Source organism: Podarcis cretensis, assembly GCF_951804945.1.
Source record: "Podarcis cretensis genome assembly, chromosome: 12".
NCBI lineage: Eukaryota > Metazoa > Chordata > Lepidosauria > Squamata > Lacertidae > Podarcis > Podarcis cretensis.
This window is the reverse complement of record NC_137181.1, coordinates 53,217,052-53,287,648: the sequence shown is the minus strand read 5'-3', so window position 1 is coordinate 53,287,648 and position 70,597 is coordinate 53,217,052.

The following is a 70,597-nucleotide window of genomic DNA, read 5'->3' as shown; positions in this document are numbered from 1 at the left end:
TTAAAATAATATTTTTCTGCCGGTTAAGTTGTCGAGGGCTGATTTCTTTTTCTGTGATAAAAAGCCTTCTCTTTCGACCGCCAAACCTTTCAGGGGAGCATTTAAAACCGTTTGGCACCATTTCTGAGTCAATTGCCGAAAGTCAGAGTTTTGATGAAATTGTGACCCCGGGGCTTAGGGATTTTTTCAAAAAACTATTTCTCTGCCGGTTAAGTTGTCGAGGGCTGATTTCTTTTCCTGTGATAAAAAGCCTTCTCTTTCGACCGCCAAACCTTTCAGAGGAGCATTTGCAACCGTTTGGCACCATTTCTGAGTCAATTGCCGAAAGTCAGATTTTTGATGAAATTGTGGCTCCGGGGCATAGGGATTTTTTCAAAAAAATATTTTTCTGCCGGTTAAGTTTTCGAGGGCTGATTTCTTTTCCTGTGATAAAAAGCCTTCTCTTTCGACCGCCAAACCTTTCAGGGGAGCATTTGCAACCGTTTGGCACCATTTCTGAGTCAATTGCCGAAAGTCAGAGTTTTGATGAAATTGTGACCCCGGGGCTTAGGGATTTTTTCAAAAAACTATTTCTCTGCCGGTTAAGTTGTTGAGGGCTGATTTCTTTTCCTGTGATAAAAAGCCTTCTCTTTCGACCGCCAAACCTTTCAGGGGAGCTTTAGCAACCGTTTGGCACCATTTTTGAGTCAATTGCCGAAAGTCAGAGTTTTGATGAAATTGTGACCCCGGGGCTTAGGGATTTTTTTAAATAAATATTTTTCTGCCGGTTAAGTTGTCGAGGGCCTATTTTCTTTTCCTGTGATAAAAAGCCTTCTCTTTCGACCGCCAAACCTTTCAGGGGAGCTTTAGCAACCTTTTGGCACCATTTTTGAGACAATTGCCGAAAGTCAGAATTTTGATGAAGTTGTGACCCCGGGGCTTAGGGATTTTTTCAAAAAAGCATTTCTCTGCCGGTTAATTTGTTGAGGGTTGATTTCTTATCCTGTGATAAAAAGCCTTCTCTTTCTAACGCCAAACCTTACAGGGGAGCATTTGCAACCGTTTCGCACCATTTTTGAATCAATTGCCGAAAGTCAGAAATTTGATGAAATTGTGACCCCGGGGGTTAGGGAATTTTTTCAAAAATATCTTTTTCTGCCGAATAAGTTGTCGAGGGCTGATTTCTTTTCCTGTGATAAAAAACCTCCTGTTTCGACCGGCAAACCTTTCAGGGGAGCATTTAAAACCGTTTGGCACCATTTCTGAGTCAATTGCCGAAAGTCAGATTTTTGATGAAATTGTGGCTCCGGGGCATAGGGATTTTCTCAAAAAACTATTTCTCTGCCGGTTAAGTTGTCGAGGACTGATTTCTTTTTCTGTGATAAAAAGCCTTCTCTTTCGACCGCCAAACCTTTCAGGGGAGCATTTAAAACCGTTTGGCACCATTTCTGAGTCAACTGCCGAAAGTCAGAGTTTTGATGAAATTGTGACCCCGGGGCTTAGGGATTTTTTCAAAAAAGCATTTCTCTGCCGGTTAATTTGTTGAGGGTTGATTTCTTATCCTGTGATGAAAAGCCTTCTCTTTCTAACGCCAAACCTTACAGGGGAGCATTTGCAACCGTTTCGCACCATTTTTGAATCAATTGCCGAAAGTCAGAAATTTGATGAAATTGTGACCCTGGGGCTTAGGGATTTTTTTCAAAAATATCTTTTTCTGCCGAATAAGTTGTCGAGGGCTGATTTCTTTTCCTGTGATAAAAAACCTCCTGTTTCGACCGCCAAACCTTTCAGGGGAGCATTTAAAACCGTTTGGCACCATTTCTGAGTCAACTGCCGAAAGTCAGATTTTTGATGAAGTTGTAACTCCGGGGAATAGGGATTTTTTCAAAAAACTATTTCTCTGCCGAATAAGTTGTCGAGGGCTGATTTCTTTTCCTGTGATAAAAAACCTCCTGTTTCGACCGCCAAACATTTCAGGGGAGCATTTGCAACCGTTTGGCACCATTTCTGAGTCAATTGCCGAAAGTCAGAGTTTTGATGAAATTGTGACCCCGGGGCTTAGGGATTTTTTTAAAAAAATATTTTTCTGCCGGTTAAGTTGTCGAGGGCTGATTTCTTTTTCTGTGATAAAAAGCCTTCTCTTTCTAACGCCAAACCTTTCAGGGGAGCATTTAAAACCGTTTGGCACCATTTCTGAGTCAATTGCCGAAAGTCAGAGATTTGATGAAATTGTGACCCCGGGGCTTAGGGATTTTTTCAAAAAACTATTTCTCTGCCGGATAAGTTGTCGAGGGCTGATTTCTTTTTCTGTGATAAAAAGCCTTCTCTTTCGACCGCCAAACCTTTCAGGGGAGCATTTGCAACCGTTTGGCACCATTTCTGAGTCAATTGCCGAAAGTCAGAGTTTTGATGAAATTGTGACCCCGGGGCTTAGGGATTTTTGCAAAAATATCTTTTTCTGCTGGTTAAGTTTTCGAGGGCTGATTTCTTTTCCTGTGATAAAAAGCCTTCTCTTTCGACCGCCAAACCTTTCAGGGGAGCATTTAAAACCGTTTGGCACCATTTCTGAGTCAATTGCCGAAAGTCAGATTTTTGATGAAGTTGTAACTCCGGGGAATAGGGATTTTTTCAAAAAACTATTTCTCTGCCGGTTAAGTTGTCGAGGGCTGATTTCTTTTTCTGTGATAAAAAGCCTTCTCTTTCGACCGCCAAACCTTTCAGGGGAGCATTTGCAACCGTTTGGCACCATTTCTGAGTCAATTGCCGAAAGTCAGAGTTTTGATGAAATTGTGACCCCGGGGCTTAGGGATTTTTTTAAAATAATATTTTTCTGCCGGTTAAGTTGTCGAGGGCTGATTTCTTTTTCTGTGATAAAAAGCCTTCTCTTTCGACCGCCAAACCTTTCAGGGGAGCATTTAAAACCGTTTGGCACCATTTCTGAGTCAATTGCCGAAAGTCAGAGATTTGATGAAATTGTGACCCCGGGGCTTAGGGATTTTTTCAAAAAACTCTTTCTCTGCCGGTTAAGTTGTCGAGGGCTGATTTCTTTTTCTGTGATAAAAAGCCTTCTCTTTCGACCGCCAAACCTTTTAGGGGAGCATTTAAAACCGTTTGGCACCATTTCTGAGTCAATTGCCGAAAGTCAGAGATTTGATGAAATTGTGACCCCGGGGCTTAGGGATTTTTGCAAAAATATCTTTTTCTGCTGGTTAAGTTTTCGAGGGCTGATTTCTTTTCCTGTGATAAAAAGCCTTCTCTTTCTACCGCCAAACCTTACAGGGGAGCATTTGCAACCGTTTCGCACCATTTTTGAATCAATTGCCGAAAGTCAGAAATTTGATGAAATTGTGACCCTGGGGGTTAGGGAATTTTTTCAAAAAAATATTTTTCTGCCGGTTAAGTTGTCGAGGTCTGATTTCTTTTCCTGTGATAAAAAGCCTTCTCTTTTGTATAAATAGGTGTATAAATAGGTGTATAAATAGTAAAGTAGGATAAGTAACAAAGTAGCAGTAGTAAAGTGGTAGTAAAGCAATAGTAAACCAGTAGTGAAGTAGCAGTTAAGTAATGGTAAAACAATAGTAAAGTGGTGGAATAGTAGTAATATAGCAGTAAAGTTGTAGTAAAACAGTAGTAAAGTAGTAGTAGTAATGCAGTAGTAAAATAGTAGTAAAATGGTAGTAAGGCAGTAATGAAACAGCAGTAAGATAGTAGTAGTAAGATAGTAGTAAAGAGTAGTAAAATGGTCCAATAGTAAAGCGGTGGAATAGTAGTAAAATAGCTTTAAAGTAGTAGTAAAAGGATATTAAGGAGGTAGTAAAATGGTAGTAAAGTAGTAGTAAAGTAGTAGTAAAATGGTAGTAAAGCAGTAGTAAAGTAGTAGTAAACCTGTAGTAAAGTAGTAGTAAAATGGTAGTAAAGCAGTAGTAAAGTAGTAGTAAACCTGTAGTAAAGCAGAAGTAAAGTGGTAGTAAAGCAGTAGTAAAGTAGTAGTAAACCTGTAGTAAAGCAGTAGTAAAGTGGTAGTAAAGTGGTAGAGTAGTAGAGTAGTAAAGTAGTAGCAAAGTAGTAGTAAAGTAGTGGTAAAGTAGTGCTAAAGTAGTAGTAAGAATGACCTCGGAAGTGTTCGTTGTACGAAAAGGCGCCATGTTGTTAGCCTCAATCACAGAGGTTTTTCCAGTTGTTTCCATATAAAGTAGTGGGGCGGGGGGAATGGCTTCTCAGTGTTTGTATGTTGATCCCTGTTTACACTATTATGTTAAAAAGTACACCAGAATTTAGTGGCGTTGGATATTTTGGGTCCCAAAATGTCCCCGCCAGCAGTGGCTGCATAAAATCCTTTAGTCAGAACTGAGCGATGGGCAACACACTGTCGTGAGTCAGGAGCTGTGGGAGGAGCCAGTAGTCAAAATAAGGGATTTGACTTAGATTATATCTTACCGGCCCAGTGGTGTTTCCTACTTCCTTCAGTAGGCACCATTTTTGAGTGAATGGCCGAAAGTCAGATTTTTGATGAAATTGTGACTCCGGGTGTCAGGGGCTCAGGAGCAGAGACACAGGGGAGAGAGGAAACGGAGAGCAAAGGGGAAGAATCTGAGGGCAGCGTAGGGGAGTATGACAGTGGCCCGAGAGATTCCATGAGCTTCTCCAGCGATTCAGAAGATTCCCAGAGGGGGGCGCCGATGGTCAGGGCAAGGGGGGTCCCAGGGGGGAGACACCAGAAGCAACGGCCAGCGGGGACTCCCAAAGCAGCAGCGGGAGATCAGGACCAGTTCCCCCACCAGAGCGGAGTGGGGGAGAAGAGTCCCATGAATCAGGGCCAGCGTCTCCTCCAGTAGGGAGAGAAAATGAGTCAGAGCTGGCCACGCCTGCATCGGAGAGTGAGGGAACGGAGGGGAAGTCAGGTCCAGCTACCCCCCCCCAGGGGGGAAGCAGTGACAGGAGCAGTGAAACGGTCAGGAGGAAGGTTGCCGGCTGGGCGCGGGCGCCAAGTTCAAATGTACAGGCGCGCGGGACAGCCAGGTCCTAAAGCACGCCGTAGGGATGGGGAAGAATCCGGGGACTCAGCATCGGAAGAGTCCAGAAAGGGCGACACCCCAGCGGGCAGGCGGACCCAGAGGAGGAAAGAGCAGAGGAGGAGGTGGAGCAAGGCTAAAGTCTTAAACTGGTGCCTGGGGGGAGGAGATTCAGACGGAGCTTCAGCGGTCTAGAGTTAAGACGTAGAGCTGCGCGCCACGGCTTTGAAATCGAAACCGATCCTTAATAAAGACTTTTGTATATAACAAGAACTGGCGTTGGTCCTTTGTGATCTGGGACCTTGGGCAGCTCTGACCCCGGGGCTTAGGGATTTTTTCAAAAAACTATTTCTCTGCCGGTTAAGTTGTCGAGGGCTGATTTCTTTTCCTGAGATAAAAAGCCTTCTGTTTCGACCCCCAAACATCTCAGGGGAGCATTTGCAACCGTTTGGCACCATTTTTGAGTGAATTGCCAAAAGTCAGATTTTTGCTGAAATTGTGACCCCGGGGCTTAGGGATTTTTTCAAAAAAATCTTTTTCTGCCGCTTAAGGATTTCCTGTCCTGTGATAAAAAGCCTTCTGTTTCGACCGCGAAACTTTTCAGGGGAGCATTTTCAACCGTTTGGCACCATTTTTGAGTCAATTCCTGAAAGTCTGATTTTTGCTGAAATTGTGAGCCCGGAGCTTAGGGATTTTTTCAAAAAAATCTTTTTCTGCCGCTTAAGGATTTCCTGTCCTGTGATAAAATGGCTTCTGTTTCGACCGCGAAACTTTTCAGGGGAGCATTTTCAACCGTTTGGCACCACTTTTAAGTGAATTGCCGAAAGTCAGATTTTTCATGAAATTGTGACCCCGGGGCTTAGGGATTTTTTTAAAAAAATCTTTTTCTGCCAGTTACGTTGTCGCGGGCTGATTTCTTTTCCTATGATAAAAAGCCTTTTGTTTCGACGGCCTAACTTTTCAGGGGAGCATTTGCAACCGTTTGGCACCATTTTTTAGTGAATTACCAAAAGTCAGATTTTTGATGAAATTGTGACCCCGGGGCTTAGGGATATTTCAAAAAGATGTTTTTCTGACAGTTAAGTTTTCGAGGGCTGATTTCCTTTCCTGTGATAAAATATCTTCTGTTTCGACAGCCAAACCTTTCAGGGGAGCATTAGCAACCGTTTGGCACCATTTCTGAGTCAATTGCCGAAAGTCAGGGTTTTGATGAAATTGTGACCCCGGGGCTTAGGGATTTTTTCAAAAAACTATTTCTCTGCCGGTTAAGTTGTCGAGGGCTGATTTCTTTTTCTGTGATAAAAAGCCTTATCTTTCGACCGCCAAACCTTTCAGGGGAGCATTTGCAACCGTTTGGCACCATTTCTGAGTCAATTGCCGAAAGTCAGAGTTTTGATGAAATTGTGACCCCGGGGCTTAGGGATTTTTGCAAAAATATCTTTTTCTGCTGGTTAAGTTGTCGAGGGCTGATTTCTTTTCCTGTGATAAAAAGCCTTCTCTTTCTAACGCCAAACCTTACAGGGGAGCATTTGCAACCGTTTCGCACCATTTTTGAATCAATTGCCGAAAGTCAGAAATTTGATGAAATTGTGACCCCGGGGCTTAGGGATTTTTTTCAAAAATATCTTTTTCTGCCGAATAAGTTGTCGAGGGCTGATTTCATTTCCTGTGATAAAAAACCTCCTGTTTCGACCGCCAAACCTTTCAGGGGAGCATTTGCAACCGTTTGGCACCATTTCTGAGTCAATTGCCGAAAGTCAGAGATTTGATGAAATTGTGACCCCGGGGCTTAGGGATGTTTTCAAAAAACTATTTCTCTACCGGTTTAGTTGTCGAGGGCTGATTTCTTTTCCTGTGATAAAAAGCCTTCTCTTTCTACCGCCAAACCTTACAGGGGAGCATTTGCAACCGTTTCGCACCATTTTTGAATCAATTGCCGAAAGTCAGAAATTTGATGAAATTGTGACCCCGGGGCTTAGGGATTTTTTTCAAAACTATCTTTTTCTGCCGAATAAGTTGTCGAGGGCTGATTTCTTTTCCTGTGATAAAAAACCTCCTGTTTCGACTGCCAAACCTTTCCGGGGAGCATTTAAAACCGTTTGGCACCATTTCTGAGTCAACTGCCGAAAGTCAGATTTTTGATGAAATTGTGACTCCGGGGCATAGGGATTTTTTCAAAAAAATATTTTTCTGCCGGTTAAGTTGTCGAGGGCTGATTTCTTTTCCTGTGATAAAAAGCCTTCTCTTTCGACCGCCAAACCTTTCAGGGGGGCATTTGCAACCGTTTGGCACCATTTCTGAGTCAATTGCCGAAAGTCAGAGTTTTGATGCAATTGTGGCTCCGGGGCGTAGGGATTTTTTCAAAAAAATATTTTTCTGCCGGTTAAGTTTTCGAGGGCTGATTTCTTTTCCTGTGATAAAAAGCCTTCTCTTTCGACCGCCAAACCTTTCAGGGGAGCATTTGCAACCGTTTGGCACCATTTCTGAGTCAATTGCCGAAAGTCAGAGTTTTGATGAAATTGTGACCCCGGGGTTTAGGGATTTTTTTAAAAAAATCTTTTTCTGCCAGTTACGTTGTTGCGGGCTGATTTCTTTTCCTGTGATAAAAAACCTCATGTTTCGACCGCCAAACCTTTCAGGGGAGCATTTAAAACCGTTTGGCACCATTTCTGAGTCAAGTGCCGAAAGTCAGAGATTTGATGAAATTGTGACCCCGGGGCTTAGGGATTTTTTCAAAAAACTATTTCTCTGCCGGATAAGTTGTCGAGGGCTGATTTCTTTTCCTGTGATAAAAAGCCTTCTCTTTCTACCGCCAAACCTTACAAGGGAGCATTTGCAACCGTTTCGCACCATTTTTGAATCAATTGCCGAAAGTCAGAAATTTGATGAAATTGTGACCCTGGGGCTTAGGGATTTTTTTCAAAAATATCTTTTTCTGTTCAGAAAGGTCTACTGTATAAATAGGGGTATAAATAGTAGGATAAGTAACAAAGTAGCAGTAGTAAAGTGGTAGTAAAGCAATAGTAAACCAGTAGTGAAGTAGCAGTTAAGTAATGGTAAAACAATAGTAAAGTGGTGGAATAGTAGTAATATAGCAGTAATGTAGTAGTAAAACAGTAGTAAAGTAGTAGTAGTAATGCAGTAGTAAAATAGTAGTAAAATGGTAGTAAGGCAGTAGTGAAACAGCAGTAAGAAAGTAGTAAAGTAGTAGTAAAATGGTCCAATAGTAAAGCGGTGGAATAGTAGTAAAATAGCTTTAAAGTAGTAGTAAAAGGATAGTAAGGTAGTAGTAAAATGATAGTAAAGTAGTAGTAAAGTAGTAAAATGGTAGTATAGTAGTAAAGTAGTAGTAAACTTGTAGTAAAGCAGTAGTAAAGTGGTAGTAGAGTGGTAGTAAAGTAGTAGAGTAGTAGAGTAGTAAAGTAGTAGTAAAGTAGTGCTAAAGTAGTGCTAAAGTAGTGCTAAAGTAGTAGTAAGAATGACCTCGGAAGTGTTCGTTGTACAAAATGGCGCCATGTTGTTCGCCTCAATCACAGAGGTTTTTCCAGTTGTTTCCATATAAAGTAGTGGGGCGGGGGGAATGGCTTCTCAGTGTTTGTATGTTGATCCCTGTTTACACTATTATGTTAAAAAGTACACCAGAATTTAGTGGCGTTGGATATTTTGGATCCCAAAATGTCCCCGCCAGCAGTGGCTGCATAAAATCCTTTAGTCAGAACTGAGCGATGGGCAACACACTGTCGTGAGTCAGGAGCTGTGGGAGGAGCCAGTAGTCAAAATAAGGGATTTGACTTAGATTATATCTTACCAGCCCAGTGGTGTTTCCTACTTTCTTCAGTAGGCACCATTTTTGAGTGAATGGCCGAAAGTCAGATTTTTGATGAAATTGTGACTCCGGGTGTCAGGGGCTCAGGAGCAGAGACACAGGGGAGAGAGGAAAGGGAGAGCGAAGGGGAAGAATCTGAGGGCAGCGTAGGGGAGTATGACAGTGGCCCGAGAGATTCCATGAGCTTCTACAGCGATTCAGAAGATTCCCAGAGGGGGGCGCCGATGGTCAGGGCAAGGGGGGGTCCCAGGGGGGAGACACCAGAAGCAAGGGGACAGCGGGGACTCCCAAAGCAGCAGCGGGAGATCAGGACCAGTTCCCCCACCAGAGCGGAGTGGGGGAGAAGAGTCCCATGAATCAGGGCCAGCGTCTCCTCCAGTAGGGAGAGAAAATGAGTCAGAGCTGGCCACGCCTGCATCGGAGAGTGAGGGAACGGAGGGGAAGTCAGGTCCAGCTACCCCCCCCCCCGAGGGGGGAAGCAGTGACAGGAGCAGTGAAACGGTCAGGAGGAAGGTTGCCGGCTGGGCGCGGGCGCCAAGTTCAAATGTACAGGCGCGCGGGACAGCCAAGTCCTAAAGCACGCCGTAGGGTTGGGGAAGAATCCGGGGACTCAGCATCGGAAGAGTCCAGAAAGGGCGACACCCCAGCGGGCAGGCGGACCCAGAGGAGGAAAGAGCAGAGGAGGAGGTGGAGCAAGGCTAGAGTCTTAAACTGGTGCCTGGGGGGAGGAGATTCAGACGGAGCTTCAGCGGTCTAGAGTTAAGACGTAGAGCTGCGCGCCACGGCTTTGAAATCGAAACCGATCCTTAATAAAGACTTGTGTATATAACAAGAACTGGCGTTGGTCCTTTGTGAGCTGGGACCTTGGGCAGCTCTGACACCGGGGCTTAGGGATTTATTCAAAAAAATCTTTTTCTGCCGGTTAAGTTGTCGAGGGCTGATTTCTTTTCCTGTGATAAAAAGCCTTCTCCTTCGACCCCCAAACCTCTCAGGGGAGCATTTGCAACCGTTTGGCACCATTTTTGAGTGAATTGCCGAAAGTCAGATTTTTGCTGAAATTGTGACCCCGGGGCTTAGGGATTTTTTCAAAAAAATATTTTTCTGCCGGTTAAGTTTTCGAGGGCTGATTTCTTTTCCTGTGATAAAAAGCCTTCTCTTTCGACCGCCAAACCTTTCAGGGGAGCATTTGCAACCGTTTGGCACCATTTCTGAGTCAATTGCCGAAAGTCAGAGTTTTGATGAAATTGTGACCCCGGGGCTTAGGGATTTTTTCAAAAAACTATTTCTCTGCCGGTTAAGTTGTCGCGGGCTGATTTCTTTTCCTGTGATAAAAAGCCTTCTCTTTCGACCGCCAAACCTTTCAGGGGAGCATTTGCAACCGTTTGGCACCATTTCTGAGTCAATTGCCGAAAGTCAGAGTTTTGATGAAATTGTGACCCCGGGGCTTAGGGATTTTTTCAAAAAACTATTTCTCTGCCGGTTAAGTTGTCGAGGGCTGATTTCTTTTCCTGTGATAAAAAGCCTTCTCTTTCGACCGCCAAACCTTTCAGGGGAGCTTTAGCAACCGTTTGGCACCATTTTTGAGTCAATTGCCGAAAGTCAGAGTTTTGATGAAGTTGTGACCCCGGGGCTTAGGGATTTTTTTAAAAAAATATTTTTCTGCCGGTTAAGTTGTCGAGGGCTGATTTCTTTTTCTGTGATAAAAAGCCTTCTCTTTCGACCGCCAAACCTTTCAGGGGAGCATTTAAAACCGTTTGGCACCATTTCTGAGTCAATTGCCGAAAGTCAGAGATTTGATGAAATTGTGACCCCGGGGCTTAGGGATTTTTTCAAAAAACTATTTCTCTGCCGGTTAAGTTGTCGAGGGCTGTTTTCTTTTTCTGTGATAAAAAGCCTTCTCTTTCGACCGCCAAACCTTTCAGGGGAGCATTTAAAACCGTTTGGCACCATTTCTGAGTCAATTGCCGAAAGTCAGAGTTTTGATGAAATTGTGACCCCGGGGCTTAGGGATTTTTTCAAAAAACTATTTCTCTGCCGGTTAAGTTGTCGAGGGCTGATTTCTTTTCCTGTGATAAAAAGCCTTCTCTTTCGACCGCCAAACCTTTCAGAGGAGCATTTGCAACCGTTTGGCACCATTTCTGAGTCAATTGCCGAAAGTCAGATTTTTGATGAAATTGTGGCTCCGGGGCATAGGGATTTTTTCAAAAAAATATTTTTCTGCCGGTTAAGTTTTCGAGGGCTGATTTCTTTTCCTGTGATAAAAAGCCTTCTCTTTCGACCGCCAAACCTTTCAGGGGAGCATTTGCAACCGTTTGGCACCATTTCTGAGTCAATTGCCGAAAGTCAGAGTTTTGATGAAATTGTGACCCCGGGGCTTAGGGATTTTTTCAAAAAACTATTTCTCTGCCGGTTAAGTTGTTGAGGGCTGATTTCTTTTCCTGTGATAAAAAGCCTTCTCTTTCGACCGCCAAACCTTTCAGGGGAGCTTTAGCAACCGTTTGGCACCATTTTTGAGTCAATTGCCGAAAGTCAGAGTTTTGATGAAATTGTGACCCCGGGGCTTAGGGATTTTTTTAAATAAATATTTTTCTGCCGGTTAAGTTGTCGAGGGCCTATTTTCTTTTCCTGTGATAAAAAGCCTTCTCTTTCGACCGCCAAACCTTTCAGGGGAGCTTTAGCAACCTTTTGGCACCATTTTTGAGACAATTGCCGAAAGTCAGAATTTTGATGAAGTTGTGACCCCGGGGCTTAGGGATTTTTTCAAAAAAGCATTTCTCTGCCGGTTAATTTGTTGAGGGTTGATTTCTTATCCTGTGATAAAAAGCCTTCTCTTTCTAACGCCAAACCTTACAGGGGAGCATTTGCAACCGTTTCGCACCATTTTTGAATCAATTGCCGAAAGTCAGAAATTTGATGAAATTGTGACCCCGGGGGTTAGGGAATTTTTTCAAAAATATCTTTTTCTGCCGAATAAGTTGTCGAGGGCTGATTTCTTTTCCTGTGATAAAAAACCTCCTGTTTCGACCGGCAAACCTTTCAGGGGAGCATTTAAAACCGTTTGGCACCATTTCTGAGTCAATTGCCGAAAGTCAGATTTTTGATGAAATTGTGGCTCCGGGGCATAGGGATTTTCTCAAAAAACTATTTCTCTGCCGGTTAAGTTGTCGAGGACTGATTTCTTTTTCTGTGATAAAAAGCCTTCTCTTTCGACCGCCAAACCTTTCAGGGGAGCATTTAAAACCGTTTGGCACCATTTCTGAGTCAACTGCCGAAAGTCAGAGTTTTGATGAAATTGTGACCCCGGGGCTTAGGGATTTTTTCAAAAAAGCATTTCTCTGCCGGTTAATTTGTTGAGGGTTGATTTCTTATCCTGTGATGAAAAGCCTTCTCTTTCTAACGCCAAACCTTACAGGGGAGCATTTGCAACCGTTTCGCACCATTTTTGAATCAATTGCCGAAAGTCAGAAATTTGATGAAATTGTGACCCTGGGGCTTAGGGATTTTTTTCAAAAATATCTTTTTCTGCCGAATAAGTTGTCGAGGGCTGATTTCTTTTCCTGTGATAAAAAACCTCCTGTTTCGACCGCCAAACCTTTCAGGGGAGCATTTAAAACCGTTTGGCACCATTTCTGAGTCAACTGCCGAAAGTCAGATTTTTGATGAAGTTGTAACTCCGGGGAATAGGGATTTTTTCAAAAAACTATTTCTCTGCCGAATAAGTTGTCGAGGGCTGATTTCTTTTCCTGTGATAAAAAACCTCCTGTTTCGACCGCCAAACATTTCAGGGGAGCATTTGCAACCGTTTGGCACCATTTCTGAGTCAATTGCCGAAAGTCAGAGTTTTGATGAAATTGTGACCCCGGGGCTTAGGGATTTTTTAAAAAAAATATTTTTCTGCCGGTTAAGTTGACGAGGGCTGATTTCTTTTTCTGTGATAAAAAGCCTTCTCTTTCTAACGCCAAACCTTTCAGGGGAGCATTTAAAACCGTTTGGCACCATTTCTGAGTCAATTGCCGAAAGTCAGAGATTTGATGAAATTGTGACCCCGGGGCTTAGGGATTTTTTCAAAAAACTATTTCTCTGCCGGATAAGTTGTCGAGGGCTGATTTCTTTTTCTGTGATAAAAAGCCTTCTCTTTCGACCGCCAAACCTTTCAGGGGAGCATTTGCAACCGTTTGGCACCATTTCTGAGTCAATTGCCGAAAGTCAGAGTTTTGATGAAATTGTGACCCCGGGGCTTAGGGATTTTTGCAAAAATATCTTTTTCTGCTGGTTAAGTTTTCGAGGGCTGATTTCTTTTCCTGTGATAAAAAGCCTTCTCTTTCGACCGCCAAACCTTTCAGGGGAGCATTTAAAACCGTTTGGCACCATTTCTGAGTCAATTGCCGAAAGTCAGATTTTTGATGAAGTTGTAACTCCGGGGAATAGGGATTTTTTCAAAAAACTATTTCTCTGCCGGTTAAGTTGTCGAGGGCTGATTTCTTTTTCTGTGATAAAAAGCCTTCTCTTTCGACCGCCAAACCTTTCAGGGGAGCATTTGCAACCGTTTGGCACCATTTCTGAGTCAATTGCCGAAAGTCAGAGTTTTGATGAAATTGTGACCCCGGGGCTTAGGGATTTTTTTAAAATAATATTTTTCTGCCGGTTAAGTTGTCGAGGGCTGATTTCTTTTTCTGTGATAAAAAGCCTTCTCTTTCGACCGCCAAACCTTTCAGGGGAGCATTTAAAACCGTTTGGCACCATTTCTGAGTCAATTGCCGAAAGTCAGAGATTTGATGAAATTGTGACCCCGGGGCTTAGGGATTTTTTCAAAAAACTCTTTCTCTGCCGGTTAAGTTGTCGAGGGCTGATTTCTTTTTCTGTGATAAAAAGCCTTCTCTTTCGACCGCCAAACCTTTTAGGGGAGCATTTAAAACCGTTTGGCACCATTTCTGAGTCAATTGCCGAAAGTCAGAGATTTGATGAAATTGTGACCCCGGGGCTTAGGGATTTTTGCAAAAATATCTTTTTCTGCTGGTTAAGTTTTCGAGGGCTGATTTCTTTTCCTGTGATAAAAAGCCTTCTCTTTCTACCGCCAAACCTTACAGGGGAGCATTTGCAACCGTTTCGCACCATTTTTGAATCAATTGCCGAAAGTCAGAAATTTGATGAAATTGTGACCCTGGGGGTTAGGGAATTTTTTCAAAAAAATATTTTTCTGCCGGTTAAGTTGTCGAGGTCTGATTTCTTTTCCTGTGATAAAAAGCCTTCTCTTTTGTATAAATAGGTGTATAAATAGGTGTATAAATAGTAAAGTAGGATAAGTAACAAAGTAGCAGTAGTAAAGTGGTAGTAAAGCAATAGTAAACCAGTAGTGAAGTAGCAGTTAAGTAATGGTAAAACAATAGTAAAGTGGTGGAATAGTAGTAATATAGCAGTAAAGTTGTAGTAAAACAGTAGTAAAGTAGTAGTAGTAATGCAGTAGTAAAATAGTAGTAAAATGGTAGTAAGGCAGTAATGAAACAGCAGTAAGATAGTAGTAGTAAGATAGTAGTAAAGAGTAGTAAAATGGTCCAATAGTAAAGCGGTGGAATAGTAGTAAAATAGCTTTAAAGTAGTAGTAAAAGGATATTAAGGAGGTAGTAAAATGGTAGTAAAGTAGTAGTAAAGTAGTAGTAAAATGGTAGTAAAGCAGTAGTAAAGTAGTAGTAAACCTGTAGTAAAGTAGTAGTAAAATGGTAGTAAAGCAGTAGTAAAGTAGTAGTAAACCTGTAGTAAAGCAGAAGTAAAGTGGTAGTAAAGCAGTAGTAAAGTAGTAGTAAACCTGTAGTAAAGCAGTAGTAAAGTGGTAGTAAAGTGGTAGAGTAGTAGAGTAGTAAAGTAGTAGCAAAGTAGTAGTAAAGTAGTGGTAAAGTAGTGCTAAAGTAGTAGTAAGAATGACCTCGGAAGTGTTCGTTGTACGAAAAGGCGCCATGTTGTTAGCCTCAATCACAGAGGTTTTTCCAGTTGTTTCCATATAAAGTAGTGGGGCGGGGGGAATGGCTTCTCAGTGTTTGTATGTTGATCCCTGTTTACACTATTATGTTAAAAAGTACACCAGAATTTAGTGGCGTTGGATATTTTGGGTCCCAAAATGTCCCCGCCAGCAGTGGCTGCATAAAATCCTTTAGTCAGAACTGAGCGATGGGCAACACACTGTCGTGAGTCAGGAGCTGTGGGAGGAGCCAGTAGTCAAAATAAGGGATTTGACTTAGATTATATCTTACCGGCCCAGTGGTGTTTCCTACTTCCTTCAGTAGGCACCATTTTTGAGTGAATGGCCGAAAGTCAGATTTTTGATGAAATTGTGACTCCGGGTGTCAGGGGCTCAGGAGCAGAGACACAGGGGAGAGAGGAAACGGAGAGCAAAGGGGAAGAATCTGAGGGCAGCGTAGGGGAGTATGACAGTGGCCCGAGAGATTCCATGAGCTTCTCCAGCGATTCAGAAGATTCCCAGAGGGGGGCGCCGATGGTCAGGGCAAGGGGGGTCCCAGGGGGGAGACACCAGAAGCAACGGCCAGCGGGGACTCCCAAAGCAGCAGCGGGAGATCAGGACCAGTTCCCCCACCAGAGCGGAGTGGGGGAGAAGAGTCCCATGAATCAGGGCCAGCGTCTCCTCCAGTAGGGAGAGAAAATGAGTCAGAGCTGGCCACGCCTGCATCGGAGAGTGAGGGAACGGAGGGGAAGTCAGGTCCAGCTACCCCCCCCCAGGGGGGAAGCAGTGACAGGAGCAGTGAAACGGTCAGGAGGAAGGTTGCCGGCTGGGCGCGGGCGCCAAGTTCAAATGTACAGGCGCGCGGGACAGCCAGGTCCTAAAGCACGCCGTAGGGATGGGGAAGAATCCGGGGACTCAGCATCGGAAGAGTCCAGAAAGGGCGACACCCCAGCGGGCAGGCGGACCCAGAGGAGGAAAGAGCAGAGGAGGAGGTGGAGCAAGGCTAAAGTCTTAAACTGGTGCCTGGGGGGAGGAGATTCAGACGGAGCTTCAGCGGTCTAGAGTTAAGACGTAGAGCTGCGCGCCACGGCTTTGAAATCGAAACCGATCCTTAATAAAGACTTTTGTATATAACAAGAACTGGCGTTGGTCCTTTGTGATCTGGGACCTTGGGCAGCTCTGACCCCGGGGCTTAGGGATTTTTTCAAAAAACTATTTCTCTGCCGGTTAAGTTGTCGAGGGCTGATTTCTTTTCCTGAGATAAAAAGCCTTCTGTTTCGACCCCCAAACATCTCAGGGGAGCATTTGCAACCGTTTGGCACCATTTTTGAGTGAATTGCCAAAAGTCAGATTTTTGCTGAAATTGTGACCCCGGGGCTTAGGGATTTTTTCAAAAAAATCTTTTTCTGCCGCTTAAGGATTTCCTGTCCTGTGATAAAAAGCCTTCTGTTTCGACCGCGAAACTTTTCAGGGGAGCATTTTCAACCGTTTGGCACCATTTTTGAGTCAATTCCTGAAAGTCTGATTTTTGCTGAAATTGTGAGCCCGGAGCTTAGGGATTTTTTCAAAAAAATCTTTTTCTGCCGCTTAAGGATTTCCTGTCCTGTGATAAAATGGCTTCTGTTTCGACCGCGAAACTTTTCAGGGGAGCATTTTCAACCGTTTGGCACCACTTTTAAGTGAATTGCCGAAAGTCAGATTTTTCATGAAATTGTGACCCCGGGGCTTAGGGATTTTTTTAAAAAAATCTTTTTCTGCCAGTTACGTTGTCGCGGGCTGATTTCTTTTCCTATGATAAAAAGCCTTTTGTTTCGACGGCCTAACTTTTCAGGGGAGCATTTGCAACCGTTTGGCACCATTTTTTAGTGAATTACCAAAAGTCAGATTTTTGATGAAATTGTGACCCCGGGGCTTAGGGATATTTCAAAAAGATGTTTTTCTGACAGTTAAGTTTTCGAGGGCTGATTTCCTTTCCTGTGATAAAATATCTTCTGTTTCGACAGCCAAACCTTTCAGGGGAGCATTAGCAACCGTTTGGCACCATTTCTGAGTCAATTGCCGAAAGTCAGGGTTTTGATGAAATTGTGACCCCGGGGCTTAGGGATTTTTTCAAAAAACTATTTCTCTGCCGGTTAAGTTGTCGAGGGCTGATTTCTTTTTCTGTGATAAAAAGCCTTATCTTTCGACCGCCAAACCTTTCAGGGGAGCATTTGCAACCGTTTGGCACCATTTCTGAGTCAATTGCCGAAAGTCAGAGTTTTGATGAAATTGTGACCCCGGGGCTTAGGGATTTTTGCAAAAATATCTTTTTCTGCTGGTTAAGTTGTCGAGGGCTGATTTCTTTTCCTGTGATAAAAAGCCTTCTCTTTCTAACGCCAAACCTTACAGGGGAGCATTTGCAACCGTTTCGCACCATTTTTGAATCAATTGCCGAAAGTCAGAAATTTGATGAAATTGTGACCCCGGGGCTTAGGGATTTTTTTCAAAAATATCTTTTTCTGCCGAATAAGTTGTCGAGGGCTGATTTCATTTCCTGTGATAAAAAACCTCCTGTTTCGACCGCCAAACCTTTCAGGGGAGCATTTGCAACCGTTTGGCACCATTTCTGAGTCAATTGCCGAAAGTCAGAGATTTGATGAAATTGTGACCCCGGGGCTTAGGGATGTTTTCAAAAAACTATTTCTCTACCGGTTTAGTTGTCGAGGGCTGATTTCTTTTCCTGTGATAAAAAGCCTTCTCTTTCTACCGCCAAACCTTACAGGGGAGCATTTGCAACCGTTTCGCACCATTTTTGAATCAATTGCCGAAAGTCAGAAATTTGATGAAATTGTGACCCCGGGGCTTAGGGATTTTTTTCAAAACTATCTTTTTCTGCCGAATAAGTTGTCGAGGGCTGATTTCTTTTCCTGTGATAAAAAACCTCCTGTTTCGACTGCCAAACCTTTCCGGGGAGCATTTAAAACCGTTTGGCACCATTTCTGAGTCAACTGCCGAAAGTCAGATTTTTGATGAAATTGTGACTCCGGGGCATAGGGATTTTTTCAAAAAAATATTTTTCTGCCGGTTAAGTTGTCGAGGGCTGATTTCTTTTCCTGTGATAAAAAGCCTTCTCTTTCGACCGCCAAACCTTTCAGGGGGGCATTTGCAACCGTTTGGCACCATTTCTGAGTCAATTGCCGAAAGTCAGAGTTTTGATGCAATTGTGGCTCCGGGGCGTAGGGATTTTTTCAAAAAAATATTTTTCTGCCGGTTAAGTTTTCGAGGGCTGATTTCTTTTCCTGTGATAAAAAGCCTTCTCTTTCGACCGCCAAACCTTTCAGGGGAGCATTTGCAACCGTTTGGCACCATTTCTGAGTCAATTGCCGAAAGTCAGAGTTTTGATGAAATTGTGACCCCGGGGTTTAGGGATTTTTTTAAAAAAATCTTTTTCTGCCAGTTACGTTGTTGCGGGCTGATTTCTTTTCCTGTGATAAAAAACCTCATGTTTCGACCGCCAAACCTTTCAGGGGAGCATTTAAAACCGTTTGGCACCATTTCTGAGTCAAGTGCCGAAAGTCAGAGATTTGATGAAATTGTGACCCCGGGGCTTAGGGATTTTTTCAAAAAACTATTTCTCTGCCGGATAAGTTGTCGAGGGCTGATTTCTTTTCCTGTGATAAAAAGCCTTCTCTTTCTACCGCCAAACCTTACAAGGGAGCATTTGCAACCGTTTCGCACCATTTTTGAATCAATTGCCGAAAGTCAGAAATTTGATGAAATTGTGACCCTGGGGCTTAGGGATTTTTTTCAAAAATATCTTTTTCTGTTCAGAAAGGTCTACTGTATAAATAGGGGTATAAATAGTAGGATAAGTAACAAAGTAGCAGTAGTAAAGTGGTAGTAAAGCAATAGTAAACCAGTAGTGAAGTAGCAGTTAAGTAATGGTAAAACAATAGTAAAGTGGTGGAATAGTAGTAATATAGCAGTAATGTAGTAGTAAAACAGTAGTAAAGTAGTAGTAGTAATGCAGTAGTAAAATAGTAGTAAAATGGTAGTAAGGCAGTAGTGAAACAGCAGTAAGAAAGTAGTAAAGTAGTAGTAAAATGGTCCAATAGTAAAGCGGTGGAATAGTAGTAAAATAGCTTTAAAGTAGTAGTAAAAGGATAGTAAGGTAGTAGTAAAATGATAGTAAAGTAGTAGTAAAGTAGTAAAATGGTAGTATAGTAGTAAAGTAGTAGTAAACTTGTAGTAAAGCAGTAGTAAAGTGGTAGTAGAGTGGTAGTAAAGTAGTAGAGTAGTAGAGTAGTAAAGTAGTAGTAAAGTAGTGCTAAAGTAGTGCTAAAGTAGTGCTAAAGTAGTAGTAAGAATGACCTCGGAAGTGTTCGTTGTACAAAATGGCGCCATGTTGTTCGCCTCAATCACAGAGGTTTTTCCAGTTGTTTCCATATAAAGTAGTGGGGCGGGGGGAATGGCTTCTCAGTGTTTGTATGTTGATCCCTGTTTACACTATTATGTTAAAAAGTACACCAGAATTTAGTGGCGTTGGATATTTTGGATCCCAAAATGTCCCCGCCAGCAGTGGCTGCATAAAATCCTTTAGTCAGAACTGAGCGATGGGCAACACACTGTCGTGAGTCAGGAGCTGTGGGAGGAGCCAGTAGTCAAAATAAGGGATTTGACTTAGATTATATCTTACCAGCCCAGTGGTGTTTCCTACTTTCTTCAGTAGGCACCATTTTTGAGTGAATGGCCGAAAGTCAGATTTTTGATGAAATTGTGACTCCGGGTGTCAGGGGCTCAGGAGCAGAGACACAGGGGAGAGAGGAAAGGGAGAGCGAAGGGGAAGAATCTGAGGGCAGCGTAGGGGAGTATGACAGTGGCCCGAGAGATTCCATGAGCTTCTACAGCGATTCAGAAGATTCCCAGAGGGGGGCGCCGATGGTCAGGGCAAGGGGGGGTCCCAGGGGGGAGACACCAGAAGCAAGGGGACAGCGGGGACTCCCAAAGCAGCAGCGGGAGATCAGGACCAGTTCCCCCACCAGAGCGGAGTGGGGGAGAAGAGTCCCATGAATCAGGGCCAGCGTCTCCTCCAGTAGGGAGAGAAAATGAGTCAGAGCTGGCCACGCCTGCATCGGAGAGTGAGGGAACGGAGGGGAAGTCAGGTCCAGCTACCCCCCCCCCGAGGGGGGAAGCAGTGACAGGAGCAGTGAAACGGTCAGGAGGAAGGTTGCCGGCTGGGCGCGGGCGCCAAGTTCAAATGTACAGGCGCGCGGGACAGCCAAGTCCTAAAGCACGCCGTAGGGTTGGGGAAGAATCCGGGGACTCAGCATCGGAAGAGTCCAGAAAGGGCGACACCCCAGCGGGCAGGCGGACCCAGAGGAGGAAAGAGCAGAGGAGGAGGTGGAGCAAGGCTAGAGTCTTAAACTGGTGCCTGGGGGGAGGAGATTCAGACGGAGCTTCAGCGGTCTAGAGTTAAGACGTAGAGCTGCGCGCCACGGCTTTGAAATCGAAACCGATCCTTAATAAAGACTTGTGTATATAACAAGAACTGGCGTTGGTCCTTTGTGAGCTGGGACCTTGGGCAGCTCTGACACCGGGGCTTAGGGATTTATTCAAAAAAATCTTTTTCTGCCGGTTAAGTTGTCGAGGGCTGATTTCTTTTCCTGTGATAAAAAGCCTTCTCCTTCGACCCCCAAACCTCTCAGGGGAGCATTTGCAACCGTTTGGCACCATTTTTGAGTGAATTGCCGAAAGTCAGATTTTTGCTGAAATTGTGACCCCGGGGCTTAGGGATTTTTTCAAAAAAATATTTTTCTGCCGGTTAAGTTTTCGAGGGCTGATTTCTTTTCCTGTGATAAAAAGCCTTCTCTTTCGACCGCCAAACCTTTCAGGGGAGCATTTGCAACCGTTTGGCACCATTTCTGAGTCAATTGCCGAAAGTCAGAGTTTTGATGAAATTGTGACCCCGGGGCTTAGGGATTTTTTCAAAAAACTATTTCTCTGCCGGTTAAGTTGTCGCGGGCTGATTTCTTTTCCTGTGATAAAAAGCCTTCTCTTTCGACCGCCAAACCTTTCAGGGGAGCATTTGCAACCGTTTGGCACCATTTCTGAGTCAATTGCCGAAAGTCAGAGTTTTGATGAAATTGTGACCCCGGGGCTTAGGGATTTTTTCAAAAAACTATTTCTCTGCCGGTTAAGTTGTCGAGGGCTGATTTCTTTTCCTGTGATAAAAAGCCTTCTCTTTCGACCGCCAAACCTTTCAGGGGAGCTTTAGCAACCGTTTGGCACCATTTTTGAGTCAATTGCCGAAAGTCAGAGTTTTGATGAAGTTGTGACCCCGGGGCTTAGGGATTTTTTTAAAAAAATATTTTTCTGCCGGTTAAGTTGTCGAGGGCTGATTTCTTTTTCTGTGATAAAAAGCCTTCTCTTTCGACCGCCAAACCTTTCAGGGGAGCATTTAAAACCGTTTGGCACCATTTCTGAGTCAATTGCCGAAAGTCAGAGATTTGATGAAATTGTGACCCCGGGGCTTAGGGATTTTTTCAAAAAACTATTTCTCTGCCGGTTAAGTTGTCGAGGGCTGATTTCTTTTTCTGTGATAAAAAGCCTTCTCTTTCGACCGCCAAACCTTTCAGGGGAGCATTTAAAACCGTTTGGCACCATTTCTGAGTCAATTGCCGAAAGTCAGAGTTTTGATGAAATTGTGACCCCGGGGCTTAGGGATTTTTTCAAAAAACTATTTCTCTGCCGGTTAAGTTGTCGAGGGCTGATTTCTTTTCCTGTGATAAAAAGCCTTCTCTTTCGACCGCCAAACCTTTCAGAGGAGCATTTGCAACCGTTTGGCACCATTTCTGAGTCAATTGCCGAAAGTCAGATTTTTGATGAAATTGTGGCTCCGGGGCATAGGGATTTTTTCAAAAAAATATTTTTCTGCCGGTTAAGTTTTCGAGGGCTGATTTCTTTTCCTGTGATAAAAAGCCTTCTCTTTCGACCGCCAAACCTTTCAGGGGAGCTTTAGCAACCGTTTGGGACCATTTTTGAGTCAATTGCCGAAAGTCAGAGTTTTGATGAAATTGTGACCCCGGGGCTTAGGGATTTTTTTAAATAAATATTTTTCTGCCGGTTAAGTTGTCGAGGGCCTATTTTCTTTTCCTGTGATAAAAAGCCTTCTCTTTCGACCGCCAAACCTTTCAGGGGAGCTTTAGCAACCTTTTGGCACCATTTTTGAGACAATTGCCGAAAGTCAGAATTTTGATGAAGTTGTGACCCCGGGGCTTAGGGATTTTTTCAAAAAAGCATTTCTCTGCCGGTTAATTTGTTGAGGGTTGATTTCTTATCCTGTGATAAAAAGCCTTCTCTTTCTAACGCCAAACCTTACAGGGGAGCATTTGCAACCGTTTCGCACCATTTTTGAATCAATTGCCGAAAGTCAGAAATTTGATGAAATTGTGACCCCGGGGGTTAGGGAATTTTTTCAAAAATATCTTTTTCTGCCGAATAAGTTGTCGAGGGCTGATTTCTTTTCCTGTGATAAAAAACCTCCTGTTTCGACCAGCAAACCTTTCAGGGGAGCATTTAAAACCGTTTGGCACCATTTCTGAGTCAATTGCCGAAAGTCAGATTTTTGATGAAATTGTGGCTCCGGGGCATAGGGATTTTCTCAAAAAACTATTTCTCTGCCGGTTAAGTTGTCGAGGACTGATTTCTTTTTCTGTGATAAAAAGCCTTCTCTTTCGACCGCCAAACCTTTCAGGGGAGCATTTAAAACCGTTTGGCACCATTTCTGAGTCAACTGCCGAAAGTCAGAGTTTTGATGAAATTGTGACCCCGGGGCTTAGGGATTTTTTCAAAAAAGCATTTCTCTGCCGGTTAATTTGTTGAGGGTTGATTTCTTATCCTGTGATGAAAAGCCTTCTCTTTCTAACGCCAAACCTTACAGGGGAGCATTTGCAACCGTTTCGCACCATTTTTGAATCAATTGCCGAAAGTCAGAAATTTGATGAAATTGTGACCCTGGGGCTTAGGGATTTTTTTCAAAAATATCTTTTTCTGCCGAATAAGTTGTCGAGGGCTGATTTCTTTTCCTGTGATAAAAAACCTCCTGTTTCGACCGCCAAACCTTTCAGGGGAGCATTTAAAACCGTTTGGCACCATTTCTGAGTCAACTGCCGAAAGTCAGATTTTTGATGAAGTTGTAACTCCGGGGAATAGGGATTTTTTCAAAAAACTATTTCTCTGCCGAATAAGTTGTCGAGGGCTGATTTCTTTTCCTGTGATAAAAAACCTCCTGTTTCGACCGCCAAACATTTCAGGGGAGCATTTGCAACCGTTTGGCACCATTTCTGAGTCAATTGCCGAAAGTCAGAGTTTTGATGAAATTGTGACCCCGGGGCTTAGGGATTTTTTTAAAAAAATATTTTTCTGCCGGTTAAGTTGTCGAGGGCTGATTTCTTTTTCTGTGATAAAAAGCCTTCTCTTTCTAACGCCAAACCTTTCAGGGGAGCATTTAAAACCGTTTGGCACCATTTCTGAGTCAATTGCCGAAAGTCAGAGATTTGATGAAATTGTGACCCCGGGGCTTAGGGATTTTTTCAAAAAACTATTTCTCTGCCGGTTTAGTTGTCGCGGGCTGATTTCTTTTTCTGTGATAAAAAGCCTTCTCTTTCGACCGCCAAACCTTTCAGGGGAGCATTTAAAACCGTTTGGCACCATTTCTGAGTCAACTGCCGAAAGTCAGATTTTTGATGAAGTTGTAACTCCGGGGAATAGGGATTTTTTCAAAAAACTATTTCTCTGCCGGTTAAGTTGTCGAGGGCTGATTTCCTTTTCTGTGATAAAAAGCCTTCTCTTTCGACCGCCAAACCTTTCAGGGGAGCATTTGCAACCGTTTGGCACCATTTCTGAGTCAATTGCCGAAAGTCAGAGTTTTGATGAAATTGTGACCCCGGGGCTTAGGGATTTTTTTAAAATAATATTTTTCTGCCGGTTAAGTTGTCGAGGGCTGATTTCTTTTTCTGTGATAAAAAGCCTTCTCTTTCGACCGCCAAACCTTTCAGGGGAGCATTTAAAACCGTTTGGCACCATTTCTGAGTCAATTGCCGAAAGTCAGAGATTTGATGAAATTGTGACCCCGGGGCTTAGGGATTTTTTCAAAAAACTATTTCTCTGCCGGTTAAGTTGTCGAGGGCTGATTTCTTTTTCTGTGATAAAAAGCCTTCTCTTTCGACCGCCAAACCTTTTAGGGGAGCATTTAAAACCGTTTGGCACCATTTCTGAGTCAATTGCCGAAAGTCAGAGATTTGATGAAATTGTGACCCCGGGGCTTAGGGATTTTTGCAAAAATATCTTTTTCTGCTGGTTAAGTTTTCGAGGGCTGATTTCTTTTCCTGTGATAAAAAGCCTTCTCTTTCTACCGCCAAACCTTACAGGGGAGCATTTGCAACCGTTTCGCACCATTTTTGAATCAATTGCCGAAAGTCAGAAATTTGATGAAATTGTGACCCTGGGGCTTAGGGATTTTTTCAAAAAACTATTTCTCTGCCGGATAAGTTGTCGAGGGCTGATTTCTTTTTCTGTGATAAAAAGCCTTCTCTTTCGACCGCCAAACCTTTCAGGGGAGCATTTGCAACCGTTTGGCACCATTTCTGAGTCAATTGCCGAAAGTCAGAGTTTTGATGAAATTGTGACCCCGGGGCTTAGGGATTTTTGCAAAAATATCTTTTTCTGCTGGTTAAGTTTTCGAGGGCTGATTTCTTTTCCTGTGATAAAAAGCCTTCTCTTTCTACCGCCAAACCTTACAGGGGAGCATTTGCAACCGTTTGGCACCATTTCTGAGTCAATTGCCGAAAGTCAGAGTTTTGATGAAATTGTGACCCCGGGGCTTAGGGATTTTTTCAAAAAACTATTTCTCTGCCGGTTTAGTTGTCGCGGGCTGATTTCTTTTTCTGTGATAAAAAGCCTTCTCTTTCGACCGCCAAACCTTTCAGGGGAGCATTTAAAACCGTTTGGCACCATTTCTGAGTCAACTGCCGAAAGTCAGATTTTTGATGAAGTTGTAACTCCGGGGAATAGGGATTTTTTCAAAAAACTATTTCTCTGCCGGTTAAGTTGTCGAGGGCTGATTTCTTTTTCTGTGATAAAAAGCCTTCTCTTTCGACCGCCAAACCTTTCAGGGGAGCATTTAAAACCGTTTGGCACCATGTCTGAGTCAATTGCCGAAAGTCAGAGATTTGATGAAATTGTGACCCCGGGGCTTAGGGATTTTTTCAAAAAACTCTTTCTCTGCCGGTTAAGTTGTCGAGGGCTGATTTCTTTTTCTGTGATAAAAAGCCTTCTCTTTCGACCGCCAAACCTTTTAGGGGAGCATTTAAAACCGTTTGGCACCATTTCTGAGTCAATTGCCGAAAGTCAGAGATTTGATGAAATTGTGACCCCGGGGCTTAGGGATTTTTGCAAAAATATCTTTTTCTGCTGGTTAAGTTTTCGAGGGCTGATTTCTTTTCCTGTGATAAAAAGCCTTCTCTTTCTACCGCCAAACCTTACAGGGGAGCATTTGCAACCGTTTCGCACCATTTTTGAATCAATTGCCGAAAGTCAGAAATTTGATGAAATTGTGACCCTGGGGGTTAGGGAATTTTTTCAAAAAAATATTTTTCTGCCGGTTAAGTTGTCGAGGGCTGATTTCTTTTCCTGTGATAAAAAGCCTTCTCTTTTGTATAAATAGGTGTATAAATAGGTGTATAAATAGTAAAGTAGGATAAGTAACAAAGTAGCAGTAGTAAAGTGGTAGTAAAGCAATAGTAAACCAGTAGTGAAGTAGCAGTTAAGTAATGGTAAAACAATAGTAAAGTGGTGGAATAGTAGTAATATAGCAGTAAAGTTGTAGTAAAACAGTAGTAAAGTAGTAGTAGTAATGCAGTAGTAAAATAGTAGTAAAATGGTAGTAAGGCAGTAATGAAACAGCAGTAAGATAGTAGTAGTAAGATAGTAGTAAAGAGTAGTAAAATGGTCCAATAGTAAAGCGGTGGAATAGTAGTAAAATAGCTTTAAAGTAGTAGTAAAAGGATATTAAGGAGGTAGTAAAATGGTAGTAAAGTAGTAGTAAAGTAGTAGTAAAATGGTAGTAAAGCAGTAGTAAAGTAGTAGTAAACCTGTAGTAAAGTAGTAGTAAAATGGTAGTAAAGCAGTAGTAAAGTAGTAGTAAACCTGTAGTAAAGCAGAAGTAAAGTGGTAGTAAAGCAGTAGTAAAGTAGTAGTAAACCTGTAGTAAAGCAGTAGTAAAGTGGTAGTAAAGTGGTAGAGTAGTAGAGTAGTAAAGTAGTAGCAAAGTAGTAGTAAAGTAGTGGTAAAGTAGTGCTAAAGTAGTAGTAAGAATGACCTCGGAAGTGTTCGTTGTACGAAAAGGCGCCATGTTGTTAGCCTCAATCACAGAGGTTTTTCCAGTTGTTTCCATATAAAGTAGTGGGGCGGGGGGAATGGCTTCTCAGTGTTTGTATGTTGATCCCTGTTTACACTATTATGTTAAAAAGTACACCAGAATTTAGTGGCGTTGGATATTTTGGGTCCCAAAATGTCCCCGCCAGCAGTGGCTGCATAAAATCCTTTAGTCAGAACTGAGCGATGGGCAACACACTGTCGTGAGTCAGGAGCTGTGGGAGGAGCCAGTAGTCAAAATAAGGGATTTGACTTAGATTATATCTTACCGGCCCAGTGGTGTTTCCTACTTCCTTCAGTAGGCACCATTTTTGAGTGAATGGCCGAAAGTCAGATTTTTGATGAAATTGTGACTCCGGGTGTCAGGGGCTCAGGAGCAGAGACACAGGGGAGAGAGGAAACGGAGAGCAAAGGGGAAGAATCTGAGGGCAGCGTAGGGGAGTATGACAGTGGCCCGAGAGATTCCATGAGCTTCTCCAGCGATTCAGAAGATTCCCAGAGGGGGGCGCCGATGGTCAGGGCAAGGGGGGTCCCAGGGGGGAGACACCAGAAGCAACGGCCAGCGGGGACTCCCAAAGCAGCAGAGGGAGATCAGGACCAGTTCCCCCACCAGAGCGGAGTGGGGGAGAAGAGTCCCATGAATCAGGGCCAGCGTCTCCTCCAGTAGGGAGAGAAAATGAGTCAGAGCTGGCCACGCCTGCATCGGAGAGTGAGGGAACGGAGGGGAAGTCAGGTCCAGCTACGCCCCCCCCCCAGGGGGGAAGCAGTGACAGGAGCAGTGAAACGGTCAGGAGGAAGGTTGCCGGCTGGGCGCGGGCGCCAAGTTCAAATGTACAGGCGCGCGGGACAGCCAGGTCCTAAAGCACGCCGTAGGGATGGGGAAGAATCCGGGGACTCAGCATCGGAAGAGTCCAGAAAGGGCGACACCCCAGCGGGCAGGCGGACCCAGAGGAGGAAAGAGCAGAGGAGGAGGTGGAGCAAGGCTAGAGTCTTAAACTGGTGCCTGGGGGGAGGAGATTCAGACGGAGCTTCAGCGGTCTAGAGTTAAGACGTAGAGCTGCGCGCCACGGCTTTGAAATCGAAACCGATCCTTAATAAAGACTTTTGTATATAACAAGAACTGGCGTTGGTCCTTTGTGAGCTGGGACCTTGGGCAGCTCTGACCCCGGGGCTTAGGGATTTTTTCAAAAAACTATTTCTCTGCCGGTTAAGTTGTCGAGGGCTGATTTCTTTTCCTGAGATAAAAAGCCTTCTGTTTCGACCCCCAAACATCTCAGGGGAGCATTTGCAACCGTTTGGCACCATTTTTGAGTGAATTGCCAAAAGTCAGATTTTTGCTGAAATTGTGACCCCGGGGCTTAGGGATTTTTTCAAAAAAATCTTTTTCTGCCGCTTAAGGATTTCCTGTCCTGTGATAAAAAGCCTTCTGTTTCGACCGCGAAACTTTTCAGGGGAGCATTTTCAACCGTTTGGCACCATTTTTGAGTCAATTCCTGAAAGTCTGATTTTTGCTGAAATTGTGAGCCCGGAGCTTAGGGATTTTTTCAAAAAAATCTTTTTCTGCCGCTTAAGGATTTCCTGTCCTGTGATAAAAAGGCTTCTGTTTCGACCGCGAAACTTTTCAGGGGAGCATTTTCAACCGTTTGGCACCACTTTTAAGTGAATTGCCGAAAGTCAGATTTTTCATGAAATTGTGACCCCGGGGCTTAGGGATTTTTTTAAAAAAATCTTTTTCTGCCAGTTACGTTGTCGCGGGCTGATTTCTTTTCCTATGATAAAAAGCCTTTTGTTTCGACGGCCTAACTTTTCAGGGGAGCATTTGCAACCGTTTGGCACCATTTTTTAGTGAATTACCAAAAGTCAGATTTTTGATGAAATTGTGACCCCGGGGCTTAGGGATATTTCAAAAAGATGTTTTTCTGACAGTTAAGTTTTCGAGGGCTGATTTCCTTTCCTGTGATAAAATATCTTCTGTTTCGACAGCCAAACCTTTCAGGGGAGCATTAGCAACCGTTTGGCACCATTTCTGAGTCAATTGCCGAAAGTCAGGGTTTTGATGAAATTGTGACCCCGGGGCTTAGGGATTTTTTCAAAAAACTATTTCTCTGCCGGTTAAGTTGTCGAGGGCTGATTTCTTTTTCTGTGATAAAAAGCCTTATCTTTCGACCGCCAAACCTTTCAGGGGAGCATTTGCAACCGTTTGGCACCATTTCTGAGTCAATTGCCGAAAGTCAGAGTTTTGATGAAATTGTGACCCCGGGGCTTAGGGATTTTTGCAAAAATATCTTTTTCTGCTGGTTAAGTTGTCGAGGGCTGATTTCTTTTCCTGTGATAAAAAGCCTTCTCTTTCTAACGCCAAACCTTACAGGGGAGCATTTGCAACCGTTTCGCACCATTTTTGAATCAATTGCCGAAAGTCAGAAATTTGATGAAATTGTGACCCCGGGGCTTAGGGATTTTTTTCAAAAATATCTTTTTCTGCCGAATAAGTTGTCGAGGGCTGATTTCATTTCCTGTGATAAAAAACCTCCTGTTTCGACCGCCAAACCTTTCAGGGGAGCATTTGCAACCGTTTGACACCATTTCTGAGTCAATTGCCGAAAGTCAGAGATTTGATGAAATTGTGACCCCGGGGCTTAGGGATGTTTTCAAAAAACTATTTCTCTACCGGTTTAGTTGTCGAGGGCTGATTTCTTTTCCTGTGATAAAAAGCCTTCTCTTTCTACCGCCAAACCTTACAGGGGAGCATTTGCAACCGTTTCGCACCATTTTTGAATCAATTGCCGAAAGTCAGAAATTTGATGAAATTGTGACCCCGGGGCTTAGGGATTTTTTTCAAAACTATCTTTTTCTGCCGAATAAGTTGTCGAGGGCTGATTTCTTTTCCTGTGATAAAAAACCTCCTGTTTCGACTGCCAAACCTTTCCGGGGAGCATTTAAAACCGTTTGGCACCATTTCTGAGTCAACTGCCGAAAGTCAGATTTTTGATGAAATTGTGACTCCGGGGCATAGGGATTTTTTCAAAAAAATATTTTTCTGCCGGTTAAGTTGTCGAGGGCTGATTTCTTTTCCTGTGATAAAAAGCCTTCTCTTTCGACCGCCAAACCTTTCAGGGGGGCATTTGCAACCGTTTGGCACCATTTCTGAGTCAATTGCCGAAAGTCAGAGTTTTGATGCAATTGTGGCTCCGGGGCGTAGGGATTTTTTCAAAAAAATCTTTTTCTGCCGGTTAAGTTGTCGAGGGCTGATTTCTTTTCCTGTGATAAAAAGCCTTCTCCTTCGACCCCCAAACCTCTCAGGGGAGCATTTGCAACCGTTTGGCACCATTTTTGAGTGAATTGCCGAAAGTCAGATTTTTGCTGAAATTGTGACCCCGGGGCTTAGGGATTTTTTCAAAAAAATATTTTTCTGCCGGTTAAGTTTTCGAGGGCTGATTTCTTTTCCTGTGATAAAAAGCCTTCTCTTTCGACCGCCAAACCTTTCAGGGGAGCATTTGCAACCGTTTGGCACCATTTCTGAGTCAATTGCCGAAAGTCAGAGTTTTGATGAAATTGTGACCCCGGGGCTTAGGGATTTTTTCAAAAAACTATTTCTCTGCCGGTTAAGTTGTCGCGGGCTGATTTCTTTTCCTGTGATAAAAAGCCTTCTCTTTCGACCGCCAAACCTTTCAGGGGAGCATTTGCAACCGTTTGGCACCATTTCTGAGTCAATTGCCGAAAGTCAGAGTTTTGATGAAATTGTGACCCCGGGGCTTAGGGATTTTTTCAAAAAACTATTTCTCTGCCGGTTAAGTTGTCGCGGGCTGATTTCTTTTCCTGTGATAAAAAGCCTTCTCTTTCGACCGCCAAACCTTTCAGGGGAGCATTTGCAACCGTTTGGCACCATTTCTGAGTCAATTGCCGAAAGTCAGAGTTTTGATGAAATTGTGACCCCGGGGCTTAGGGATTTTTTCAAAAAACTATTTCTCTGCCGGTTAAGTTGTTGAGGGCTGATTTCTTTTCCTGTGATAAAAAGCCTTCTCTTTCGACCGCCAAACCTTTCAGGGGAGCTTTAGCAACCGTTTGGCACCATTTTTGAGTCAATTGCCGAAAGTCAGAGTTTTGATGAAATTGTGACCCCGGGGCTTAGGGATTTTTTTAAATAAATATTTTTCTGCCGGTTAAGTTGTCGAGGGCCTATTTTCTTTTCCTGTGATAAAAAGCCTTCTCTTTCGACCGCCAAACCTTTCAGGGGAGCTTTAGCAACCTTTTGGCACCATTTTTGAGACAATTGCCGAAAGTCAGAATTTTGATGAAGTTGTGACCCCGGGGCTTAGGGATTTTTTCAAAAAAGCATTTCTCTGCCGGTTAATTTGTTGAGGGTTGATTTCTTATCCTGTGATAAAAAGCCTTCTCTTTCTAACGCCAAACCTTACAGGGGAGCATTTGCAACCGTTTCGCACCATTTTTGAATCAATTGCCGAAAGTCAGAAATTTGATGAAATTGTGACCCCGGGGGTTAGGGAATTTTTTCAAAAATATCTTTTTCTGCCGAATAAGTTGTCGAGGGCTGATTTCTTTTCCTGTGATAAAAAACCTCCTGTTTCGACCGGCAAACCTTTCAGGGGAGCATTTAAAACCGTTTGGCACCATTTCTGAGTCAATTGCCGAAAGTCAGATTTTTGATGAAATTGTGGCTCCGGGGCATAGGGATTTTCTCAAAAAACTATTTCTCTGCCGGTTAAGTTGTCGAGGACTGATTTCTTTTTCTGTGATAAAAAGCCTTCTCTTTCGACCGCCAAACCTTTCAGGGGAGCATTTAAAACCGTTTGGCACCATTTCTGAGTCAACTGCCGAAAGTCAGAGTTTTGATGAAATTGTGACCCCGGGGCTTAGGGATTTTTTCAAAAAAGCATTTCTCTGCCGGTTAATTTGTTGAGGGTTGATTTCTTATCCTGTGATGAAAAGCCTTCTCTTTCTAACGCCAAACCTTACAGGGGAGCATTTGCAACCGTTTCGCACCATTTTTGAATCAATTGCCGAAAGTCAGAAATTTGATGAAATTGTGACCCTGGGGCTTAGGGATTTTTTTCAAAAATATCTTTTTCTGCCGAATAAGTTGTCGAGGGCTGATTTCTTTTCCTGTGATAAAAAACCTCCTGTTTCGACCGCCAAACCTTTCAGGGGAGCATTTAAAACCGTTTGGCACCATTTCTGAGTCAACTGCCGAAAGTCAGATTTTTGATGAAGTTGTAACTCCGGGGAATAGGGATTTTTTCAAAAAACTATTTCTCTGCCGAATAAGTTGTCGAGGGCTGATTTCTTTTCCTGTGATAAAAAACCTCCTGTTTCGACCGCCAAACATTTCAGGGGAGCATTTGCAACCGTTTGGCACCATTTCTGAGTCAATTGCCGAAAGTCAGAGTTTTGATGAAATTGTGACCCCGGGGCTTAGGGATTTTTTCAAAAAAAAATCTTTTTCTGCCGCTTAAGGATTTCCTGTCCTGTGATAAAATGCCTTCTGTTTCGACCGCGAAACTTTTCAGGGGAGCATTTTCAACCGTTTGGCACCACTTTTAAGTGAATTGCCGAAATTCAGATTTTTGATGAAATTGTGACCCCGGGGTTTAGGGATTTTTTTAAAAAAATCTTTTTCTGCCAGTTACGTTGTCACGAGCTGATTTCTTTTCCTATGATAAAAAGCCTTCTGTTTCGACCGCCAAACATCTCAGGGGAGCATTTTCAACCGTTTGGCACCATTTTTGAGTCAATTGCCGAAAGTCAGATGTTTGCTGAAATTGTGACCCCAGGGCTTAGGGATTTTTTCAAAAAAATCTTTTCCTGCCGGTTAATGATTTTCTATCCTGTGATAAAAAGCCTTTTGTTTCGACGGCCTAACTTTTCAGGGGAGCATTTGCATCCGTTTGGCACCATTTTTTAGTGAATTACCAGAAGTCAGATTTTTGATGATATTGTGACCCCTGGGCTTAGGGATATTTCAAAAAGATGTTTTTCTGACAGTTAAGTTGTCGAGGGCTGATTTCTTTTCCTGTGATAAAAAGCCTTCTCTTTCGACCGCCAAACCTTTCAGGGGAGCATTTGCATTCGTTTGGCACCATTTTTGAATCAATTGCCGAAAGTCAGAAATTTGATGAAATTGTGACCCCGGGGCTTAGGGATTTTTTCAAAAAAACATTTCTCTGCCGGTTAATTTGTTGAGGGTTGATTTCTTATCCTGTGATAAAAAGCCTTCTCTTTCGACCGCCAAACCTTTCAGGGGAGCATTAGCAATCGTTTGGCACCATTTCTGAGTCAATTGCCGAAAGTCAGAGTTTTGATAAAATTGTGACCCCGGGGCTTAGGAATTTTTTCAAAAAAATCTTTTCCTGCCGGTTAAGGATTTCCTTTCCTGTGATAAAATATCTTCTGTTTCGACCGCCAAACCTTTCAGGGGAGCATTTGCAACCGTTTCCTCCATTTTTGAGTCAATTGCCGAAAGTCTGATTTTTGCTGAAATTGTGACCCCGGGGCTTAGGGATTTTTTTCAAAAATATCTTTTTCTGCCGAATAAGTTGTCGAGGGCTGATTTCTTTTCCTGTGATAAAAAACCTCCTGTTTCGACCGCCAAACCTTTCAGGGGAGCATTTAAAACCGTTTGGCACCATTTCTGAGTCAACTGCCGAAAGTCAGATTTTTGATGAAGTTGTAACTCCGGGGAATAGGGATTTTTTCAAAAAACTATTTCTCTGCCGAATAAGTTGTCGACGGCTGATTTCTTTTCCTGTGATAAAAAACCTCCTGTTTCGACCGCCAAACATTTCAGGGGAGCATTTGCAACCGTTTGGCACCATTTCTGAGTCAATTGCCGAAAGTCAGAGTTTTGATGAAATTGTGACCCCGGGGCTTAGGGATTTTTTCAAAAAAAAATCTTTTTCTGCCGCTTAAGGATTTCCTGTCCTGTGATAAAAAGCCTTCTGTTTCGACCGCGAAACTTTTCAGGGGAGCATTTTCAACCGTTTGGCACCACTTTTAAGTGAATTGCCGAAATTCAGATTTTTGATGAAATTGTGACCCCGGGGTTTAGGGATTTTTTTAAAAAAATCTTTTTCTGCCAGTTACGTTGTCACGAGCTGATTTCTTTTCCTATGATAAAAAGCCTTCTGTTTCGACCGCCAAACATCTCAGGGGAGCATTTTCAACCGTTTGGCACCATTTTTGAGTCAATTGCCGAAAGTCAGATGTTTGCTGAAATTGTGACCCCAGGGCTTAGGGATTTTTTCAAAAAAATCTTTTCCTGCCGGTTAATGATTTTCTATCCTGTGATAAAAAGCCTTTTGTTTCGACGGCCTAACTTTTCAGGGGAGCATTTGCATCCGTTTGGCACCATTTTTTAGTGAATTACCAGAAGTCAGATTTTTGATGATATTGTGACCCCTGGGCTTAGGGATATTTCAAAAAGATGTTTTTCTGACAGTTAAGTTGTCGAGGGCTGATTTCTTTTCCTGTGATAAAAAGCCTTCTCTTTCGACCGCCAAACCTTTCAGGGGAGCATTTGCATTCGTTTGGCACCATTTTTGAATCAATTGCCGAAAGTCAGAAATTTGATGAAATTGTGACCCCGGGGCTTAGGGATTTTTTCAAAAAAACATTTCTCTGCCGGTTAATTTGTTGAGGGTTGATTTCTTATCCTGTGATAAAAAGCCTTCTCTTTCGACCGCCAAACCTTTCAGGGGAGCATTAGCAATCGTTTGGCACCATTTCTGAGTCAATTGCCGAAAGTCAGAGTTTTGATAAAATTGTGACCCCGGGGCTTAGGAATTTTTTCAAAAAAATCTTTTCCTGCCGGTTAAGGATTTCCTTTCCTGTGATAAAATATCTTCTGTTTCGACCGCCAAACCTTTCAGGGGAGCATTTGCAACCGTTTCCTCCATTTTTGAGTCAATTGCCGAAAGTCTGATTTTTGCTGAAATTGTGACCCCGGGGCTTAGGGATTTTTTTCAAAAATATCTTTTTCTGCCGAATAAGTTGTCGAGGGCTGATTTCTTTTCAAGTGATAAAAAACCTCCTGTTTTGACCGCCAAACCTTTCAGGGGAGCATTTAAAACCGTTTGGCACCATTTCTGAGTCAACTGCCGAAAGTCAGATTTTTGATGAAATTGTGACTCCGGGGCTTAGGGATACTTTACTACTTTACAGTAGTAAAGTAGTAGTAGTAATGCAGTAGTAAAATAGTAGTAAAATGGTAATAAGGCAGTAGTGAAACAGCAGTAAGATAGTAGTAGTAAGATAGTAGTAAAGAGTAGTAAAATGGTCCAATAGTAAAGCGGTGGAATAGTAGTAAAATAGCTTTAAAGTAGTAGTAAAAGGATATTAAGGTAGTAGTAAAATGATAGTAAAGTAGTAGTAAAGTGGTAGTAAAGCGGTAGTAAAGCAGTAGTAAACCTGTAGTAAAGCAGTAGTAAAGTGGTAGTAAAGCAGTAGACCTGTAGTAAAGCAGTAGTAAAGTGGTAGTAAAGTGGTAGAGTAGTAGAGTTGTAAAGTAGTAGTAAAGTAGTAGTAAAGCAGTAGTAAAGTAGTAGTAAACCTGTAGTGAAGCAGTAGTAAAGTATTAGTAAAGCAGTAGTAAAGTAGTAGTAAACCTGTAGTAAAGCAGTAGTAAAGTGGTAGTAAAGTAGTAGAGTAGTAGAGTGCTAAAGTAGTGCTAAAGTAGTGCTAAAGTAGTGCTAAAGTAGTAGTAAGAATGACCTCGGAAGTGTTCGTTGTACAAAATGGCGCCATGTTGTTCGCCTCAATCACAGAGGTTTTTCCAGTTGTTTCCATATAAAGTAGTGGGGCGGGGGGAATGGCTTCTCAGTGTTTGTATGTTGATCCCTGTTTACACTATTATGTTAAAAAGTACAGCAGAATTTAGTGGCGTTGGATATTTTGGGTCCCAAAATGTCCCCGCCAGCAGTGGCTGCATAAAATCCTTTAGTCAGAACTGAGCGATGGGCAACACACTGTCGTGAGTCAGGAGCTGTGGGAGGAGCCAGTAGTCAAAATAAGGGATTTGACTTAGATTATATCTTACCGGCCCAGTGGTGTTTCCTACTTTCTTCAGTAGGCACCATTTTTGAGTGAATGGCCGATAGTCAGATTTTTGATGAAATTGTGACCCCGGGGCTTAGGGATTTTTTCAAAAAAATCTTTTTCTGCCGCTTAAGGATTTTCTGTCCTGTGATAAAAAGCCTTCTGTTTTGACCGCCAAACTTTTCAGGGGAGCATTTGCAACCGTTTGGCACCATTTTTGAGTGAATTGCCGAAAGTCAGATTTTTCCTGAAATTGTGACCCCGGGGCTTAGGGATTTTTTCAAAAAAATCTTTTTCTGCCGCTTAAGGATTTCCTGTCCTGTGATAAAAAGCCTTCTGTTTCGACCGCGAAACTTTTCAGGGGAGCATTTTCAACCGTTTGGCACCATTTTTGAGTCAATTCCTGAAAGTCTGATTTTTGTTGAAATTGTGAGCCCGGAGCTTAGGGATTTTTTCAAAAAAATCTTTTTCTGCCGCTTAAGGATTTCCTGTCCTGTGATAAAAAGCCTTCTGTTTCGACCGCGAAACTTTTCAGGGGAGAATTTGCAACCGTTTGGCACCACTTTTAAGTGAATTGCCGAAAGTCAGATTTTTGATGAAATTGTGACCCCGGGGTTTAGGGATTTTTTTAAAAAAATCTTTTTTTGCCAGTTACGTTGTCGCGGGCTGATTTCTTTTCCTGTGATAAAAAGCCTTCTCTTTTGACCGCCAAACTTCTCAGGGGAGCATTTGCAACCGTTTGGCACCATTTTTGAGTCAATTCCTGAAAGTCTGATTTTTGTTGAAATTGTGAGCCCGTGGCTTAGGGATTTTTTTCAAAAAAATCTTTTCCTGCCGGTTAAGGATTTTCAGTCCTGTGATAAAAAGCCTTTTGTTTCGACGGCCTAACTTTTTAGGGGAGCATTTGCAACCGTTTGGCACCATTTTTTAGTGAATTACCAAAAGTCAGATTTTTGATGAAATTGTGACCCCGGGGCTTAGGGATTTTTTCAAAAAACTATTTCTCTGCCGGTAAAGTTTTCAAGGGCTGATTTCTTTTCCTGTGATAAAAAGCCTTCTCTTTTGACCGCCAAACCTTTCAGAGGAGCATTTAAAACCGTTTGGCACCATTTTTGAGTCAATTGCCGAAAGTCAGAGTTTTGATGAAGTTGTGACCCCGGGGCTTAGGGATTTTTTTAAAAAAATATTTTTCTGCCGGTTAAGTTGTCGAGGGCTGATTTCTTTTTCTGTGATAAAAGCCTTCTCTTTCGACAGCCAAACCTTTCAGAGGAGCATTTAAAACCGTTTGGCACCATTTCTGAGTCAATTGCCGAAAGTCAGAGATTTGATGAAATTGTGACCCCGGGGGTTAGGGAATTTTTTCAAAAATATCTTTTTCTGCCGAATAAGTTGTCGAGGGCTGATTTCTTTTCCTGTGATAAAAAACCTCCTGTTTCGACCGGCAAACCTTTCAGGGGAGCATTTAAAACCGTTTGGCACCATTTCTGAGTCAATTGCCGAAAGTCAGATTTTTGATGAAATTGTGGCTCCGGGGCATAGGGATTTTTTCAAAAAAATATTTTTCTGCCGGTTAAGTTTTCGAGGGCTGATTTCTTTTCCTGTGATAAAAAGCCTTCTCTTTCGACCGCCAAACCTTTCAGGGGAGCATTTGCAACCGTTTGGCACCATTTCTGAGTCAATTGCCGAAAGTCAGAGTTTTGATGAAATTGTGACCCCGGGGCTTAGGGATTTTTTCAAAAAACTATTTCTCTGCCGGTTAAGTTGTCGCGGGCTGATTTCTTTTCCTGTGATAAAAAGCCTTCTCTTTCGACCGCCAAACCTTTCAGGGGAGCATTTGCAACCGTTTGGCACCATTTCTGAGTCAATTGCCGAAAGTCAGAGTTTTGATGAAATTGTGGCTCCGGGGCATAGGGATTTTTTCAAAAAAATATTTTTCTGCCGGTTAAGTTTTCGAGGGCTGATTTCTTTTCCTGTGATAAAAAGCCTTCTCTTTCGACCGCCAAACCTTTCAGGGGAGCATTTGCAACCGTTTGGCACCATTTCTGAGTCAATTGCCGAAAGTCAGAGTTTTGATGAAATTGTGACCCCGGGGCTTAGGGATTTTTTCAAAAAACTATTTCTCTGCCGGTTAAGTTGTCGCGGGCTGATTTCTTTTCCTGTGATAAAAAGCCTTCTCTTTCGACCGCCAAACCTTTCAGGGGAGCATTTGCAACCGTTTGGCACCATTTCTGAGTCAATTGCCGAAAGTCAGAGTTTTGATGAAATTGTGACCCCGGGGCTTAGGGATTTTTTCAAAAAACTATTTCTCTGCCGGTTAAGTTGTCGAGGGCTGATTTCTTTTCCTGTGATAAAAAGCCTTCTCTTTCGACCGCCAAACCTTTCAGGGGAGCTTTAGCAACCGTTTGGCACCATTTTTGAGTCAATTGCCGAAAGTCAGAGTTTTGATGAAGTTGTGACCCCGGGGCTTAGGGATTTTTTTAAAAAAATATTTTTCTGCCGGTTAAGTTGTCGAGGGCTGATTTCTTTTTCTGTGATAAAAAGCCTTCTCTTTCGACCGCCAAACCTTTCAGGGGAGCATTTAAAACCGTTTGGCACCATTTCTGAGTCAATTGCCGAAAGTCAGAGATTTGATGAAATTGTGACCCCGGGGCTTAGGGATTTTTTCAAAAAACTATTTCTCTGCCGGTTAAGTTGTCGAGGGCTGATTTCTTTTTCTGTGATAAAAAGCCTTCTCTTTCGACCGCCAAACCTTTCAGGGGAGCATTTAAAACCGTTTGGCACCATTTCTGAGTCAATTGCCGAAAGTCAGAGTTTTGATGAAATTGTGACCCCGGGGCTTAGGGATTTTTTCAAAAAACTATTTCTCTGCCGGTTAAGTTGTCGAGGGCTGATTTCTTTTCCTGTGATAAAAAGCCTTCTCTTTCGACCGCCAGACCTTTCAGAGGAGCATTTGCAACCGTTTGGCACCATTTCTGAGTCAATTGCCGAAAGTCAGATTTTTGATGAAATTGTGGCTCCGGGGCATAGGGATTTTTTCAAAAAAATATTTTTCTGCCGGTTAAGTTTTCGAGGGCTGATTTCTTTTCCTGTGATAAAAAGCCTTCTCTTTCGACCGCCAAACCTTTCAGGGGAGCATTTGCAACCGTTTTGCACCATTTCTGAGTCAATTGCCGAAAGTCAGAGTTTTGATGAAATTGTGACCCCGGGGCTTAGGGATTTTTTCAAAAAACTATTTCTCTGCCGGTTAAGTTGTTGAGGGCTGATTTCTTTTCCTGTGATAAAAAGCCTTCTCTTTCGACCGCCAAACCTTTCAGGGGAGCTTTAGCAACCGTTTGGCACCATTTTTGAGTCAATTGCCGAAAGTCAGAGTTTTGATGAAATTGTGACCCCGGGGCTTAGGGATTTTTTTAAATAAATATTTTTCTGCCGGTTAAGTTGTCGAGGGCCTATTTTCTTTTCCTGTGATAAAAAGCCTTCTCTTTCGACCGCCAAACCTTTCAGGGGAGCTTTAGCAACCTTTTGGCACCATTTTTGAGACAATTGCCGAAAGTCAGAATTTTGATGAAGTTGTGACCCCGGGGCTTAGGGATTTTTTCAAAAAAGCATTTCTCTGCCGGTTAATTTGTTGAGGGTTGATTTCTTATCCTGTGATAAAAAGCCTTCTCTTTCTAACGCCAAACCTTACAGGGGAGCATTTGCAACCGTTTCGCACCATTTTTGAATCAATTGCCGAAAGTCAGAAATTTGATGAAATTGTGACCCCGGGGGTTAGGGAATTTTTTCAAAAATATCTTTTTCTGCCGAATAAGTTGTCGAGGGCTGATTTCTTTTCCTGTGATAAAAAACCTCCTGTTTCGACCGGCAAACCTTTCAGGGGAGCATTTAAAACCGTTTGGCACCATTTCTGAGTCAATTGCCGAAAGTCAGATTTTTGATGAAATTGTGGCTCCGGGGCATAGGGATTTTCTCAAAAAACTATTTCTCTGCCGGTTAAGTTGTCGAGGACTGATTTCTTTTTCTGTGATAAAAAGCCTTCTCTTTCGACCGCCAAACCTTTCAGGGGAGCATTTAAAACCGTTTGGCACCATTTCTGAGTCAACTGCCGAAAGTCAGAGTTTTGATGAAATTGTGACCCCGGGGCTTAGGGATTTTTTCAAAAAAGCATTTCTCTGCCGGTTAATTTGTTGAGGGTTGATTTCTTATCCTGTGATGAAAAGCCTTCTCTTTCTAACGCCAAACCTTACAGGGGAGCATTTGCAACCGTTTCGCACCATTTTTGAATCAATTGCCGAAAGTCAGAAATTTGATGAAATTGTGACCCTGGGGCTTAGGGATTTTTTTCAAAAATATCTTTTTCTGCCGAATAAGTTGTCGAGGGCTGATTTCTTTTCCTGTGATAAAAAACCTCCTGTTTCGACCGCCAAACCTTTCAGGGGAGCATTTAAAACCGTTTGGCACCATTTCTGAGTCAACTGCCGAAAGTCAGATTTTTGATGAAGTTGTAACTCCGGGGAATAGGGATTTTTTCAAAAAACTATTTCTCTGCCGAATAAGTTGTCGAGGGCTGATTTCTTTTCCTGTGATAAAAAACCTCCTGTTTCGACCGCCAAACATTTCAGGGGAGCATTTGCAACCGTTTGGCACCATTTCTGAGTCAATTGCCGAAAGTCAGAGTTTTGATGAAATTGTGACCCCGGGGCTTAGGGATTTTTTAAAAAAAATATTTTTCTGCCGGTTAAGTTGTCGAGGGCTGATTTCTTTTTCTGTGATAAAAAGCCTTCTCTTTCTAACGCCAAACCTTTCAGGGGAGCATTTAAAACCGTTTGGCACCATTTCTGAGTCAATTGCCGAAAGTCAGAGATTTGATGAAATTGTGACCCCGGGGCTTAGGGATTTTTTCAAAAAACTATTTCTCTGCCGGTTAAGTTGTCGAGGGCTGATTTCTTTTTCTGTGATAAAAAGCCTTCTCTTTCGACCGCCAAACCTTTTAGGGGAGCATTTAAAACCGTTTGGCACCATTTCTGAGTCAATTGCCGAAAGTCAGAGATTTGATGAAATTGTGACCCCGGGGCTTAGGGATTTTTGCAAAAATATCTTTTTCTGCTGGTTAAGTTTTCGAGGGCTGATTTCTTTTCCTGTGATAAAAAGCCTTCTCTTTCTACCGCCAAACCTTACAGGGGAGCATTTGCAACCGTTTCGCACCATTTTTGAATCAATTGCCGAAAGTCAGAAATTTGATGAAATTGTGACCCTGGGGGTTAGGGAATTTTTTCAAAAAAATATTTTTCTGCCGGTTAAGTTGTCGAGGGCTGATTTCTTTTCCTGTGATAAAAAGCCTTCTCTTTTGTATAAATAGGTGTATAAATAGGTGTATAAATAGTAAAGTAGGATAAGTAACAAAGTAGCAGTAGTAAAGTGGTAGTAAAGCAATAGTAAACCAGTAGTGAAGTAGCAATTAAGTAATGGTAAAACAATAGTAAAGTGGTGGAATAGTAGTAATATAGCAGTAAAGTTGTAGTAAAACAGTAGTAAAGTAGTAGTAGTAATGCAGTAGTAAAATAGTAGTAAAATGGTAGTAAGGCAGTAATGAAACAGCAGTAAGATAGTAGTAGTAAGATAGTAGTAAAGAGTAGTAAAATGGTCCAATAGTAAAGCGGTGGAATAGTAGTAAAATAGCTTTAAAGTAGTAGTAAAAGGATATTAAGGAGGTAGTAAAATGGTAGTAAAGTAGTAGTAAAGTAGTAGTAAAATGGTAGTAAAGCAGTAGTAAAGTAGTAGTAAACCTGTAGTAAAGTAGTAGTAAAATGGTAGTAAAGCAGTAGTAAAGTAGTAGTAAACCTGTAGTAAAGCAGAAGTAAAGTGGTAGTAAAGCAGTAGTAAAGTAGTAGTAAACCTGTAGTAAAGCAGTAGTAAAGTGGTAGTAAAGTGGTAGAGTAGTAGAGTAGTAAAGTAGTAGCAAAGTAGTAGTAAAGTAGTGGTAAAGTAGTGCTAAAGTAGTAGTAAGAATGACCTCGGAAGTGTTCGTTGTACGAAAAGGCGTCATGTTGTTAGCCTCAATCACAGAGGTTTTTCCAGTTGTTTCCATATAAAGTAGTGGGGCGGGGGGAATGGCTTCTCAGTGTTTGTATGTTGATCCCTGTTTACACTATTATGTTAAAAAGTACACCAGAATTTAGTGGCGTTGGATATTTTGGGTCCCAAAATGTCCCCGCCAGCAGTGGCTGCATAAAATCCTTTAGTCAGAACTGAGCGATGGGCAACACACTGTCGTGAGTCAGGAGCTGTGGGAGGAGCCAGTAGTCAAAATAAGGGATTTGACTTAGATTATATCTTACCGGCCCAGTGGTGTTTCCTACTTCCTTCAGTAGGCACCATTTTTGAGTGAATGGCCGAAAGTCAGATTTTTGATGAAATTGTGACTCCGGGTGTCAGGGGCTCAGGAGCAGAGACACAGGGGAGAGAGGAAACGGAGAGCAAAGGGGAAGAATCTGAGGGCAGCGTAGGGGAGTATGACAGTGGCCCGAGAGATTCCATGAGCTTCTCCAGCGATTCAGAAGATTCCCAGAGGGGGGCGCCGATGGTCAGGGCAAGGGGGGTCCCAGGGGGGAGACACCAGAAGCAACGGCCAGCGGGGACTCCCAAAGCAGCAGAGGGAGATCAGGACCAGTTCCCCCACCAGAGCGGAGTGGGGGAGAAGAGTCCCATGAATCAGGGCCAGCGTCTCCTCCAGTAGGGAGAGAAAATGAGTCAGAGCTGGCCACGCCTGCATCGGAGAGTGAGGGAACGGAGGGGAAGTCAGGTCCAGCTACCCCCCCCCCAGGGGGGAAGCAGTGACAGGAGCAGTGAAACGGTCAGGAGGAAGGTTGCCGGCTGGGCGCGGGCGCCAAGTTCAAATGTACAGGCGCGCGGGACAGCCAGGTCCTAAAGCACGCCGTAGGGATGGGGAAGAATCCGGGGACTCAGCATCGGAAGAGTCCAGAAAGGGCGACACCCCAGCGGGCAGGCGGACCCAGAGGAGGAAAGAGCAGAGGAGGAGGTGGAGCAAGGCTAGAGTCTTAAACTGGTGCCTGGGGGGAGGAGATTCAGATGGAACTTCAGCGGTCTAGAGTTAAGACGTAGAGCTGCGCGCCACGGCTTTGAAATCGAAACCGATCCTTAATAAAGACTTTTGTATATAACAAGAACTGGCGTTGGTCCTTTGTGAGCTGGGACCTTGGGCAGCTCTGACCCCGGGGCTTAGGGATTTATTCAAAAAAATTTTTTCTGCCGGTTAAGTTGTCGAGGGCTGATTTCTTTTCCTGAGATAAAAAGCCTTCTGTTTCGACCCCCAAACATCTCAGGGGAGCATTTGCAACCGTTTGGCACCATTTTTGAGTGAATTGCCGAAAGTCAGATTTTTGCTGAAATTGTGACCCCGGGGCTTAGGGATTTTTTCAAAAAATTGTTTTTCTGCCAGTTAAGTTGTCGAGGGCGGATTTCTTTTCCTGTGATAAAAAGCCTTCTGTTTCGACCGCGAAACTTTTCAGGGGAGCATTTTCAACCGTTTGGCACCATTTTTGAGTCAATTCCTGAAAGTCAGATTTTTGATGAAATTGTGACCCCGGGGTTTAGGGATTTTTTTAAAAAAATCTTTTTCTGCCAGTTACGTTGTCGCGGGCTGATTTCTTTTCCCCGGGGCTTAGGGATTTTTTCAAAAAATTGTTTTTCTGCCAGTTATGTTGTCGAGGGCTGATTTCTTTTCCTGTGATAAAAAGCCTTCTGTTTCGACCACCAAACATCTCAGGGGAGCATTTGCAACCGTTTGGCACCACTTTTTTTTTTTTAATATTATTTATTAAAAATTTTCCAGAATAAAAAGGAAAGATAGCAAGAAAAAAAGAAAAAACAAATATGATTTACACTTGGTTTCAGTGGCATCTTTCCCGGACTCCCCCCCCCTTCCCCCTCTTGTATTCCATTTCCCTTAAATTGATTCCACAGATTCTTACCCCAAATTTTAAAACCTTATTTGTAATTTTAAATAACCCATTTATTCCAAATTAATTTATCTTATTTATCTTAATGAACCATTTCTCCTTATATTTTATATAATTCCCTAAGATCGACCCCATTTCCCTTCCACGAATTCCCCTATTTTCAAACAACAAACATGAAAAAAGAAAAGAAGGAAATAATATATAATTTTACAGCCTTTGGATTCCAAATTCCCCCCCCCCCCATTCCCCGGTTCCAATCCCCAAAGTTCATTCATTGTCTACTGCCAGCCTGGTGTATCCACGTCTATATCTCAACTCCACTTTGCTGTCTTTTGATAGCTTTTAATTTCAGAAAGTCCAATCTCGAAAAAACTCTCAGAAAAAGTCATTGTTCTTCCATCCAGACCTCTATGTTTAAGAGTCTAACTTAAATTCTATTTCTTGGTCCTTTTAAAGTCTGGATGTTCCAAATACTCCGGCTTCAAATTTGGTCCAGCTCTTATTCCTCAGGTTGCTTTTTCCTGTTCTGCTGCAGAAACCTTCTAATTCAGAAACTTCTTGTTCTCCACAGAGGCTTTTGTTATTCAGGAACATAACTTGCGTCAAGTCCCTTCCTTTCTTCAATAGATAAATCCATTGTCTCCTTTAGTATAGAAACCTCTGTAGACAAAATAATGCTTCGTTTTTGCAGCTTTCCCAAGAGATAACAGATCCTGCTCAAATTCATAGTATTTTTCCACTTGCTGCTACTGTTGCAATGTCCCAGCCTCCCTCTAGAGGGAATATGGTAACTTAATTTCTTTCAAAATCAGACCCAAAAGTCAAATAACTTGTTGCCTTTATTTCCAATAATTTATGTCCAAATTGTAACAAATCTAACCAGCAAAGCCATCGTAACAAAGTTCTCTTTTATTTTCCTGCTTTGACAGCTACTTTGACAGCTGTCAAAGTTTCTGTGTCTCTTCACCAGTCTCTCATAGCGGATCGTTCCCGGTTCCCGGGGGGGTTGCATTTTAGTTCCCACAAATCAGTCTTCTCCTCCAGCACAATTATTGTAATTTCCCTTTGTGAAGTTAAAATTTTCTTTCAGGTAAACAAGTTCATCTCTCGATCTTAGTTGTCAAATCCTTGCGTTGAGCCATCTACAACGGGGGGGGGGACGGACTTCCTTTTTGCACTCCCCCCGCTCGCTCCAAATTCAAAGATCAAATTTCCCTTTTAAGTCCAATCAATTTACTCACGGGTTGTTCTTTTTAGTCCAAATCCGAAATTTTCAAAGAAGAAGTCGTTGCTCTCCGCCGAATGGCATGCGGCTTCGCTGGGCAGGGGAAGCATTGGACTCACAGCACCACACCCCCCCGTCACCGCTCCGCAGCCTTTAAAAAGGCTCCTTCGCGGGTCGGGGGGCGCAAACAGTGCCCGCCGAGTCACCAAGTCCATGGGCATCTCCGCCCATGGTTTTTGAGGGTCCCCGCGTCGTTTTGAGTCACTTGCCGAAAGTCAGATTTTTGCTGAAATTGTGACCCCGGGGCTTAGGGATTTTTTCAAAAAAATCTTCTTCCGCCGGGTTTAGGGTTTTCTGTCCTGTGATAAAAAGCCTTCTGTTTCGACCGCCAAACTTTTCAGGGGAGCATTTGCAAGCGTTTGGCACCATTTTTGAGTGAATTGCCGAAAATCAGATTTCTGATGAAATTGTGACCCCGGGGCTTAGGGATTTTTTCCAAAAAATCTTCTTCCGCCGGGTTTAGGGTTTTCTGTCCTGTGATTAAAAGCATTCTGTTTCGACCGCCAAACATCTCAGGGGAGCATTTGCAACCGTTTGGCACCATTTTTGAGTGAATGACAGAAAGTCAGATTTTTGCTGAAATTGTGACCCCGGGGCTTAGGGATTTTTTCAAAAAAAATCTTCTTCCGCCGGGTTTAGGGTTTTCTGTCCTGTGATAAAAAGCCTTCTGTTTCGACCGCCAAACTTTACAGGGGAGCATTTGCAACCATTTGGCACCATTTTTGAGTGAATTGCCGAAAGTCAGATTTTTCATCAAATTGTGACCCCGGGGCTTAGGGATTTTTTTTTTATTTTTTTTTTAAATTATGCCGGTTAAGGTGTTTTTTACCTTGCATTTTTAAGTTGTAAACCAAGCTTAAATCTACGGATGAAGGGCAGTATATACAATTAATAAAATAGCTTTTATTAATTTAAAAATGTTTTTCTGCCGGTTATGTTGTCGCGGGCTGATTTCTTTTTCCTATGATAAAAAGCCTTCTGTTTCGACCGCCAAACATCTCAAGGAAGCATTTGCAACCGTTTGGCACCTTTTTTGAGTCAATTGCCGAAAGTCAGATTTTTGATGAAATTGTGACCCCGGGGCTTAGGCATTTTTTCAAAAAAATATTTTTCTGCCAGTTACGTTGTCGAGAGCTGATTTCTTGTCCTGTGATAAAAAGCATTCTTTTTCGACCGCCAAACCTTTCAGAGGAGCATTTGCAACCGTTGGGCACCATTTCTGAGTCAATTGCCGAAAGTCAGAGTTTTGATGAAATTGTGACCCCGGGGCTTAGGGATTTTTTCAAAAAAATCTTTTTCTGCCGGTTAAGGATTTTCTGTCCTGTGATAAAAAGCCTTCTGTTTCGACCGCCAAACTTTTCAGGGGAGCATTTGCAACTGTTTGGCACCATTTTTGAGTCCATTGCCGAAAGTCATTTTTTTGCTGAAATTGTGACCCCGAGGCTTGGGGATTTTTTCCAAAAAAACTTTTTCTGCCAGTTAAGTTGCCGAGGGCTGATTTCTTTTCCTGTGATAAAAAGCCTTCTCTTTTGTATAAATAGGTGTATAAATAGGTGTATAAATAGTAAAGTAGGATAAGTAACAAAGTAGCAGTAGTAAAGTGGTAGTAAAGCAATAGTAAAGCAGTAGTGAAGTAGCAGTTAAGTAATGGTAAAATGGTAAGTAAATAGTAAAGTGGTGGAATAGTAGTAATATAGCAGTAAAGTAGTAGTAAAACAGTAGTAAAGTAGTAGTAGTAATGCAGTAGTAAAATAGTAGTAAAATGGTAATAAGGCAGTAGTTAAACAGCAGTAAGATAGTAGTAAGATAGTAGTAAAGAGTAGTAAAATGGTCCAATAGTAAAGCGGTGGAATAGTAGTAAAATAGCTTTAAAGTAGTAGTAAAAGGATATTAAGGTAGTAGTAAAATGATAGTAAAGTAGTAGTAAAGTAGTAGTAAAATGGTAGTAAAGCAGTAGTAAAGTAGTAGTAAACCTGTAGTAAAGTGGTAGTAAACCTGTAGTAAAGTAGTAGTAAACTTGTAGTAAAGCAGTAGTAAAGTGGTAGTAGAGTGGTAGTAAAGTGGTAGAGTAGTAGAGTAGCAAAGTAGTAGTAAAGTAGTGCTAAAGTAGTGCTAAAGTAGTAGTAAGAATGACCTCGGAAGTGTTCGTTGTACAAAATGGCGCCATGTTGTTCGCCTCAATCACAGAGGTTTTTCCAGTTGTTTCCATATAAAGTAGTGGGGCGGGGGGAATGGCTTCTCAGTGTTTGTATGTTGATCCCTGTTTACACTATTATGTTAAAAAGTACACCAGAATTTAGTGGCGTTGGATATTTTGGGTCCCAAAATGTCCCCGCCAGCAGTGGCTGCATAAAATCCTTTAGTCAGAACTGAGCGATGGGCAACACACTGTCGTGAGTCAGGAGCTGTGGGAGGAGCCAGTAGTCAAAATAAGGGATTTGACTTAGATTATATCTTACCGGCCCAGTGGTGTTTCCTACTTTCTTCAGTAGGCACCATTTTGGAGTGAATGGCCGAAAGTCAGATTTTTGATGAAATTGTGACCCCGGGTGCCAGGGGCTCAGGAGCAGAGACACAGGGGAGAGAGGAAACGGAGAGCAAAGGGAAAGAATCTGAGCTCAGCGTAGGGGAGTATGACAGTGGCCCGAGAGATTCCATGAGCTTCTACAGCGATTCAGAAGATTCCCAGAGGGGGGCGCCGATGGTCAGGGCAAGGGGGGTCCCAGGGGGGAGACACCAGAAGCAAGGGGCCAGTGGGGACTCCCAAAGCAGCAGAGGGAGATCAGGACCAGTTCCCCCACCAGAGCGGAGTGGGGGAGAAGAGTCCCATGAATCAGGGCCAGCGTCTCCTCCAGTAGGGAGAGAAAATGAGTCAGAGCTGGCCACGCCTGCATCGGAGAGTGAGGGAACGGAGGGGAAGTCAGGTCCAGCTACCCCCCCCCAGGGGGGAAGCAGTGACAGGAGCAGTGAAACGGTCAGGAGGAAGGTTGCCGGCTGGGCGCGGGCGCCAAGTTCAAATGTACAGGCGCGCGGGACAGCCAGGTCCTAAAGCACGCCGTAGGGATGGGGAAGAATCCGGGGACTCAGCATCGGAAGAGTCCAGAAAGGGCGACACCCCAGCGGGCAGGCGGACCCAGAGGAGGAAAGAGCAGAGGAGGAGGTGGAGCAAGGCTAAAGTCTTAAACTGGTGCCTGGGGGGAGGAGATTCAGATGGAACTTCAGCGGTCTAGAGTTAAGACGTAGAGCTGCGTGCCACGGCTTTGAAATCGAAACCGATCCTTAATAAAGACTTTTGTATATAACAAGAACTGGCGGTCCTTTGTGAGCTGGGACCTTGGGCAGCTCTGACCCCGGGGCTTAGGGATTTATTCAAAAAAATCTTTTTCTGCCGGTTAAGTTGTTGAGGGCTGATTTCTTTTCCTGTGATAAAAAGCCTTCTCTTTCGACCCCCAAACCTCTCAGGGGAGCATTAGCAACCGTTTGGCACCATATTTGAGTGAATTGCCGAAAGTCAGAGTTTTGATGAAATTGTGACCCCGGGGCTTAGGGATTTTTGCAAAAATATTTTTTTCTGCTGGTTAAGTTGTCGAGGGCTAATTTCTTTTCCTGTGATAAAAAGCCTTCTCTTTCGACCGCAAAACCTTTCAGGGGAGCATTTACAACCGTTTGGCACCATTTCTGAGTCAATAGCCGAAAATCAGATTTCTGATGAAATTGTGACCCCGGGGCTTAGGGATTTTTTTAAAAAAATCTTTTTCTGCCAGTTACGTTGTTGCGGGCTGGTTTCTTTTCCTGTGATATAAAGCCTTCTGTTTCGACCGCCAAAAAAAAATCTTCTTCCGCCGGGTTTAGGGTTTTCTGTCCTGTGATAAAAAGCCTTCTGTTTCGACCGCCAAACTTTTCAGGGGAGCATTTGCAACCATTTGGCACCATTTTTGAGTGAATTGCCGAAAGTCAGATTTTTCATCAAATTATGACCCCGGGGCTTAGGGATTTTTTTTTTTTTAATTATGCCGGTTAAGGTGTTTTTTACCTTGCATTTTTAAGTTGTAAACCAAGCTTAAATCTACGGATGAAGGGCAGTATATACAATTAATAAAATATTATATTAATTTAAAAATGTTTTTCTGCCGGTTATGTTGTCGCGGGCTGATTTCTTTTCCTGTGATAAAAAGCCTTCTGTTTCAACCGCCAAACCTCTCAGGGGAGCATTTGCAACCGTTTGGCACCATTTTTGAGTGAATTGCCGAAAGTCAGATTTTTGCTGAAATTGTGACCCCGGGGCTTAGGGATTTTTTCAAAAAAATGTGTTTCTGCCGGTTAAGTTTTCGAGGGCTGATTTCTTTTCCTGTGATAAAAAGCCTTCTCTTTCGACCGCCAAACCTTTCAGGGGAGCATTTGCAACCGTTTGGCACCATTTCTGAGTCAATTGCCGAAAGTCAGAGATTTGATGAAATTGTGACCCCGGGGCTTAGGGCTTTTTTTCAAAAAACTATTTCTCTGCCGGTTAAGTTGTCGAGGGCTGATTTCTTTTCCTGTGATAAAAAGCCTTCTCTTTTGTATAAATAGGTGTATAAATAGGTGTATAAATAGTAAAGTAGGATAAGTAACAAAGTAGCAGTAGTAAAGTGGTAGTAAAGCAATAGTAAACCAGTAGTGAAGTAGCAGTTAAGTAATGGTAAAACAATAGTAAAGTGGTGGAATAGTAGTAATATAACAGTAAAGTAGTAGTAAAACAGTAGTAAAGTAGTAGTAGTAATGCAGTAGTAAAGTAGTAGTAGTAATGCAGTAGTAAAATAGTAGTAAAATGGTAATAAGGCAGTAGTGAAACAGCAGTAAGATAGTAGTAGTAAGATAGTAGTAAAGAGTAGTAAAATGGTCCAATAGTAAAGCGGTGGAATAGTAGTAAAATAGCTTTAAAGTAGTAGTAAAAGGATATTAAGGTAGTAGTAAAATGATAGTAAAGTAGTAGTAAAATGGTAGTAAAGCAGTAGTAAAGTAGTAGTAAACCTGTAGTAAAGCAGTAGTAAAGCGGTAGTAAAGCAGTAGTAAAGCGGTAGTAAACCTGTAGTAAAGCAGTAGTAAAGTGGTAGTAAAGCGGTAGAGTAGTAGAGTAGTAAAGTAGTAGTAAAGTAGTAGTAAAGTAGTGCTAAAGTAGTAGTAAGAATGACCTTGGAAGTGTTCGTTGTACAAAATGGCGCCACGTTGTTCGCCTCAATCACAGAGGTTTTTCCAGTTGTTTCCATATAAAGTAGTGGGGCGGGGGGAATGGCTTCTCATTGTTTGTATGTTGATCCCTGTTTACACTATTATGTTAAAAAGTACAGCAGAATTTAGGGGCGTTGGATATTTTGGGTCCCAAAATGTCCCCGCCAGCAGTGGCTGCATAAAATCCTTTAGTCAGAACTGAGCGATGGGCAACACACTGTCGTGAGTCAGGAGCTGTGGGAGGAGCCAGTAGTCAAAATAAGGGATTTGACTTAGATTATATCTTACCGGCCCAGTGGTGTTTCCTACTTTCTTCAGTAGGCACCATTTTTGAGTGAATGGCCGAAAGTCAGATTTTTGATGAAATTGTGACTCCGGGTGTCAGGGGCTCAGGAGCAGAGACACAGGGGAGAGAGGAAACGGAGAGCAAAGGGAAAGAATCTGAGGGCAGCGTAGGGGAGTATGACAGTGGCCCGAGAGATTCCATGAGCTTCTCCAGCGATTCAGAAGATTCCCAGAGGGGGGCGCCGATGGTCAGGGCAAGGGGGGGTCCCAGGGGGGAGACACCAGAAGCAAGGGGACAGCGGGGACTCCCAAAGCAGCAGAGGGAGATCAGGACCAGTTCCCCCACCAGAGCGGAGTGGGGGAGAAGAGTCCCATGAATCAGGGCCAGCGTCTCCTCCAGTAGGGAGAGAAAATGAGTCAGAGCTGGCCACGCCTGCATCGGAGAGTGAGGGAACGGAGGGGAAGTCAGGTCCAGCTACGCCCCCCCCCAGGGGGGAAGCAGTGACAGGAGCAGTGAAACGGTCAGGAGGAAGGTGGCCGGCTGGGCGCGGGCGCCAAGTTCAAATGTACAGGCGCGCGGGACAGCCAGGTCCTAAAGCACGCCGTAGGGATGGGGAAGAATCCGGGGACTCAGCATCGGAAGAGTCCAGAAAGGGCGACACCCCAGCGGGCAGGCGGACCCAGAGGAGGAAAGAGCAGAGGAGGAGGTGGAGCAAGGCTAGAGTCTTAAACTGGTGCCTGGGGGGAGGAGATTCAGACGGAGCTTCAGCGGTCTAGAGTTAAGACGTAGAGCTGCGCGCCACGGCTTTGAAATCGAAACCGATCCTTAATAAAGACTTTTGTATATAACAAGAACTGGCGTTGGTCCTTTGTGAGCTGGGACCTTGGGCAGCTCTGACCCCGGGGCTTAGGGATTTATTCCAAAAAATCTTTTTCTGCCGGTTAAGTTGTCGAGGGCTGATTTCTTTTCCTGTGATAAAAAGCCTTCTCCTTCGACCTCCAAACCTCTCAGGGGAGCAATTGCAACCGTTTGGCACCATTTTTGAGTCAATTGCCGAAAGTCAGAGTTTTGATGAAATTGTGACCCCGGGGCTTAGGGATTTTTTCAAAAAAATATTTTCCTGCCGGTTAAGGATTTCCTGTCCTGTGATAAAAAGCCTTCTGTTTCGACCGCGAAACTTTTCAGGGGAGCATTTTCAACCGTTTGGCACCATTTTTGAGTCAATTCCTGAAAGTCTGATTTTTGCTGAAAATGTGAGCCCGGAGCTTAGGGATTTTTTCAAAAAAATCTTTTTCTGCCGCTTAAGGATTTCCTGTCCTGTGATAAAAAGCCTTCTGTTTCGACGGCCTAACTTTTCAGGGGAGCATTTGCAACCGTTTGGCACCATTTTTGAGTGAATTGCCGAAAGTCAGATTTTTGCTGAAATTGTGACCCCGGGGCTTAGGGATTTTTTGAAAAAAATCTTTTTCTGCCGGTTAATTTGTTGAGGGTTGATTTCTTATCCTGTGATAAAAAGCCTTCTCTTTCGACCGCCAAACCTTTCAGGGGAGCATTTGCAACCGTTTGGCACCATTTTTGAGTCAATTGCCGAAAATCAGATTTCTGATGAAATTGTGACCCCGGGGTTTAGGGATTTTTTTAAAAAAAATCTTTTTCTGCCAGTTACGTTGTTGCGGGCTGATTTCTTTTCCTGTGATATAAAGCCTTCTGTTTCAACCGCCAAACCTCTCAGGGGAGCATTTGCAACCGTTTGGCACCATTTTTGAGTGAATTGCCGAAAGTCAGTTTTTTCATCAAATTTTAAAAAAAAAAATCTGCCGGTTAAGGCGTTTTTTAACTTGCATTTTTAAGTTGTAAACCAACCTTAAATCTACGAATGAAGGGCAGTATATACAATTAATAAAATAGTAACAATACTATTTGTTACTATAGACAGGCATGCCATTGTTCAGGAAGGTCTACTGTATAAATAGGTGTATAAATAGTAAAGTAGGATAAGTAACAAAGTAGCAGTAGTAAAGTGGTAGTCAAGCAATAGTAAACCAGTAGTGAAGTAGCAGTTAAGTAATGGTAAAACAATATTAAAGTGGTGGAATAGTGGTAATATAGGAGTAAAGTAGTAGTAAAACAGTAGTAAAGTAGTAGTAGTAATGCAGTAGTAAAATAGTAGTAAAATGGTAGTAAGGCAGTAGTGAAACAGCAGTAAGATAGTAGTAAAGTAGTAGTAAAATGGTCCAATAGTAAAGCGGTGGAATAGTAGTAAAATAGCTTTAAAGTAGTAGTAAAAGGATAGTAAGGTAGTAATAAAATGATAGTAAAGTAGTAGTAAAGTAGTAGTAAAATGGTAGTAAAGTAGTAGTAAACTTGTAGTAAAGCAGTAGTAAAGTGGTAGTAGAGTGGTAGTAAAGTAGTAGAGTAGTAGAGTAGTAAAGTAGTGCTAAAGTAGTGCTAAAGTAGTGCTAAAGTAGTAGTAAGAATGACCTCGGAAGTGTTCGTTGTACAAAATGGCGCCATGTTGTTCACCTCAATCACAGAGGTTTTTCCAGTTGTTTCCATATAAAGTAGTGGGGCGGGGGGAATGGCTTCTCAGTGTTTGTATGTTGATCCCTGTTTACACTATTATGTTAAAAAGTACACCAGAATTTAGTGGCGTTGGATATTTTGGATCCCAAAATGTCCCCGCCAGCAGTGGCTGCATAAAATCCTTTAGTCAGAACTGAGCGATGGGCAACACACTGTCGTGAGTCAGGAGCTGTGGGAGGAGCCAGTAGTCAAAATAAGGGATTTGACTTAGATTATATCTTAGCGGCCCAGTGGTGTTTCCTACTTTCTTCAGTAGGCACCATTTTTGAGTGAATTGCCGAAAGTCAGATTTTTCATCAAATTGTGACCCCGGGGCTTGGGGATTTAAAAAAATAAATAAAAAAAATTCTGCCGGTTAAGGCGTTTTTTACCTTGCATTTTTAAGTCGTAAACCAACCTTAAATCTACGGATTAATAAAATAGTAACAATACTATTTGTTACTATAGACAGGCATGCCATTGTTCAGGAAGGTCTACTGTATAAATAGGTGTATAAATAGTAGAATAAGTAACAAAGTAGCAGTAGTAAAGTGGTAGTAAAGCAATAGTAAATTTTTGCTGAAATTGTGAGCCCGGGGCTTAGGGATTTTTTCAAAAAAATATTTTCCTGCCGGTTAAGGATTTTCTGTCCTGTGATAAAAAGCCTTCTGTTTTGACGCCAAACTTTTCAGGGGAGCATTTGCAACCGTTTGGCACGATTTTTGAGTGAATTGCGGAAAGTCAGATTTTTCCTGAAATTGTGACCCCGGGGCTTAGGGATTTTTTCAAAAAAATCTTTTTCTGCCGCTTAAGGATTTCCTGTCCTGTGATAAAAAGCCTTCTATTTCGACCGCGAAACTTTTCAGGGGAGCAATTGCAACCGTTTGGCACCACTTTTAAGTGAATTGCCGAAAGTCAGATTTTTGATGAAATTGTGACCCCGGGGTTTAGGGATTTTTTTAAAAAAATCTTTTTCTGCCAGTTACGTTGTCGCGGGCTGATTTCTTTTCCTATGATAAAAAGCCTTCTGTTTCGAACGCCAAACATCTCAGGGGAGCATTTGCAACCATTTGGCACCATTTTTGAGTCAATTGCCGAAAGTCAGATGTTTGCTGAAATTGTGAGCCCGGGGCTTAGGGATTTTTTCAAAAAAATCTTTTCCTGCCGGTTAAGGATTTTCTGTCCTGTGATAAAAAGCCTTTTGTTTCGACGGCCTAACTTTTCAGGGGAGCATTTGCAACCGTTTGGCACCATTTTTTAGTGAATTACCAAAAGTCAGATTTTTGATGAAATTGTGACCCCGGGGCTTAGGGATTTTTTTCAAAAATATCTTTTTCTGCCGAATAAGTTGTCGAGGGCTGATTTCTTTTCCTGTGATAAAAAACCTCCTGTTTCGACCGCCAAACCTTTCAGGGGAGCATTTAAAACCGTTTGGCACCATTTCTGAGTCAACTGCCGAAAGTCAGATTTTTGATGAAATTGTGACTCCGGGGCATAGGGATTTTTTCAAAAAAATATTTTTCTGCCGGTTAAGTTGTTGAGGGCTGATTTCTTTTCCTGTGATAAAAAGCCTTCTCTTTCGACCGCCAAACCTTTCAGGGGAGCATTTGCAACCGTTTGGCACCATTTCTGAGTCAATTGCCGAAAGTCAGAGATTTGATGAAATTGTGACCCCGGGGCTTCGGGATTTTTTCAAAAAACTATTTCTCTGCCGGTTAAGTTGTCGAGGGCTGATTTCTTTTCCTGTGATAAAAAGCCTTCTCTTTCGACCGCCAAACCTTTCAGGGGAGCATTAGCAACCGTTTGGCACCATTTCTGAGTCAATTGCCGAAGGTCAGAGTTTTGATGAAATTGTGACCCCGGGGCTTAGGGATTTTTTCAAAAAAACATTTCTCTGCCGGTTAATTTGTTGAGGGTTGATTTCTTATCCTGTGATAAAAAGCCTTCTCTTTCTAACGCCAAACCTTACAGGGGAGCATTTGCAACCGTTTCGCACCATTTTTGAATCAATTGCCGAAAGTCAGAAATTTGATGAAATTGTGACCCTGGGGCTTAGGGATTTTTTTCAAAAATATCTTTTTCTGCCGAATAAGTTGTCGAGGGCTGATTTCTTTTCCTGTGATAAAAAACCTCCTGTTTCGACCGCCAAACCTTTCAGGGGAGCATTTAAAACCGAAAGTCAGAGTTTTGATGAAGTTGTGACCCCGGGGCTTAGGGATTTTTTTAAAAAAATATTTTTCTGCCGGTTAAGTTGTCGAGGGCTGATTTCTTTTTCTGTGATAAAAAGCCTTCTCTTTCGACCGCAAAACCTTTCAGGGGAGCATTAGCAACCGTTTGGCACCATTTCTGAATCAATTGCCGAAAGTCAGAGATTTGATGAAATTGTGACCCCGGGGCTTAGGGAATTTTTTCAAAAAAATCTTTTTCTGCCGGTTAAGGATTTTCTGTCCTGTGATAAAAAGCCTTCTGTTTCGACCGCCAAACTTTTCAGGGGAGCATTTGCAACTGTTTGGCACCATTTTTGAGTCCATTGCCTAAAGTCATTTTTTTGCTGAAATTGTGACCCCGAGGCTTGGGGATTTTTTCCCAAAAAACTTTTTCTGCCTGTTAAGTTGTCGAGGGCTGATTTCTTTTCCTGTGATAAAAAGCCTTCTGTTTCGACCGCCAAACATCTCAGGGGAGCATTTGCAACCGTTTGGCACCACTTTTTTTTTTTAAATAATATTTATTAAAATATTTCCAGAATAAAAAGGAAAGATAGCATGAAAAAAAGAAAAAACAAATATGATTTACACTTGGTTTCAGTGGCATCTTTCCCGGACTCCCCCCCCCCTTCCCCCATTGTATTCCATTTCCCTTAAATTGATTCCACAGATTCTTACCCCAAATTTTAAAACCTTATTTGTAATTTTAAATAACCCATTTATTCCAAATTAATTTATCTTATTTATCTTAATGAACCATTTCTCCTTATATTTTATATAATTCCCTAAGATCGACCCCATTTCCCTTCCACGAATTCCCCTATTTTCAAACAACAAACATGAAAAAAGAAAAGAAGGAAATAATATATAATTTTACAGCCTTTGGATTCCAAATCCCCCCCCCCATTCCCCGGTTCCAATCCCCACAGTTCATTCATTGTCTGCTGCCAGCCTGGTGTATCCACGTCTATATCTCAACTCCACTTTGCTGTCTTTTGATAGCTTTTAATTTCAGAAAGTCCAATCTCGAAAAAACTCTCAGAAAAAGTCATTGTTCTTCCATCCAGACCTCTATGTTTAAGAGTCTAACTTAAATTCTATTTCTTGGTCCTTTTAAAGTCTGGATGTTCCAAATACTCCGGCTTCAAATTTGGTCCAGCTCTTATTCCTCAGGTTGCTTTTTCCTGTTCTGCTGCAGAAACCTTCTAATTCAGAAACTTCTTGTTCTCCACAGAGGCTTTTGTTATTCAGGAACATAACTTGCGTCAAGTCCCTTCCTTTCTTCAATAGATAAATCCATTGTCTCCTTTAGTATAGAAAGCTCTGTAGACAAAATAATGCTTCGTTTTTGCAGCTTTCCCAAGAGATAACAGATCCTGCTCAAATTCATAGTATTTTTCCACTTGCTGCTACTGTTGCAATGTCCCAGCCTCCCTCTAGAGGGAATATGGTAACTTAATTTCTTTCAAAATCAGACCCAAAAGTCAAATAACTTGTTGCCTTTATTTCCAATAATTTATGTCCAAATTGTAACAAATCTAACCAGCAAAGCCATCGTAACAAAGTTCTCTTTTATTTTCCTGCTTTGACAGCTACTTTGACAGCTGTCAAAGTTTCTGTGTCTCTTCACCAGTCTCTCATAGCGGATCGTTCCCGGTTCCCGGGGGGGTTGCATTTTAGTTCCCACAAATCAGTCTTCTCCTCCAGCACAATTATTGTAATTTCCCTTTGTGAAGTTAAAAAATTTTTTCAGGTAAACAAGTTCATCTCTCGATCTTAGTTGTCAAATCCTTGCGTTGAGCCATCTACAACGGGGGGGGGGGGGGGGGGACGGACTTCCTTTTTGCACTCCCCCCCGCTCGCTCCAAATTCAAAGATCAAATTTCCCTTTTAAGTCCAATCAATTTACTCACGGGTTGTTCTTTTTAGTCCAAATCCGAAATTTTCAAAGAAGAAGTCGTTGCTCTCCGCCGAATGGCATGCGGCTTCGCTGGGCAGGGGAAGCATTGGACTCACAGCACCACACCCCCCCCCCCGTCACCGCTCCGCAGCCTTTAAAAAGGCTCCTTCGCGGGTTGGGGGGGCGCAAACAGTGCCCGCCGAGTCACCAAGTCCATGGGCATCTCCGCCCATGGTTTTTGAGGGTCCACGCGTCGTTTTGAGTCACTTGCCGAAAGTCAGATTTTTGCTGAAATTGTGACCCCGGGGCTTAGGGATTTTTTCAAAAAAATATTTTCCTGCCGGTTAAGGATTTTCTGTCCTGTGATAAAAAGCCTTCTGTTTCGACCGCCAAACTTTTCAGGGGAGCATTTGCAACCGTTTGGCACCATTTTTGAGTGAATTGCCGAAAATCAGATTTCTGATGAAATTGTGACCCCGGGGTTTAGGGATTTTTTAAAAAAAATCTTTTTCTGCCAGTTACGTTGTTGTGGGCTGATTTCTTTTCCTGTGATATAAAGCCTTCTGTTTCGACCGCCAAACATCTCAGGGGAGCATTTGCAACCGTTTGGCACCATTTTTGAGTGAATGACAGAAAGTCAGATTTTTGCTGAAATTGTGACCCCGGGGCTTAGGGATTTTTTCAAAAAAATCTTCTTCCGCCGGGTTTAGGGTTTTCTGTCCTGTGATAAAAAGCCTTCTGTTTCGACCGCCAAACATTTCAGGGGAGCATTTGCAACCATTTGGCACCATTTTTGAGTGAATTGCCGAAAGTCAGATTTTTCATCAAATTGTGACCCCGGGGCTTAGGGATTTTTTTTTTTTTTTAAATTATGCCGGTTAAGGTGTTTTTTACCTTGCATTTTTAAGTTGTAAACCAAGCTTAAATCTACGGATGAAGGGCAGTATATACAATTAATAAAATAGTTTTTATTAATTTAAAAATGTTTTTCTGCCGGTTATGTTGTCGCGGGCTGATTTCTTTTCCTATGATAAAAAGCCTTCTGTTTCGACAGCCAAACATCTCAGGGAAGCATTTGCAAACGTTTGGCACCATTTTTGAGTCAATTGCTGAAAGTCAGATTTTTGATGAAATTGTGACCCCAGGGCTTAGGGATTTTTTCAAAAAAATGTTTTTCTGCCAATTAAGTTGTCGAGGGTTGATTTATTTTCCTGTGATAAAAGGCCTTCTGTTAAGACCGCCAAACCTCTCAGGGGAGCATTTGCAAACGTTTGGCACCATTTTTGAGTGAATTGCCGAAAGTCAGATTTTTGCTGAAATTGTGACCCCGGGGCTGGGGGATTTTTTCAAACAAATCTTTTTCTGCCGGTTAAGGATTTCCTGTCGTGTGATAAAAAGCCTTCTGTTTCGACGGCCTAACTTTTCAGGGGAGCATTTGCAACCGTTTGGCACCATTTTTTAGTGAATTACCAAAAGTCAGTTTTTTGATGAAATTGTGACCCCGGGGCTTAGGGATATTTTCAAAAAGATGTTTTTCTGACAGTTAAGTTTTCGAGGGCTGACTTCCTTTCCTGTGATAAAATACCTTCTGTTTTGACCACCAAACCTTTCAGGGGAGCATTTGCAACCGTTTGGCACCATTTTTGAGTCAATTGCCGAAAGTCTGATTTTTGCTGAAATTGTGACCCCGGGGTTAGGGATTTTTTTCAAAAATATCTTTTTCTGCCGAATAAGTTGTCGAGGGCTGATTTCTTTTCAAGTGATAAAAAACCTCCTGTTTCGACCGCCAAACCTTTCAGGGGAGCATTTGCAACCGTTTGGCACCATTTCTGAGTCAATTGCCGAAAGTCAGAGATTTGATGAAATTGTGACCCTGGGGCTTAGGGCTTTTTTCAAAAAACTATTTCTCTGCCGGTTAAGTTGTCGAGGGCTGATTTCTTTTCCTGTGATAAAAAGCCTTCTCTTTTGTATAAATAGGTGTATAAATAGGTGTATAAATAGTAAAGTAGGATAAGTAACAAAGTAGCAGTAGTAAAGTGGTAGTAAAGCAATAGTAAACCAGTAGTAAAGTAGCAGTTAAGTAATGGTAAAACAATAGTAAAGTGGTGGAATAGTAGTAATATAGCAGTAAAGTAGTAGTAAAACAGTAGTAAATTAGTAGTAGTAATGCAGTAGTAAAATAGTAGTAAAATGGTAGTAAGGCAGTAGTGAAACAGCAGTAAGATAGTAGTAGTAAGATAGTAGTAAAGAGTAGTAAAATGGTCAAATAGTAAAGCGGTGGAATAGTAGTAAAATAGCTTTAAAGTAGTAGTAAAAGGATATTAAGGTAGCAGTAAAATGATAGTAAAGTAGTAGTAAAGTAGTAGTAAAATGGTAGTAAAGCAGTACTAAAGCGGTAGTAAAGCGGTAGTAAACCTGTAGTAAAGTGGTGGTAAAGTGGTAGTAAAGTAGTAGTAAACCTGTAGTAAAGCAGTAGTAAGGTGGTAGTAAAGTGGTAGTAAAGTGGTAGAGTAGTAGAGTAGTAAAGTAGTAGTAAAGTCGTGCTAAAGTAGTGCTAAAGTAGTGCTAAAGTAGTAGTAAGAATGACCTCGGAAGTGTTTGTTGTCCATAAAGGCGCCATGTTGTTAGCCTCAATCACAGAGGTTTTTCCATTTGTTTCCATATAAAGTAGTGGGGCGGGGCGAATGGCTTCTCAGTGTTTGTATTTTGATCCCTGTTTACACTATTATGTACACCAGAATTTAGTGGCGTTGGATATTTTGTGTCCCAAAATGTCCCCGCCAGCAGTGGCTGCATAAAATCCTTTAGTCAGAACTGAGCGATGGGCAACACACTGTCGTGAGTCAGGAGCTGTGGGAGGAGCCAGGAGTCCAAATAAGGGATTTGACTTAGATTATACCTTACCGGCCCAGTGGTGTTTCCTACTTTATTCAGTAGGCACCATTTTTGAGTGAATGACCGAAAGTCAGATTTTTGCTGAAATTGTGACCCCGGGGCTTAGGGATTTTTTCAAAAAATTGTTTTTCTGCCAGTTAAGTTGTCGAGGGCGGATTTCTTTTCCTGAGATAAAAAGCCTTCTGTTTTGACAGCCAAACCTTTCAGGGGAGCATTTTCAACCGTTTGGCACCATTTTTGAGTCAATTGCCGAAAGTCAGATTTTTGCTGAAATTGTGAGCCCGGGGCTTAGGGATTTTTTCAAAAAAATCTTTTCCTGCCGGTTAAGGATTTTCTGTCCTGTGATAAAAAGCCTTCTGTTTCGACCGCGAAACTTTTCAGGGGAGCATTTTCAACCGTTTGGCACCACTTTTAAGTGAATTGCCGAAAGTCAGATTTTTTATGAAATTGTGACCCCGGGGTTTAGGGATTTTTTTAAAAAAATCTTTTTCTGCCAGTTACGTTGTCGCGGGCTGATTTCTTTTCCTATGATAAAAAGCCTTCTGTTTCGACCGCCAAACATCTCAGGGAATCATTTGCAACCGTTTGGCACCATTTCTGAGTCAATTGCCGAAAGTCAGATTTTTTTTTTAAAAAAAAAATTCTGCCGGTTAGGGTGTTTTTTACCATGCATTTTTAAGTTGTAAACCAAGCTTAAATCTACGGATGAAGGGCAGTATATACAATTAATAAAATAGTTTTTATTAATTTAAAAATGTTTTTCTGCCGGTTATGTTGTCGCGGGCTGATTTCTTTTCCTATGATAAAAAGCCTTCTGTTTCGACCGCCAAACATCTCAAGGAAGCATTTGCAACCGTTTGGCACCTTTTTTGAGTCAATTGCCGAAAGTCAGATTTTTTATGAAATTGTGACCCCGGGGCTTAGGGATATTTTCAAAAAGATGTTTTTCTGACAGTTAAGTTTTCGAGGGCTGATTTCCTTTCCTGTGATAAAATACCTTCTGTTTCGACCGCCAAACATCTCAGGGAAGCATTTGCAACCGTTTGGCACCATTTTTGAGTCAATTGCCGAAAGTCTGATTTTTGCTGAAATTGTGAGCCCGGAGCTGAGGGATTTTTTCAAAAAAATCTTTTTCTGCCGGTTAAGGATTTTCTGTCCTGTGATAAAAAGCCTTCTGTTTCGACCCCCTAACTTTTCAGGGGAGCATTTGCAACCGTTTGGCACCATTTTTGAGTGAATTACCAAAAGTCAGTTTTTTGATGAAATTGTGACCCCGGGGCTTAGGGATATTTTTTTTTTAAAAAAAAATCCTGCCGGTTAAGGCGTTTTTTACCTTGCATTTTTAAGTTGTAAACCAACCTTAAATCTACGAATGAAGGGCAGTATATACAATTAATAAAATAGTAACAATACTATTTGTTACTATAGACAGGCATGCCATTGTTCAGGAAGGTCTACTGTATAAATAGGTGTATAAATAGTAAAGTAGGATAAGTAACAAAGTAGCAGTAGTAAAGTGGTAGTCAAGCAATAGTAAACCAGTAGTGAAGTAGCAGTTAAGTAATGGTAAAACAATATTAAGGATATTAAGGTAGTAGTAAAATGATAGTAAAGTAGTAGTAAAGTAGTAGTAAAATGGTAGTAAAGCAGTAGTAAAGTTAAGGTGTTTTTTACCTTGCATTTTTAAGTTGTAAACCAAGCTTAAATCTACGGATGAAGGGCAGTATATACAATTAATAAAATAGTTTATATTAATTTAAAAATGTTTTTCTGCCGGTTATGTTGTCGCGGGCTGATTTCTTTTCCTATGATAAAAAGCCTTCTGTTTCGACAGCCAAACATCTCAGGGAAGCATTTGCAACCGTTTGGCACCATTTTTGAGTCAATTGCTGAAAGTCAGATTTTTGATGAAATTGTGACCCCAGGGCTTAGGGATTTTTTCAAAAAAATGTTTTTCTGCCAGTTAAGTTGTCGAGGGTTGATTTCTTTTCCTGTGATAAAAGGCCTTCTGTTAAGACCGCCAAACCTCTCAGGGGAGCATTTGCAAACGTTTGGCACCATTTTTGAGTGAATTGCCGAAAGTCAGATTTTTGCTGAAATTGTGACCCCGGGGCTGGGGGATTTTTTCAAACAAATCTTTTTCTGCCGGTTAAGGATTTCCTGTCGTGTGATAAAAAGCCTTCTGTTTCGAGGGCCTAACTTTTCAGGGGAGCATTTGCAACCGTTTGGCACCATTTTTTAGTGAATTACCAAAAGTCAGTTTTTTGATGAAATTGTGACCCCGGGGCTTAGGGATATTTTCAAAAAGATGTTTTTCTGACAGTTAAGTTTTCGAGGGCTGATTTCTTTTCCTGTGATAAAAAGCCTTCTCTTTCGACCGCCAAACCTTTCAGGGGAGCATTTGCAACCGTTTGGCACCATTTCTGAGTCAATTGCCGAAAGTCAGAGATTTGATGAAATTGTGACCCCGGGGCTTAGGGCTTTTTTCAAAAAACTATTTCTCTGCCGGTTAAGTTGTCGAGGGCTGATTTCTTTTCCTGTGATAAAAAGCCTTCTCTTTTGTATAAATAGGTGTATAAATAGGTGTATAAATAGTAAAGTAGGATAAGTAACAAAGTAGCAGTAGTAAAGTGGTAGTAAAGCAATAGTAAACCAGTAGTGAAGTAGCAGTTAAGTAATGGTAAAACAATAGTAAAGTGGTGGAATAGTAGTAATATAGCAGTAAAGTAGTAGTAAAACAGTAGTAAATTAGTAGTAGTAATAGTAGTAAAATGGTAGTAAGGCAGTAGTGAAACAGCAGTAAGATAGTAGTAGTAAGATAGTAGTAAAGAGTAGTAAAATGGTCCAATAGTAAAGCGGTGGAATAGTAGTAAAATGGCTTTAAAGTAGTAGTAAAAGGATATTAAGGTAGTAGTAAAATGATAGTAAAGTAGTAGTAAAGTAGTAGTAAAATGGTAGTAAAGCAGTAGTAAAGCGGTAGTAAAGTAGTAGTAAACCTGTAGTAAAGCAGTAGTAAAGCGGTAGTAAAGTAGTAGTAAACCTGTAGTAAAACAGTAGTAAGGTGGTAGTAAAGTGGTAGTAAAGTGGTAGAGTAGTAGAGTAGTAAAGTAGTGCTAAAGTAGTGCTAAAGTAGTGCTAAAGTAGTAGTAAGAATGACCTCGGAAGTGTTTGTTGTCCAAAAAGGCGCCATGTTGTTAGCCTCAATCACAGAGGTTTTTCCATTTGTTTCCATATAAAGTAGTGGGGCGGGGCGAATGGCTTCTCAGTGTTTGTAAGTTGATCCCTGTTTACACTATTATGTTAAAAAGTACACCAGAATTTAGTGGCGTTGGATATTTTGTGTCCCAAAATGTCCCCGCCAGCAGTGGCTGCATAAAATCCTTTAGTCAGAACTGAGCGATGGGCAACACACTGTCGTGAGTCAGGAGCTGTGGGAGGAGCCAGTAGTCAAAATAAGGGATTTGACTTAGATTATATCTTACCGGCCCAGTGGTGTTTCCTACTTTCTTCAGTAGGCACCATTTTTGAGTGAATGGCCGAAAGTCAGATTTTTGATGAAATTGTGACTCCGGGTGTCAGGGGCTCAGGAGCAGAGACACAGGGGAGAAAGGAAAGGGAGAGCGAAGGGGAAGAATCTGAGGGCAGCGTAGGGGAGTATGACAGTGGCCCGAGAGATTCCATGAGCTTCTCCAGCGATTCAGAAGATTCCCAGAGGGGGGCGCCGATGGTCAGGGCAAGGGGGGGTCCCAGGGGGGAGACACCAGAAGCAAGGGGCCAGCGGGGACTCCCAAAGCAGCAGAGGGAGATCAGGACCAGTTCCCCCACCAGAGCGGAGTGGGGGAGAAGAGTCCCATGAATCAGGGCCAGCGTCTCCTCCAGTAGGGAGAGAAAATGAGTCAGAGCTGGCCACGCCTGCATCGGAGAGTGAGGGAACGGAGGGGAAGTCAGGTCCAGCTACCCCCCCCCCAGGGGGGAAGCAGTGACAGGAGCAGTGAAACGGTCAGGAGGAAGGTTGCCGGCTGGGCGCGGGCGCCAAGTTCAAATGTACAGGCGCGCGGGACAGCCAGGTCCTAAAGCACGCCGTAGGGATGGGGAAGAATCCGGGGACTCAGCATCGGAAGAGTCCAGAAAGGGCGACACCCCAGCGGGCAGGCGGACCCAGAGGAGGAAAGAGCAGAGGAGGAGGTGGAGCAAGGCTAGAGTCTTAAACTGGTGCCTGGGGGGAGGAGATTCAGATGGAACTTCAGCGGTCTAGAGTTAAGACGTAGAGCTGCGCGCCACGGCTTTGAAATCGAAACCGATCCTTAATAAAGACTTTTGTATATAACAAGAACTGGCGTTGGTCCTTTGTGAGCTGGGACCTTGGGCAGCTCTGACCCCGGGGCTTAGGGATTTATTCAAAAAAATTTTTTCTGCCGGTTAAGTTGTCGAGGGCTGATTTCTTTTCCTGAGATAAAAAGCCTTCTGTTTCGACCCCCAAACATCTCAGGGGAGCATTTGCAACCGTTTGGCACCATTTTTGAGTGAATTGCCGAAAGTCAGATTTTTGCTGAAATTGTGACCCCGGGGCTTAGGGATTTTTTCAAAAAATTGTTTTTCTGCCAGTTAAGTTGTCGAGGGCGGATTTCTTTTCCTGTGATAAAAAGCCTTCTGTTTCGACCGCGAAACTTTTCAGGGGAGCATTTTCAACCGTTTGGCACCATTTTTGAGTCAATTCCTGAAAGTCAGATTTTTGATGAAATTGTGACCCCGGGGTTTAGGGATTTTTTTAAAAAAATCTTTTTCTGCCAGTTACGTTGTCGCGGGCTGATTTCTTTTCCCCGGGGCTTAGGGATTTTTTCAAAAAATTGTTTTTCTGCCAGTTATGTTGTCGAGGGCTGATTTCTTTTCCTGTGATAAAAAGCCTTCTGTTTCGACCACCAAACATCTCAGGGGAGCATTTGCAACCGTTTGGCACCACTTTTTTTTTTTTAATATTATTTATTAAAAATTTTCCAGAATAAAAAGGAAAGATAGCAAGAAAAAAAGAAAAAACAAATATGATTTACACTTGGTTTCAGTGGCATCTTTCCCGGACTCCCCCCCCTTCCCCCTCTTGTATTCCATTTCCCTTAAATTGATTCCACAGATTCTTACCCCAAATTTTAAAACCTTATTTGTAATTTTAAATAACCCATTTATTCCAAATTAATTTATCTTATTTATCTTAATGAACCATTTCTCCTTATATTTTATATAATTCCCTAAGATCGACCCCATTTCCCTTCCACGAATTCCCCTATTTTCAAACAACAAACATGAAAAAAGAAAAGAAGGAAATAATATATAATTTTACAGCCTTTGGATTCCAAATTCCCCCCCCCCCCCATTCCCCGGTTCCAATCCCCAAAGTTCATTCATTGTCTACTGCCAGCCTGGTGTATCCACGTCTATATCTCAACTCCACTTTGCTGTCTTTTGATAGCTTTTAATTTCAGAAAGTCCAATCTCGAAAAAACTCTCAGAAAAAGTCATTGTTCTTCCATCCAGACCTCTATGTTTAAGAGTCTAACTTAAACTCTATTTCTTGGTCCTTTTAAAGTCTGGATGTTCCAAATACTCCGGCTTCAAATTTGGTCCAGCTCTTATTCCTCAGGTTGCTTTTTCCTGTTCTGCTGCAGAAACCTTCTAATTCAGAAACTTCTTGTTCTCCACAGAGGCTTTTGTTATTCAGGAACATAACTTGCGTCAAGTCCCTTCCTTTCTTCAATAGATAAATCCATTGTCTCCTTTAGTATAGAAACCTCTGTAGACAAAATAATGCTTCGTTTTTGCAGCTTTCCCAAGAGATAACAGATCCTGCTCAAATTCATAGTATTTTTCCACTTGCTGCTACTGTTGCAATGTCCCAGCCTCCCTCTAGAGGGAATATGGTAACTTAATTTCTTTCAAAATCAGACCCAAAAGTCAAATAACTTGTTGCCTTTATTTCCAATAATTTATGTCCAAATTGTAACAAATCTAACCAGCAAAGCCATCGTAACAAAGTTCTCTTTTATTTTCCTGCTTTGACAGCTACTTTGACAGCTGTCAAAGTTTCTGTGTCTCTTCACCAGTCTCTCATAGCGGATCGTTCCCGGTTCCCGGGGGGGTTGCATTTTAGTTCCCACAAATCAGTCTTCTCCTCCAGCACAATTATTGTAATTTCCCTTTGTGAAGTTAAAATTTTCTTTCAGGTAAACAAGTTCATCTTGCATTTTTAAGTTGTAAACCAAGCTTAAATCTACGGATGAAGGGCAGTATATACAATTAATTTCTGATTTCTTTTCCTGTGATATAAAGCCTTCTGTTTCGACCGCCAAACATCTCAGGGGAGCATTTGCAACCGTTTGGCACCATTTTTGAGTGAATGACAGAAAGTCAGATTTTTGCTGAAATTGTGACCCCGGGGCTTAGGGATTTTTTCAAAAAAAATCTTCTTCCGCCGGGTTTAGGGTTTTCTGTCCTGTGATAAAAAGCCTTCTGTTTCGACCGCCAAACTTTACAGGGGAGCATTTGCAACCATTTGGCACCATTTTTGAGTGAATTGCCGAAAGTCAGATTTTTCATCAAATTGTGACCCCGGGGCTTAGGGATTTTTTTTTTATTTTTTTTTTAAATTATGCCGGTTAAGGTGTTTTTTACCTTGCATTTTTAAGTTGTAAACCAAGCTTAAATCTACGGATGAAGGGCAGTATATACAATTAATAAAATAGCTTTTATTAATTTAAAAATGTTTTTCTGCCGGTTATGTTGTCGCGGGCTGATTTCTTTTTCCTATGATAAAAAGCCTTCTGTTTCGACCGCCAAACATCTCAAGGAAGCATTTGCAACCGTTTGGCACCTTTTTTGAGTCAATTGCCGAAAGTCAGATTTTTGATGAAATTGTGACCCCGGGGCTTAGGCATTTTTTCAAAAAAATATTTTTCTGCCAGTTACGTTGTCGAGAGCTGATTTCTTGTCCTGTGATAAAAAGCATTCTTTTTCGACCGCCAAACCTTTCAGAGGAGCATTTGTAACCGTTGGGCACCATTTCTGAGTCAATTGCCGAAAGTCAGAGTTTTGATGAAATTGTGACCCCGGGGCTTAGGGATTTTTTCAAAAAAATCTTTTTCTGCCGGTTAAGGATTTTCTGTCCTGTGATAAAAAGCCTTCTGTTTCGACCGCCAAACTTTTCAGGGGAGCATTTGCAACTGTTTGGCACCATTTTTGAGTCCATTGCCGAAAGTCATTTTTTTGCTGAAATTGTGACCCCGAGGCTTGGGGATTTTTTCCAAAAAAACTTTTTCTGCCAGTTAAGTTGCCGAGGGCTGATTTCTTTTCCTGTGATAAAAAGCCTTCTCTTTTGTATAAATAGGTGTATAAATAGTAAAGTAGGATAAGTAACAAAGTAGCAGTAGTAAAGTGGTAGTAAAGCAATAGTAAAGCAGTAGTGAAGTAGCAGTTAAGTAATGGTAAAATGGTAAGTAAATAGTAAAGTGGTGGAATAGTAGTAATATAGCAGTAAAGTAGTAGTAAAACAGTAGTAAAGTAGTAGTAGTAATGCAGTAGTAAAATAGTAGTAAAATGGTAATAAGGCAGTAGTTAAACAGCAGTAAGATAGTAGTAAGATAGTAGTAAAGAGTAGTAAAATGGTCCAATAGTAAAGCGGTGGAATAGTAGTAAAATAGCTTTAAAGTAGTAGTAAAAGGATATTAAGGTAGTAGTAAAATGATAGTAAAGTAGTAGTAAAGTAGTAGTAAAATGGTAGTAAAGCAGTAGTAAAGTAGTAGTAAACCTGTAGTAAAGTGGTAGTAAACCTGTAGTAAAGTAGTAGTAAACTTGTAGTAAAGCAGTAGTAAAGTGGTAGTAGAGTGGTAGTAAAGTGGTAGAGTAGTAGAGTAGCAAAGTAGTAGTAAAGTAGTGCTAAAGTAGTGCTAAAGTAGTAGTAAGAATGACCTCGGAAGTGTTCGTTGTACAAAATGGCGCCATGTTGTTCGCCTCAATCACAGAGGTTTTTCCAGTTGTTTCCATATAAAGTAGTGGGGCGGGGGGAATGGCTTCTCAGTGTTTGTATGTTGATCCCTGTTTACACTATTATGTTAAAAAGTACACCAGAATTTAGTGGCGTTGGATATTTTGGGTCCCAAAATGTCCCCGCCAGCAGTGGCTGCATAAAATCCTTTAGTCAGAACTGAGCGATGGGCAACACACTGTCGTGAGTCAGGAGCTGTGGGAGGAGCCAGTAGTCAAAATAAGGGATTTGACTTAGATTATATCTTACCGGCCCAGTGGTGTTTCCTACTTTCTTCAGTAGGCACCATTTTGGAGTGAATGGCCGAAAGTCAGATTTTTGATGAAATTGTGACCCCGGGTGCCAGGGGCTCAGGAGCAGAGACACAGGGGAGAGAGGAAACGGAGAGCAAAGGGAAAGAATCTGAGCTCAGCGTAGGGGAGTATGACAGTGGCCCGAGAGATTCCATGAGCTTCTACAGCGATTCAGAAGATTCCCAGAGGGGGGCGCCGATGGTCAGGGCAAGGGGGGTCCCAGGGGGGAGACACCAGAAGCAAGGGGCCAGTGGGGACTCCCAAAGCAGCAGAGGGAGATCAGGACCAGTTCCCCCACCAGAGCGGAGTGGGGGAGAAGAGTCCCATGAATCAGGGCCAGCGTCTCCTCCAGTAGGGAGAGAAAATGAGTCAGAGCTGGCCACGCCTGCATCGGAGAGTGAGGGAACGGAGGGGAAGTCAGGTCCAGCTACCCCCCCCCCAGGGGGGAAGCAGTGACAGGAGCAGTGAAACGGTCAGGAGGAAGGTTGCCGGCTGGGCGCGGGCGCCAAGTTCAAATGTACAGGCGCGCGGGACAGCCAGGTCCTAAAGCACGCCGTAGGGATGGGGAAGAATCCGGGGACTCAGCATCGGAAGAGTCCAGAAAGGGCGACACCCCAGCGGGCAGGCGGACCCAGAGGAGGAAAGAGCAGAGGAGGAGCTGGAGCAAGGCTAGAGTCTTAAACTGGTGCCTGGGGGGAGGAGATTCAGATGGAACTTCAGCGGTCTAGAGTTAAGACGTAGAGCTGCGCGCCACGGCTTTGAAATCGAAACCGATCCTTAATAAAGACTTTTGTATATAACAAGAACTGGCGGTCCTTTGTGAGCTGGGACCTTGGGCAGCTCTGACCCCGGGGCTTAGGGATTTATTCAAAAAAATCTTTTTCTGCCGGTTAAGTTGTTGAGGGCTGATTTCTTTTCCTGTGATAAAAAGCCTTCTCTTTCGACCCCCAAACCTCTCAGGGGAGCATTAGCAACCGTTTGGCACCATATTTGAGTGAATTGCCGAAAGTCAGAGTTTTGATGAAATTGTGACCCCGGGGCTTAGGGATTTTTGCAAAAATATTTTTTTCTGCTGGTTAAGTTGTCGAGGGCTAATTTCTTTTCCTGTGATAAAAAGCCTTCTCTTTCGACCGCAAAACCTTTCAGGGGAGCATTTACAACCGTTTGGCACCATTTCTGAGTCAATAGCCGAAAATCAGATTTCTGATGAAATTGTGACCCCGGGGCTTAGGGATTTTTTTAAAAAAATCTTTTTCTGCCAGTTACGTTGTTGCGGGCTGGTTTCTTTTCCTGTGATATAAAGCCTTCTGTTTCGACCGCCAAAAAAAAATCTTCTTCCGCCGGGTTTAGGGTTTTCTGTCCTGTGATAAAAAGCCTTCTGTTTCGACCGCCAAACTTTTCAGGGGAGCATTTGCAACCATTTGGCACCATTTTTGAGTGAATTGCCGAAAGTCAGATTTTTCATCAAATTATGACCCCGGGGCTTAGGGATTTTTTTTTTTTTTAATTATGCCGGTTAAGGTGTTTTTTACCTTGCATTTTTAAGTTGTAAACCAAGCTTAAATCTACGGATGAAGGGCAGTATATACAATTAATAAAATATTATATTAATTTAAAAATGTTTTTCTGCCGGTTATGTTGTCGCGGGCTGATTTCTTTTCCTGTGATAAAAAGCCTTCTGTTTCAACCGCCAAACCTCTCAGGGGAGCATTTGCAACCGTTTGGCACCATTTTTGAGTGAATTGCCGAAAGTCAGATTTTTGCTGAAATTGTGACCCCGGGGCTTAGGGATTTTTTCAAAAAAATGTGTTTCTGCCGGTTAAGTTTTCGAGGGCTGATTTCTTTTCCTGTGATAAAAAGCCTTCTCTTTCGACCGCCAAACCTTTCAGGGGAGCATTTGCAACCGTTTGGCACCATTTCTGAGTCAATTGCCGAAAGTCAGAGATTTGATGAAATTGTGACCCCGGGGCTTAGGGCTTTTTTTCAAAAAACTATTTCTCTGCCGGTTAAGTTGTCGAGGGCTGATTTCTTTTCCTGTGATAAAAAGCCTTCTCTTTTGTATAAATAGGTGTATAAATAGGTGTATAAATAGTAAAGTAGGATAAGTAACAAAGTAGCAGTAGTAAAGTGGTAGTAAAGCAATAGTAAACCAGTAGTGAAGTAGCAGTTAAGTAATGGTAAAACAATAGTAAAGTGGTGGAATAGTAGTAATATAACAGTAAAGTAGTAGTAAAACAGTAGTAAAGTAGTAGTAGTAATGCAGTAGTAAAGTAGTAGTAGTAATGCAGTAGTAAAATAGTAGTAAAATGGTAATAAGGCAGTAGTGAAACAGCAATAAGATAGTAGTAGTAAGATAGTAGTAAAGAGTAGTAAAATGGTCCAATAGTAAAGCGGTGGAATAGTAGTAAAATAGCTTTAAAGTAGTAGTAAAAGGATATTAAGGTAGTAGTAAAATGATAGTAAAGTAGTAGTAAAATGGTAGTAAAGCAGTAGTAAAGTAGTAGTAAACCTGTAGTAAAGCAGTAGTAAAGCGGTAGTAAAGCAGTAGTAAAGCGGTAGTAAACCTGTAGTAAAGCAGTAGTAAAGTGGTAGTAAAGCGGTAGAGTAGTAGAGTAGTAAAGTAGTAGTAAAGTAGTAGTAAAGTAGTGCTAAAGTAGTAGTAAGAATGACCTTGGAAGTGTTCGTTGTACAAAATGGCGCCACGTTGTTCGCCTCAATCACAGAGG